This window comes from Hyaena hyaena, unplaced genomic scaffold (genome assembly GCF_003009895.1).
Source record: "Hyaena hyaena isolate Hyena2069 unplaced genomic scaffold, ASM300989v1 scaffold_973, whole genome shotgun sequence".
NCBI lineage: Eukaryota > Metazoa > Chordata > Mammalia > Carnivora > Hyaenidae > Hyaena > Hyaena hyaena.
The window spans coordinates 244,472-316,560 of record NW_024081601.1 but is presented as its reverse complement, the minus strand read 5'-3'; the positions used below and the strand labels follow the sequence as shown (position 1 = coordinate 316,560).

Here is a 72,089-nt window from a genome sequence, read left to right as displayed (position 1 = left end):
TGGTAGCTCTTTTTTTTTTTTTAAATTTGTTTGCATATCTGTCTCCACTAACCTTTAAAATCTACATGCTCTCCTTATGGGACCCCCCCTTCATTCCCATAACTTCCCCCCCCAAATCAAATATTACTCACACAGACACATCCGTATACATTTTCCGTAAACTATAATAAGTCAAGAACAGACACGAAAATTCTTCACAAACTCTGGACATTGCGGTTTCTCAGATGATGACCTTATGACTTTTCCTCCCTAAACCTATGCAATTTATCCAGGTGACTTCATTTTTACCCCATGATAAATACTGTCTTATGTTGATAACGCACAATATTTTTATCTCCATCCAAGAGCCACAGACTTAGATGCCACTGCATTGTGGCAATGTGGCAATACTCAAATGCATATCTCACTACTTTTGCCTTCCTGATCCATACCCAACTTGATATCCTTACTTGCCCATCTCACTGAAATCTTATATGGAAATCTTGATTTATTGGTCATCCCCAGAAAATACGTATCTCAAACATAATCTTTTGTTAATCTGCCCTACCTCAGTTAGAATATTACAACCCACCCAATTACTGAAGAAAGGAAATGGGGAGTCATTTTGACTTCTCCCTTTTCTTTATCTCCCCCAATCAATGCATCAATAGCTCCAACTGGTTTGTTCTGTGTTTAAACTGTATTACATTTCATCCACTTAGATCCATTTCACCTCTTACCACTTTAGTCTCGCACACCACCTATTTATTTCAAAACCTCCTAACTAGTTTCTCTAATTTTCTCTGAACTCACTCCAATGTAGTCACCATATAACAGCTAAAGGGATCTTTTTTAACACAAATTAGATGAAATCACTCTCTATTTTAATCCTTTCTGTAGCTTCCCATTTGCATTTCAGTTATAATAAAATACAAACTTCTTGCCAGGCCTTTTTGTAACTGCCTAATCCTGCCCACGGTGGCTTTCTAACAGTGTACTAGTCTCTCCCACTAGCTCACTCAACCCCAGGCATTCTGGTGTTCTCTCAGTTTCTCTAATGGTTCAAATTAGTTTCTGTTTAGGAAACTTTGAGAATGTAATTCCCTGGAATGCTCTCCCACTGGTTTTTCACACATAGGTCTCTTTTCATTCCTCCAGTTCTCATTTTAAATGTAACTTCTTGGGGAAGCGTTTCTTGAATCCTATGTTAGGTAACTTACCCAGCCCCCACCAATACTTTTCTACCATAGCAACTACATGTTTCCTTTATAGTACTTATCATAGTCAGTAATCATTTTACCTGTCTGTGTACTGGTTTACTGTCTGTCTCCTTTACTGGAATATAAACTAGTGTTTAGTTTACTCTACCACCTAGTTTATATTTACAGATTTTAAATATGTACGTCCAGCCTTTTCACTTTTAGGCAGAGTGACTAGTACATAGTATGTGCTTTAACATTTTTCTGGAATTAGTAACTAAATATTAAGACCCAATATTATTATCCATAATTCAAAGAGCAATGTGGGGTATGATAAACTTTTTATAGAAGTCCTTTAGAATCTTCCCTGAAAAATCCTGAGACACTTTCTAAGTCTTAAGTTTTCATGCAACCGTTTCAATACTTTAATACTCAGAATTACTTACATTTATTTAAGCCATGTTGCATTCTAAAAATAAACTTCAAAATCCTAAAGTACCTTTTGAAAATAAATATAGTAAAAATTCCAAATTGAGAAAAAAATTAAGGTAGGAGATTGCTTCAAAGTGGAACTAATGTATAATAACAATAACTATTACTTAGTGAGAAATGGTTTCACACAGACACTATGCTAACAACAATTTGCACTATCCTGAGATAGTCATCACACAGAGCTTATATTATCCCATTTTTTCAAAATATGCATACTGAGGTTCATGAAAATTAAGTAATACCTATGAACACAACAGCTAGTGTAGTGTGAATGCCAATAAGCACAAGTGCTGAACCTACTATGTTGTATTTGCCACTATGATATGGTTGCTTCTCAACAAGCAAGGAAAAATGTTGAGAAGCAAGGAAAAATAAAAACCAAGTAGGACAGATTCTACATATCTGCTTATTGATTACCCAGTCTTACATATTTTTTTAACTTGCCTTTCTATAAAACAGACTGTAGATCTGAAAACTAATCTCCAGACTGCTTTGCAATATCAAGCAGAAGTTTGGTGATAAATTGGAACACAATCAGTCAGCCTTTGGGCAGACACATCTGATCTTCTGGCACGTGTAATCACAGAGGCATGTTTTTCTGGGGCAGCTGTGGCAGTTTGTTATCTAGCTCCTGGTGTCTTAAAAGTGTTAGGAGATGTTTCCCTTTGAACAGTTTTTCTCTGGCCCTTCTGGCGATTATGAACTAACTGTTACTAATTAAATTCAGGTCTTAGATACTTGAAACTAGAAAATTGGTCATGCTTTATACACAATAGAAAATATTTGATTGGACTGTCATCTGATGAACTTTGCAAAGCAAACTATATACTGACTGAGTCCATACTGTTGGAAAGAGTGGGACTGAGCAGAATGTTGCCTAGTGCTGAATCTACTGCTACCTTTAGGAAAATGAACAGCTAGATGAACGTAGGTGAAAGGTAGATAGCTTGGAAGCATGGATGGGAGAAAATGCCACTTTGGCAAGAGAAACACTCTCTCCTCACAGTTTGACATCTGTATTGCCAGAGAATCTTATAATCTGAAGCCTTAGAAAGCTAAAAAAACAAAATGAAACAAAACAAAAACCCCCAAAACCGCCACAATTCACATATTAAATACAAAGCATTGTAAAGCAGCAAACTTAATAAGAGATAGAACTGGTAGGTGGCCAGGCAAATATAGCCAGTATGAAGGCAAAAATGAAATAAAGGGTTTAGCCTTCCCCAAAATATATGACTTTAAATTACACCGAGGCAATAATCATTAAGTTAAAGCAGGAAGAGTGGGCAGAATGTAATGGCCAGTTAATAAAGACAATATCCACGATTAAAAACCTTGACTAGGTCATACCTTTAGCTATAGTTATACCTATAGGATAGTGATTGGACCTGTGTAACCTACTAGCATTGTGACAGAACTGTATTGTGGCCAAACATCCAGTCTGGACTGTAAACTTGTGCAACTGTCATTGCTCTGCTGAAAAGGCATGAAATTATTCATAGTATCCCCCAACACACAACCACATGTAATTATTTCTGGAATCTGTACTAGAGGCTGAAGTGTCAGATCTGTGTAGCCTCCCACAGGACAGAGCCAGATACCACAACAATGCAAGGAGAGAGTACAAAGTTGGCTGATGCAGAGCTTCCTCTACCCCCAGTTCAGGTTCTTGGTATACTAGATCAACAGGACTTGAAGATTGCTATGAATGTTAATTCTCTGTTTTTTTCTTAACCCTCTATTCCCAAATGGAGGCTTTAATAACAGAAAAAAAAAAAAAAAAGGAAAATAAAATCCACATTTCCTAGTCTGCAATGTTTCTTTACCAAACTATGAAACAATTCTGGTCGGTGAGAGAAATATACTAAGCATTTCTGAAAATTTTCACTTTCCTGAGGTTGTAGATAATCTCTGATGATGGCCATGATAAATTACTTCTTTTGCTTTACTTACAGGCATGTTCCCTTACATATCAAGAGATAGAGGTTTAGTTCCTATTGTCTTGAAGCTGGGATGGCCTTAGTGACTGAGTTGACTGACAAGATATAGAAGGGATATTCAGAACTTCTGAAACTAGGTCATATGGAAACATTTTAGTGGCACAAAGTTTAGTGATGGCATGCTACAGTAATGTAGAAAATAGACAATTGTCCTAATGAATAGATATAACAGGCTAAGAAAAGTTCCAGGCAGAATGCTGAACATGCCAAATGGTTTCTGTTAAATGGAGAGGATAAGATCTAAATAAAGAAAGAATGTGCTTAAAAAGGCAATATTCAATGTTTTATACAGGAATTCATAGGACAAAGAAAAGAGTTAGGACTTATTGGGCTCAAAAATAGAACTGTTTATCTTCTCTAGTCTTCGCAGTCTGCAAAAGTTTCTCAAAATAAGAAACAGCATCAGGTAAAACTCAAACCCAGAATATTTCTGGTAACATATAACAGGAGGGTAAAGTTCATTTCAGTAGTGCATCTGGAGCATCCTTTCCTGACACCATGAGAAGCATTTATGAGAGGCCTTCAACCGGATGAACAGGCTTCTATGAATATCCCCAAATGTCTTACGGACTTTCCTTACTAGAAAATAGGGTTCCTAAGAATCCTAAAGGCATGATCCCACACTATCAATACTCTCAGCCCAAAGTAGAGAGCAGCCTGTTGGGGAGACAAACAAACAAACGAACCTGGGATGTTGATTTTTTTTTTCTAATGGAGTGAACCTCAATAAAACTGGACTAAAAGAAGTAGTTCAAAAGGAAAAAGAGCCCTTAGAGGCTCCAGCCTTCTTAAGGCAGAAAGCAGGCTGAGAATGAGGCTTAGCAACAAACACTGGCCAGTAAAGGAAAAGGAAGGAAGACTTAGCATGCAGCACCAGAAACCCAGAAGGCAGACAACTGGCACACGGCCTCATTCTCTGGGAGTAGGACTGGGCCCCACTTAAGGAACTTTTAATTCCATGTGCTCAGGCTGATTTCAGACTTCCTGTGGGTGAGTGACTGCTACGTCTCCTGTTAGACCCCATCTCTTTTTCAAATTGGGAGGATTTTTTTTTATTGCAAATTTCATGAAACATCCATCACCACTATAATACTGACTGTGTTAAATAGCTTATGGAACTTATTGGGCAGACAACTTGTCTTTTTAGTCAAAAGGTTCATTAGAGAGAAGTCATGCTTGAGAAACTGCATTTAATAAGTGGGACCTTATCACCCCTTGATCCTGATTTAAATGCTAAATCCTCGACTTTAAACCCATGTCATAATGCCATAACTTGGGGGTTACTGAAAGGCACTCGTCTACTATGCATGTGGAAGAGACATGAATATTAGTAGCCAGAGAGCAGATTGTAGTAGACACTCTCCAAAATTGGCCACCACTGATTCCTTGCCTCCATCCCCATTGTTTCTCACATGACAAGCTAGGCTCTCGTGATAAGCTTTCCATCTCATGGATATGAGTACACCTTCTTTTCTTAACCAAAATAATGTGACTAGAAGTGGAACACATGGGTGGCTCAGTTGGTTAAGTGTCCAACTCTTGATTTTGGCTCAGGTCATGATCTCAGGTTTGTGAGTTTGAGCCCTGCATCGGGTGCTATACTGACAGTGTGGAGCCTGCTTGGAATTCACTCTCTCCCTCTCTCTCTGCCCTTCTCTTGTTTTTTCTCTCTCTCAAAAAATTAATAAACTAAAAAAAAAAAAAAAAGTGACTAGAAGCAATATTCTCAAACATCAGAGACCAGGTCATAAAAAGTCTTGCTGCTTTGATTTTTAACACTTACTCTTGACATGCTTTCTCAGAATACAGCTGCCATGCTATAAGAAGCCAAAGCTGTGTGTAGGCACTTCAGCTGAGCTCCCAGACAAGAGCTAGCATCAACTCAGCCAAGAGTGTGTCATCTTGGATATTCAGCTCTGTTAACCCGAGATGCCTCCAGCCCCAGCCCCAATCTGACTGTAAACATGAGAAATCCCAAGTAAAAACAGCCCATTGAGCCTAAAACATTACACAGAACCACCAGTGATGATACTAAATAATTTTAAGCTACTGAGTTTTGAGAACATTTGATATGAAATAATAATGACAAGAACACTTGTTACCAACACCAACCATTTTCTTCTGGGACTTTCTTCCTTTCTTTTGCAACCAAAGGCATGATTCCTACAGCTGCAACAATCATCTTGAGACCATTAAGGAAATACCAAGACATTTTTGGAGACTTTGACCCTGAACTCCTTGAGCTATAAAAGAAACACTAGTAACCACAAACTTCCTGACTTGGAGATAATAGAAAAAAAGAATCTCCTACTTGGATTTTTGATTACATGTAGCCCTGCTAATAAACTGATACTCCAGGAATGAAGTGAATACACAAAATGATAACGTAAGGTGTTGTCCTTTGCTAAACAGAAACTCCTGGTTCAGCTCCAAGTTTTATGGGGAAAGAAAAAGAATCAGTCATACAATTACAAAATTGCCAGAGTACATAAAGTAAATATCCAATTAGTTGCTCAATGGTAACACAAATATTTCTGATACTGAAGTAAAGGAAATATTTATCATATCCTTGTATAAAAACAGATGTGATGTCATATAGAACTTATTCACTGTTAACAAGTTAAATATAATCTTATCTTTCACAGCTAAATAGTTTATAACCTCTCTCTTCAGCAAAGGCAGAATGCCAGATAGACCAAAGTGATTACACAAAATGAAAAACAAAAGCAATGAGGTACAGCTTTACAGGCTATTGGCAGTCTGAATTAAGCCAAGAATAGAATTCAAAATGTAGAGGAATTGGTGGCCAGTGGTTTCTACTTCCAATCTTCATAAAAACTTCTTGCTAGTAAGCTTTTGATGAATCAATCTGATAAAATCCAGCTCTGTAAATATTGTTTATTATTAAACACAGATTCAAACACTGATATGGAGATAGAGTTAACATTCTCTTACGGAAATTGAAGAGCCTAATTAGGATATGCGCCTGGGTAGAAGACTGTAATTTAGTCCGCAGATTGGCTAAGAGAGTAGCTAGTAACAGAATAAGGATTTTCCCGCAGAACATTTCTGTTCTTACAACACAAGTGGCAAACTCAGATGCTAATAATCTAGCCTCTAGAATATAGGCCCCATAATTTATGCCCCATAATTCTAACTTAGAAAAAATTAAATTTTGTACTGCTGAATGCTCTCTTTGATTATATGTATATGTGAACGTAGTATTGATGGAATATGGCAGGTAAAGGAGATGCTAAGGAAGATTCTGTGACTTCTGGCTTGCATACTTGAGTAACTATTGATGTCCTTCACTGAGAATCAGAACATAGAATAAGGCCTAGTTTGTGTGAAGATGACCATAAAACTAAGGACTCTATGGGCCATAATATATAGGTCTTAAATATCATAGAAATTTAAGGTAATACACACCTGTGAGTAACATGCTGACCAAAATGGACTTAATATTCCACTCCGGTTAGCTTGACTCAAATGACAAACTTCTTCCTAACTCATGATTCCTTACCTACCTTTTTATTTACTTATTTGAGAAAATGTAATTATAAATTCTCTCTGCCCCTTTGAGATGTAAAGCTTTTTTTTTTTTTTTTTTTAAACCTCCTGACAGTTTTACAACCCAGAATGTCTTTCTTAGGGACCTGGGAACCATCTGTTGGAAGCATAAATAAACATCAAGGGAAATAGTATCCTTATCTCTCAGTTCTTGTGGGAGTAGGAGCCCAACTTTGCTGATGTCAAGATCCAAAACTATCATCGTAATAATGTAAGTTCATTTTCACTTTGGATAAAGCCAATTAGCAAACATATATGGCCTATAACTTTCCCAACATCCTCTAGTATTTTAGGGATTAAAAACCCTTCTGATCTTTATTTCAGTGGACTTTAAATTTTGTTTCGGCCTCTATTCTTTTTCTTTTTAATTAATTATTTACTACTTGGATGGGGGGGAAAGCAAGAGAGAAAGAGAGAGGGAGGGAGGGAAAGGGAGGGAGAGGGAGGGACAGGGACAGGGACAGGGAGAGGGAGAGGGAGAGAGAATATTCAAGCAGGCTCCACGCTATATGTGGAGCCCACATGGGCCTCAATCCCATGATCCTGGGATCATGATCTGAGCCAAAACCAAGAGCTGGATGCTCAAATGACTGAACCACCTGGGCACCCCAATATTCTGTCCATTATTGTTAACAGCCTTTAATAAAGTCTTCCTTGACTGGTGTGATTTTTGATTTGACACTGTCTGTAGGATAACTGAAGTGATGAGTGTTTATGCCTAAGGACAGATCAAAGAATGAAGAGGAGAGGATCTAAGAGAAACCTAAAAATCAAGAGAACTACAAACAAAAGAAGAGAGAAGGAAAAGCGAACAAATGAACAAATAAATGAGGATATAAGAGAGGTGAAGGAGTGATTCCTTTTATATGTTTTTTATATAGAATATTTTGGGAAAGGCTGACTTAGATAACATTAAGACTTACCTTTCAGGCTATACAAATCAGTAGATACTTGCATACAAAGAGGATTATTTTGTTTTCCTGTGAAATTATTTTACTGAATTATATTGGAGTGTGATGCCTATAGTCTACATTAAAAGACATTATTTTAAAAGATGTGCATGGGATATTTTGTATATTTTGAGTTTATCGTAAAGATGCTGAGGAAAGAGTTATCAGAGGACCTTCATTATACTACTACTTGGGAACCCAGGAAAAGAAATTTCCCCCTAGTCCCTGTACTAGCAGTAACTGTATAGCTTTGCCATTCTCTCCAGTGACATTAATGGCACACTTATAGCAAGGTATGGAATTTCACAGCATAGATATGAGACAATAAAATCATAGCATGACCTTATTTTCCTGCCTGTTCCTTCCCTCCTGTGCCTCAATTTTCTCACCTCTCCAAACTGATTTTATCTTTTTGCTGTATGTACATTTACAAACAAATCTAATCCTTTCTTTGGTAACAAAGTGACATTTACATTAATAAAAACAAATTTCTTGAACTTATATTCAGTAGACCATTCTGATATTTTCTAGCTCTTGGATTTGAAACAAATTCTCCAATCTTTCTGAGCCTTAGTATCTTTATCTGCATAATGAGGATAATAATCTCTCTTTCAAAGAGTTAGTGTGAGGGCTGAATGTATTAACAAATCTAAAGCGTTTAGCACACTAGTCATTCAGTTAGTATGAACTATTAGTTATGTGGAGAATAGGAGACAGTGAAAAAGGAAATACTGGAGATGCTAAGAGGAAAATGATGGAGCCAGAATTCAGTACAAGGTCTGTTAGACTCTGAAGCTCTGCTCTCAATCACAATGTGTTTTAATCTATAGACTGGAAAAGGATCTCAATCTGAGTTTACAAAAGAATCACTCATGTAGCTTTCTTTTTTTTTTTAAAGTTTTTTATTTTGAGAGAGAGTAAGAGCAGGGGAGGGAGGGAGGGGGAGAGAGAGAGAGAGAGCGAGCAAGCATCCTAAGCAGGAGTGCAGAGTCTATTGCAGCTCAATTTCATGAATGACAAGATCATAACCTGAGCCCAAATCAAGAGGTGGATGCTTAACAGACTGAGCCACCCAGGAGCCTCAGCTAATATAGCTTTCTTTAAATTTTTTTAAAAAAATATTTATTTATTTTTGAGAGAGAGGGAGAGAGAGAGAGAGAACATAATCAGGGGAGGGGCAAAGAGAGTGGGAGACACAGAATCTGAAGCAAGCTCTAAGCTCTGAGCTGTCAAGGCAAAGCCCATGAGATTGACCTGAGCTGAGCCCTAGTCAGCCGCTTAACTGACTGAGCCACCCAGGTGCCCCTTTAGCTTTCTAACTGTGCAGATGTTTAAGCCACTCCCAGTGCCAATATAACATGAATTCTTGAGTGTGGAACCAGCACATGTATACTTAATTTTTTTTTTTTCCATAGGCTAGGAACTATCACACTTCCTGCAGAAAAAAAATCTTCTTGTTCTTTAAACTTCTATGAAGAAACTCTTCAGATCCCGAGATACAATTGTTTTTTGAACCATGTACATCATAAACGAGTTAAAAGTAAACAAATTGTGAGCAGATACCCAGAGTAGGTGCTTTGGCTGGGAATCACGCTCAGTACCCCAACAGCAAACTAATTCAGGAGCAATAAGTGACTGATTCCTATGGATGCCAGAAATAAGCTTGATTAATCTGCCCCTATCTGTCAAAGTCTACTTTACCAGAGTCAGAAAAAAATATGGAATATTGTGAAATAAAATTCACTTATCTATATCTTTCTTATTTTATAAAAATTTTCTTGTTAATGTTTTATTTATTTTAGAGAGAGAGAGAGAGAGAGAGAGAGACAGCATGAGCAGGGAAGGGTCACAAAGAGAGGGAGATACAGAATCTGAAACAGGCTCCAGGCTCTAACCTAGCTGTTAGCACAGAGCCTGATGCGGGGCTCGAACCCACAAACCGTGAGATCATGACCTGAACCAAAGTCAGACGCTTAACCAACTGAGCCACCCAGGCCGCCCCTCACTTATTCATATCTTAAAAACAAAATACTGAAATCTATTAAAAGATTAAGCCAACGAATTGGGATGGTTACTTTTGGAGCCTACCTTGCCATATTTCAAGAAAAAAAAACGCAGAATTTATCTTTTGTGAAAGACTTGCACCTATTGATTTTACCTTAGATTTTAGGATTTCCTAAACCCACAGTGCTGGGTATGGTATAGTGCAAATCTGACAAATGGATACAACCAAAGGTCGCATGCCTGTTGCTTGGAAACAAGTTAATCTACAGGCTTCCTGGATGTCCCTGACCACACTGGTACTAGTCTATTTTAAATTTAGCTAATTAGCCCATGAGAAACTCATAAAAAGCTTGTTGAGTAAAAGGCACTTGGAATTTTAGGAGATTAGACCCTAAAGAGATGAAGACTAGCAATAGACTGAGTTGGAAAAAACATAAAACAAGGGGATAAGAGCTAAAGTCTAAAGCTTAAAGACTTCTACCCTTCCTGATTTGAAGATAAAAGATTTAAAAACAAAACATTACAAAACACAGGCTGCACTCTATGTCAAGAACTTTCTTCAGGCAAGGAGGCAAGCAGAGTCAAAAGATGAAATGAACACCTAATCCTTCTTTGGTAATAACAATAGGTGGAGACTAAGGTTGCTTCCAAAAGGACACTGGCAGATTACGAGCAATAACTATCAGAAATGTTTGGCTTGCTTTACTTCAAATGCCTATTTAACAAAAACAATCTGAGTAATTTTGTTTTATTCCTGGATGACACAGCATGGGTACTGAAGGAACCTGTACAGTAAGAATGGGGGATTTTTCCAAATAAAAACACACATATTTAGAGTCAGATGAAAAAAGAGATAGAGCCAGATACTTGCCTATACATCCAACACTGTGGCTTTATAATAGGATCTTTTAATGGAACACACAGCATTTGAGGTTTCTTAATCAGCTAGTCATTTGGGGGAGGATCCCTCCCCCAAAGCTTTTCTTCCCTCTATCTATTTCTTGCTTTGTAACAGCTATTCCCATGGGCAAGTAAAATACATTGGAGTTTGTGGATTTAAAATGTTCAACTTCTGATATAAGGACTGACAGAGTAAAATGAGAAAATATCAAACATCTGTCTTACTAAATCAAGCACAGCATTTATATTGAGATTCCTATAAGTCAATGACGCTGTTTATGAAAGTCATCACTGACTAGGGTAGCTTTGGTGGAGTAGCCAGAGGAATATTCAGGGAAATATGTATTTTACATGTTCATGGGATGGCTTATTTCACTATATTCATCCCTTCAATCCTTTTTCTCTAAGTTCTTTTTACATTCCAACATGAGAGAAACAAGCTATCTTTACTGTTTCATTTAGAGAGGTAAATTAGGTAAAACTGTACTACATTAGTAAAAATGAAAAAAATTAAAACTAAAGTACCAAAAGAAAAAAAAAGAAGAAGAAGAAAAAAAAGAAGCTGGCACACATCAGAAGTTGAAACACGGTAATAGACTATACCTTCAGTGAGGCAACTAAACCCAGTAATCATGTGTGAGCTGATTCAGTGTGGTTTCGGTACCAAGCCCAACAGCTTGTCTTCACTGTACTGTGGCAACTGTCTACCTAATAATTATAAGAAATTAGGCAGAGAGAAGCTACTTAATTTTCTAGCCGCATGCAGTAGTTGATCAATTCAAGTGTATGACACCTATAAATTACTCAAAACCTATCTTTTCTCTAGTTTATTTTAGTCCTAAACTATGAACACAATTATACTACTCTCTATTGATCTCAACAGAAATTTGTAAGTTATAGTCACAAAGAAGGAAAAAACTGGGAAAGGAGAAGAGTAACATGTTTTCACAACATCTAAGGTATCACCAGGTATTTTACAATGTACACATAACTTTATAGATGAAAATCCTAACCAGTTATCAGCATGCTTGTTACATATCTAATGAAGCTAAAATTTAGCATACTATCTGGTACTTTAATCAAAGTGGCTTATTATGATGACTATTTAACAGCAGATTTGCAGTTCAGGAATGGCTATATGAATGTAATGAAATAAGAGCACTTCTAACAAACATGCCAGAATTTCCATATTCAGTTGAAGGATATTCTGTTTAAAGTAGTCACTTAGAGAAATGGTGTATTTCTAATAAAGATGCTGCTGCCTAAAACATTTCAGTAAGATTTTCTTTATACCTAACTTAGAGGGGTGCCTGGGTGGCTCAGGTCATGATCTTGTCCTTTGTGAGTTCATGACTGGCATCCGGCTGACACCTCAGAGCCTGGAGCTCACTTTGGATTCTGGGTCTCTCTCTCTTTGTCTGCCCCTCCCCTGCTTGTGCATGCTCTCGCGCTCTCTCTCTCTCTCTCTCTCAAAAATAAATATTTAAAAAAAATATTTCTAAGCCTAACTTGGATATCATTTATTAAAATTATCTTTATCTTAAACATTTTTTAATTTTCAGGTAGATTTGATTTTTACCTCCTTGATTAAGTTTTTAATGCAAAAGTCAGTTTATAAATATCAGCAGTTAGTAAATTAATTATTACTATTTCTAAGATACTACAGTATATGATTTTCAAGTATCACAAAATGGTAGGTAGGGGGCTAGATTTAAATCCAAATTATGTTGTTTTAATTACATTTTAAAATGAGGAAAGTTCATATAAGAAATCTGGATTCTTGGCTTCTCTTAGAAATTAAAACTATGAGTTATTAGTACTGGAAAAGTGTTTCCTCATAGTAACTATTGGTGGGAGCCAAACTGAGGCTGCTCCCTTCAGAAGAGGACATGTATTTTCACTTTTAAGTATCTACTTTGACAACATATAAAAATACAGTGACATCAGGAGGACTAGACTCATTGTAGTTAAGGCAGTTAGCATACTTGGTAAAACTAAGTTGGCATTTCAGGTGGCCAAATACTCCAACTTACCTCTTTGCTAGAGGATTCCCTATCTTTGCCTTGTTGAACTCTGGAGTAGCCTTAGGGTGTGTTTTGGCCAATAAAATGTAGATGGAAGTGAAATATATCACTTTAGGGCAGAAGCTTAGGAACTAGCATGCAGTTCACCACGTCTGGACATTTAGCTACGAGGCAATATTCCAGGCAGAGGTTTCTCCAGCAGCACTGACCCTGAAGAAGAAACAACGAAGAGCAGAATCACAGTCCATTACAAATGGGCAGCATGAGTGAGAAATAAATCTTTGTTGTAACCCACTGTGATTTCGGGACCATCTGTTGCTACTAAATGACGTAGACTATCCTGACAGACACATGAATATTTAAATTACCTCACTGGCCCCTAAAGCAACTAAATTTGTGACCAATGCTTTCCCTATAAGTTCCTTTCTAATTTTTACAATGTGAAAAACTGAAGCTCAACAGGGTTAAATAATTAGCTTAGAGTTAATAAAGTCAGTCTCTGTATTCAGGTCTGTCTGACTCCAAAGTCTATGCACTTATTTTAATTCCTTACTCTCTGGCACCAAAATACACGACTGAAATGTTTTGTTATCACTTCTATCTTTCAAAATAGTGTAAATAAATAAAATGTCTTTGAAATTCTCATTTTTCTAAAATATCTAATCAAAGAAGGTATCTTAATTTAACAAGTAAATTGCTCAATAAAATAAACTTTTTTAAAGATTTTTCTAGAAACCATACAAAACATATATATTTATAGTTCTATAGTCTTTGAGTTTATTCTGTAAACATATACTGTCTGTACCACATTCAAAGAAGTTTTACATCATTTATTGTTTTGCAAACAACTCAGACATTTATTAATTTACAAAAAAAAAAAAGCAAATGCAAAGTAATAAATTTGGCTTCTTTTTCCCACAAAAATGGGAAATACATCTTGGTAAGGAAATTTTAAATTATTTTTACACACCAGTTGGTTGTTGGGATTTATAGTTTTAGCAAAAAAAGAAAAAGGCAAAAAACCCTCCCCAAAACAAAAAGACCCACCCAAAACCCACAAAAAACCAAAACATTAACTGATTAATCTATAAAACTGTTTACAACAATATGGTAAGCAAGAAACAATAACTGATCAGAAAACACCCTGCTTTAAAGTAATTTTCACCCAGATTTCTACCATAGTGCAGTTTACTCCCAACAACTCTGAGCCCATTAAGAGCACTTCTATACATTCAAAGACATAACAAAATGATACAGTATTTATTGCAACAACAAATTATAGGTTCTCATAATATATATAACTTAAATACCCCGCCCCTAGTGATAAAGTGGCTTCTTATTCCTTAAACATAGAAATTCTGCTCTTCATTGTAGAAAGATGAAGTCCTTTCATCAAAAGGCACATTCTTATCTGCAAATAAACAAAACAGAAAACTATAAATGCTCATCCTGTTATAAATTTCAACACATTTAAAAACATCCCCAAAGATTTGGAGTTGCAGGAAGGTAATGAAAGTATTTAATGTAAGGGAATTACAATGAATGGCACTGAATAAAACAAATGATTATTTTGCATATATTAATTAAATCAGATCCTATCTTTTGAATTATAATTCTAACATTTCCAAAGAGGTTTTATATATAACCGATGTGGGTAATTAAAAACTATTTCATAGTCATACTGAAGTAATACCCTCACATATTCATAAACAACCTTAATTGACTTAGGTAGACAACACAGTTATTTCTTTCTATAATTTCTGTAAGTACAATTCTTAACTGGCCCTATTTCTAAACCTTCACAAATAAGGATTAAACTGAAGCTGCAGGGCTGTAAGTATACTTGGAAACAAAATAAAGTTTTTAATCCTCAAAATACAGTTATAAAATGTATCTATTCAGAGGTTTTCCATAAACATATGAGGTAACTTTGCCCATCTTCTTACTTTATTGACTAATTTATGGTAATATGAAGTTATATTTTCATCAAATGTTTTATTTATTTACGCATTTATTTATGTAGTTATTTATATTTTAGAGGGCAAGCTGGGGAAAAGGGCAGAGACAGAGAGAGAGAGAGAATATCTTTTTTTTTCTTTTTTTAGTTTGGGTTGTTTCTTTTTTTTTTTTTGGTCTTTTTTTATTTTTTAATATTTTTTACAAATAGTTTATTGTCAAGTTGGTTTCCATATAAAACCCAGTGCTCATCCCCACAAGTGTCCTCCTCCATGCCCATCTCCCCCCTCCTCCCCCACATACATCAGTCCTCAGTTTTTTCTCAACATTCAAGAGTCTCTCATGGTTTGCCTCTCTCCCTCTCCCCCACCATTTCCCGCCTTCTCCCCCATGGTCCTCCGTTAAGTTCCTTCTAATCCTCCTACACATGCAAATATGATATTTGTCCTTCTCTACCTGACTTATTTCACTTAGCATAACACCCTCAAGGTCCATCCAGGTTGCTACACATGGCCAGATTTCATTCTTTCTCATTGCCATGTAGTATTCCATCGTATAGATAAACCACATCTTCTTGATCCAGAGAGAGAGAATATCATAAGCAGACTCCATGCTCAATGAGGAGCCACACAAGGGGCTTGAATTCACAACCCTGGGATCATGACCTGAGCCAAAATCTAGAGTCAGGTGCTCAACCAACTAAGCTATCCCGGCACCCCCAGGATATACATTTTTATACAGCTTAATTCTAATTATACATCAGGTTGTAATGTTAATCTAAACCATAGGTTCCAAGAAATTTCTGCTAGTAAGAACCATTACAATCAAAAGTATTTAGTTAAAGTAAAAGAACAGCCAAAGCTGTGCAGATTTTACTAACATAATAAATTTTCCTTTATAATCACCATTAACATTTAGAACTTAATGGGAGATATGAATAATACTCTCTTCTAATTTATTGTTTTATCTGAATCTTTAGTAAACAATCTAAAGCTGATGAAATTCTAATATATTTTAATTTGAGAATAAATTCAAGATTTTAACAAAGATATCAAAGGTTATTAAAAAACAACATAACCTAGTCCCAATCATTTCTACACAACCTTTGTCCTTTGCATGCCTAAAACTGTTGAGCATTTTGATAATGAATTTGTGGACTATGAACAAAATAAGAATAAAACTTGCACTTCCATTTAGTAGAGTAAGAACACAAAATGACAAGGACCCAATTCCCAAATGTAGCATTGCCCAGCCTTTTGAACTTAGACCACTTCTGAGAACCTAAGGAACATTTAACAGTGACACTCTAAAACCTTTTGAGATCAAGATGTAGCTCGTACATGAAGAATCTCTTACAGTTCCAGAAATGCATTTTAAGATTCAAAATCAACCCCAAAACATATATGAACATGCACACCCTGCTATTACATTTACCCAACATTTTGTTGAACTTATTTTTGTTCTCCATACTGTATAACCTGCTTTTCTACTTAGAATATTGCATTCCTTGAATTGGGATTTCCTCAGAATTATATCCCAGATGTTTCATCCTGTCTCTCACGTGCTATGTGCTTTGTGGAACCACGATTCCCTAATTTCTCTGGAATGATTAAACTACAGACCAAACAATACTGAAGGTGTCCTTTCTCTACAAGCCCCATAGGAAACATTTTTAACCTATCAAGAATCAAACTCATCATCTGTCAGCCTTAAATCTAGTCTTCCTCTGAACCCTCTTATCTCAAATAATGGTAATGCAATCTACCTAATCACCATTCCAATGGAGGCCCTGAGGTCCTTTGACTACTTCTCAAGCCCTGCATTCTATTGACTATTAATGCCTTCTCAAAGACTTTCATTTCCTTCCCCTCCTAAATTAGCTTTTGTTTCTGATTTACTTCTCTCAACTGAACAACTGAAACAACTTCAAAATATTAAACCATAGGGACACGTGAATGGCTCAGTTTGTTAAACATCTAGCTTGATTTCAGCTCAGGTCATGGTCTCAAGATTTGTGAGTTGAGCTCTGCATCAGGCTCTGCACTGACAGTGTGGAGCCTGCTTGGGATTCTCTTTCTCCCTCTCTCTCTGCCCCTCCCCTGCTTGTGCTCTTTCTGCTCAAAAATAAATCAATAAACTTAAAAAATCTGCTTATTAAAGTTTTTTAAAAAAGAATGGGATAAAACAGTTTCCAAGAATTTAAGGATGTCTTTTTATGGAAATCTTTCTTCAGGATGAAATCAGAAAACTATTATAGAGTCCAAGACCTGGGAAAGAGTTTAGAGAGGCAGACCAGTTGCACTGCTTGCCAGGGGACATGATAAGGAAAAACAGCCAAGATTCAAGAAACAGAAAAAAAGAGATTCAGTTATCAATGACTGAAGCTCAAGAAGCATTTCAATCTACATAATCATATTCTGTTGCTCCTTATTTTACCACAACACTCCTCGGTCATGCAGATCTAGTCACAGAAGTTTAAAGGTTATAACAGATTAGATCGCTCTATTTTTCTATTTACAGAATCCCCACTGCACACTCATACACAAAAAGCTACTCCGTTTATGACATTAGATTCCTACTCGTACTGCTCATAAACAATAATTCCTTAAAACACATACACATTGATTCTTGACATTCAAACCCAAATATTTTTCTCTTCCTAGCTGCCAAATTTAACCTTCGAATCATTATGAATAGTCCAGGTGACATATTATAAGCTGTCTATTGAACACTAGTCTCCTTTTTGTTTGCTGATAAAAATATTGACTCATTTTTGGTTTTGGTTTTGCTAGCAAAAGGGGGTGGAAGTCTATTTGGAAGAAGATAGTTCTGAGAAATTTCGATTTTCTGATAAGGAGACTGGGGTGAGGTGGATTTTTGCCTCCTAGCCTCTTGTTACCCAAAACACAGATGTGGTGACTGAACTTACAGCAGTTATATAACCAGGATGAGACAAGCATGAGGAAAAGCTGGAGAAAACTGCATAAATTTAGACCCAATGATCCAATAGAATCGATGCCAAGAGCCAACTACTACAGATTTCTCATGAAATGAGAGAATTCTTGAATTCAGAAAAAAACTTCTATTATTCTATGTTCTTTATTAAAATAGAGAAAGTAAAACAGTTGTAAAAATAGTCAATCATAGAGAAGCAGAGAGTAGAATGGCAGTTGCTGGGGGCTGAGGGAAAATGAAATACAGAATTGTTATTCAATGGGTATAAAATTTCAGGTACGCAAGATGAGTAAGTTCTAGATATTTGTCATACAGCATTGCATCTACAGTTAATAATACTGTATTGTGTACCTAAAAATTTAGAAAGGTAGAGCTCATGTTAAGTATTCTTAACACAATAAAAAAAAGTCACTCTTCTATGAGGTAAAGCAACTGTGCAGTTTTTAATTTTTATGGAAACTTCAGTTTGAGTACTTTTCAAACCTCAAGAATGTTCTGTCTCTTCATATGACACAATGATGCAATAATTTTAAAAAGACACCATTTTCAAGGTTAACTTAAAAGCTAACTCAGAAAATCTTAAACTGTCAAAACAGCTACACATCCTTATTAATTTTGAAAAAAAAAAACTGTCCTAGTGAAGAGTATTGTTACTGTTAATTCATTTTTTAAAATTGAAAATATTAGATGCCTGGAGTATTTTGTTTTGTTTTGTTTTGTTTCTGTTTTGTTTTGTTTTCCCTCCCAAGTTCTTTTAAAGAAGATAAAGTATCTATGGATCTGGAAGACTGAATACTATCTGAGAACACTAGGAAAGGTTAATGACTTAATAACTGTGTTTGTAACTTTTCTGTCCATAGACTTGAGGTCCTTGTCCCACCAGCCTCGTGGGGTAGCTATGCCCTGCCTCCTATATCCATCTATCTCACCTTAGAGAGACTGCAACCCAAACAGTCACAGCAGGGTATAAGTCCTGAGCAAAAGCAGTAAGCATTTCACTAAATGGATCAACTAGTATATGAACAGAAATTTGTGATTTAACTGTTGTATAAGTTTTCATTTAATAGAATTAATTTTTATCAGATCAATCAAATCACTTTCGCTTTAGGTCTGTTCTGTCCAGCACAATAGCCACCAGCCACTAGCCACATTGAGAAATTTATAGTGTAATTTCAATTAGTTAAAATCCAATAAAATTAAAATTTCGGTTCCTCAGTCACACTAGTCACAATTCAAATGTGCAAGAGTCACATGTGGCTAGTAGCTATCAAAATTAGATATGATAACTGTAGACCATGTAATGAAATGAGAAAGGAACATTATGAAATAAAATCTGATGTTAAAATAATTCATGTTCTTAAGCACATTGTTATGCCTAGTTAATGAAGCAAGGCAAATTTTCTTCTAAGGCTCAATGTCCAAAGAAAAGTAAAACATAACAAAAAAACCCCAACAATCTTAAGGTTCTCTTTTATTAGCTTTTATTAGTTATTACTTTTATCATTTAAATAATGACAAAGACTGCATAGTACCCTTTAAGTGGATAAAGCACAGTCTAGTAAGATAACATTACCAATTTTTATCTAAAGTAAACATTAGTAATTTGACATACTCCTATATTCTATTTATTTCAAATAATCTTAGTGTTTATTCTGATAATATGTTATGTTTCACATTGAAAGTAGTGTTTTAGAAATTGGAACTATTTTCAAATTGGTAACTGTTTGAATAAGATCTTCTTAATGAGTGTTTCTGGTCAAATATTTATATCAAATCTGCTTTTGAATTCTGATATAATGATGTTAATATCCAGAAAATATTTTGTGGTCAAGTAACATTGAGCACCAATGTAATAAAGACATACAATATTAAATTTAATGAAGCAGAATAGAAGTAGCTAAGAAGCAAATTTAGGATTTTAAAAATTACATACTTGACAAAAATTACTAAAACAGACTTGAAGTGATATAAGTGCCAGCTTTTAGAAGCTGCTACCAAGATTGTTAAAATGCTCTGTAGTTTACATCATAAAATACTACTGATTATTTTACTGTTTGGTAGAAATCAAACAGAATAGCAACAAAGTACTGTTCCCATTTGTTGTTTTGTGTCATAAAACACATTTAAACTGTTTTTGGGACTGGTTATGAGTCTGTCTCCAATATTTTTCTTTGAGGAAACTGGAATTTTTTGTCAGTATATGCTGATTCCTCAAAAGTTTTTCTATGCAAGAGGGCTGAAACATCCTACACAACAGTTAAAAAACCAACATTTGCTTTTCAGTTTTATGATTTCTTTGTATAAAATGTTTCAGTAACCAAACACAAGAAATCACCTCTCATATACAAAATTCAGATATCAATAGCAAATTCAAGAGAAGTTATCTTAACCACGTTGCTCAAGTTATTTTTTTCACATTCCTGCATTTTCCCAATTTCCCCGTATTAACCTCAGTGCTGAAAATACTAGATAGATATGGTGACAATAGTGGATAATTCCTCAATGCTGAAAATACTAGATAGATATGGTGACAATAGTGGATAATTCCTCAATATCCATTGGAACAGAAATGAAAATTCTTACCTAATTTTGGTACTTCCATTTTATTTCTCAAGGGTTTAGTTTAGAAATGGCCACATGACCAATGATATAGAAAACAACAACAACAACAACCCTATTTAGAATTTCTGTGGAAACTTTTCTCATTCCCAAGAAACGGAAACAGGAGAGCAAGTCCCTAATTTCCATTGAAAGTTGCCATTCTAGATATGATTGTAGAAACTGCTGGCCCCATCCTATTATCATCCTAAAAGTGAAGCCAACACATGAAGATGTGCAGAACAAAGAAAAGAAGCCACAGCCTTAATGTACTGTGTCCAGAATTGCCCCTATCTATGACATACTATTATATGAAGTAATAAATTTCCTTGAGTAAATTTTGATGAAACCACATATTGGCAGTATCATATGGTTCCATCTAATACAAAGAAACAGTGAAAATAATTACCTCAAATCTTAACTACCAACAATAACCATTAAAATTCTGATGTATTAAAATCCACAGTAAAAACACTCCTCTCAGAGAGAGCTGACTACAAAAGAAGGTTTTATGCTGTGATAAAATTATAAGCAAGGAAATGCATTTGCCTCTCTGGAAATAACTTGCTTCCTGTTATTTTGTGGATAGAATCTGAAAAATAAAGAGGAACTAATTTTAGAAAGCACTTAAACAATGAAGGCAGCATCAGTAAGAGGTGATCCCACAAGAATTACCAGCAGTTATACTCTAAGACTAATATGATTCTGCATTGCAGTTGGCAAAGCAGGCATATCATAATATTTACCTTCCTTATTATTAGGGTCCTCATTTGCAAAATAAACAGTAATAGCAAGTGCTGATATAGAAGACAGAATGAAGAGAATTTAGAATTATTCTCTTTATAAAAGTATAAATCAAATAAATGTTTTAAAAATGGAATTAGATTACAGGAGGAAGCGAAACCTATTACTTAAACTCTCTGAGACTCAGATATCCTATCTTTAAATAAGACCAATGGCTGGTGGGGGAGGGAGGGGAGAAGGCCTGGGTGGCTCAGTCAGTTAAGCTTGGATTTCAGCTGGTCATAATCCTATGGTTTGTTGGTTTGAGCCCCAAGTCAGGCTCTGTGCTGACAGCTCAGAGCCTGGAGCCTGCTTCAGATTCTGAGTCTCTCGTTCTCTTCCCGTCCCTCCCCTGCTTGTGTTCTCTTTCTCAAAAGGTAAATAAATGTTAAAAAAAAAAAAGAAAAAAGAAAAAAAAAAAGAATAAGACCAATAGGAACTACTTTGCAAGACTGTCTTAATTTCATAGTACATGTAAGGAACCTAATACAGTGTCTGGTATATCCTTCACTAAAGTAGGTACCTACTAACAAATGATTATTATAATTGCTCCTATTGTAGTTCTCTTACCCCGCTCTGTTCAGGCTCCCCACTGGGTTCATTGATAACATCTGTGATCTTATCCCTCTAAAGACATTTCTACCTATATCATCCATTCCTTTGATTTATTCTATCATTTATACAGTAGGACTTCTGGGAAGAGGTGAACATCCTCTTTCAGGGCCTAAAAACACCTTACAATACATTCTCCATACAAGGACTGATTTCCCCTCTTTATTAACTTTTTAAAAGTGTATTTACTTGTTTTGAGAGAGAGAGAGCAAGAGTGCACAAGTGAAGGGGGGAGGGGAGAGACAGAGATTGAGAGAGAGAGATTGATTTCACAAACCCCATGAGATCATGACCTGAGCCAAAATCAAGAGTCAGACCTTTAACTGACTGAGCCACCTAGGTGCTCTTCCTTCTTTATTAATAGGAGAAACAAATGGTATTAACCCTGATTATCTCTTACTAAAGTCAGTCACAATAAGATCTGTATATATCTTTCCCATAAGATAAATATGAAATGTTGACTAAATTGATGGAATAATGCATGTTTAATCTAGGAGGTCAGAGAGTCTTGCCCAATGAATCAGCTTCAAATGAAGTAGCAGAGTTTGGCCTGTATATCTCATTACTGACAATAATCTCTAAGCTACAGAAGGTAACAGGAATATAAACACACAGCTACAAAGTAGAGAAAAAATGTGTCCACCTTCCCCAAAGTGACAGACAGAGAAAGGGGTCCATAACTGCAAAGACTATGAAAAATAATCAAAGCAGAGGTCTAGAATCAGTGTCAGTGTTATTTAAATGAGGCTTAATATTGTTTGAAAAAGAATAAAAAAGGAGAACAGATGAACTGTTTGATCCCTGCTTCCTGGTGTATGGAAATATCCATCTTATTGCTCATTTTGCATTGTAGGTCTGGCCTAGAGAAGAACATTACCCCTGATTTTGGCAAGTTCAAAAACCAATACGGGGAATCGCAAGTCTAGTCAAGATTTCTTCTGTATTTCTGGCCTGTGAATATCTATCTACTACATTCTTAACTATATAAAGATGGGTACTTTGTCCAATTTTGTTCACCAACATATCCCCACAGCTTAGAGTATTTGGAGACAAATGACAGGCAGTTTATCACTGCTTTTAATGAAAAAAAAAAAAATCCATGCAATTTGCTATTTCCACTGGGGTGACTCATATTTTCATGGTTAAAATGCTTTCACATTCTTCCACCCATAATCCCAATACTAGAAATTTACTCTGAAAATGCATATGCTCAAGGTTATTCATTGTAGAATAACTTGTAATTGCAAAGTAATTACAACTATCTAAATGTCAAAACATAGGCAATGGATCGAATAAACCATAGTACCTACCTACACACCATGGGGTACTAAACAGGTGTTAAAAATGAAAAATATCTTTATGAAGTTATACAGCATGACTTATAGGAGATATGAAAAAGTAACAAAAAAGTATAAAAGAACATACATTGTACCTCTTGTATAAGAAAGAAAGGAAGCATAAGAAATACATATTTCTGCCAACTTTTATCAGAAAAAACAACCCCAAAACAGAGGGAAGATAAACCAGAAAATAATGAAAGTGATTACCAAAAGGGGTGACGTGGAGAGAAGGAGGTGGAATAATACAAGAGGGAATATTTCTGAGTGTATGTGTGTGTATATTTTTCAAAAAAAGTTTTGTATAAATGTTTATACTTTTGGAAGCATGTCACTATTTTTCATATTAAAAATGCCAATGAAAATGGGAAAGGGAGGGGGCGCCTGGGTGGCTTAGTGGGTTAAGCGTCCGACTTTCTCTTAGGTCATGATCTCGCGGTTTGTGGGTTCGAGCCCCGCGTCGGGCTCTGTGCTGACTGCCAGCTCAGAGCCTGGAGCCTGTTTCAGTCTGTGACTCCCTCTCTCTCTGACCCTCCCCTGCTCACGCTGTCTCTCTCTCTCTCTCCTGGAAATAAATAAAAATATTTAGAAAAAAAAAGAAAAGAAAAGAAAATGGGAAAGGGAGGAAAAATCTAAAACAGAATATTTCAAGTGATTATAATAATCACTGAAGAGGGGAGGAGAAAAGAAATAAGCCAAATCACATACATAACCATATATTGTGTCTTGGGCAAGATGAAGTTGTGAAGAGAAAACTAACAAACTCTAAACCTTAGCTGGCTTGTTTATACAGCGGTAAAGCAATTCTGAACCTGTGTTAATATTATTTTAGGATTAAGCAAATGAGTAAATGTGCTCAAGTTGTTGAGATCCAGAACATTGCTGGAAGTCATTCATGTGACAGAACAAAGAGAATGCAGTTACGGAAAAGGAAGAACACAAGAAAGAACCCAGTGGTGATATACCAGCATGATAGAATGGGAGGTATGAGCTAATACTACGTAAAGTTTATGTATATATGTGAATACGCATATTATATAGGGGTGTGTGTGTGTGTGTGTGTGCACATTTCATAGACCTACTGGCTGAAAGGGCCAAGAAGTAAGGACACACTTTAGTAATAAAGAGCTTATTTAGGGCCCACTCATAGAAACCAAAGCTCTTTGGAGAATTGGCTGATTCCATTGCTAGGGCAGGGTAGATACAAAATGAGTCTGGAATATCATATTAGGCCAGAAAGTAAGGAAGTGCTTTAAAAAAATTAGAGCAAATCACAAGGGCACAGAAGCCAGCTTGAAGAGGATCCCAATGGCAAGTACAGCAATGAATTATAAACCACTGAAACAACAGAAAAATCATGATTCCGTACTGTCAATAGTTAGATAAATGAATGCAGAAAGAATGAGAGAAAGCTCTTGCTTATACTATAATATTGATACTAATTAGCAGATATGAAGGAAATGTTGAAGTTGGAAAATCATTATTTTGCAACTACCACAGGGAAGATCAGATGAGGCAAGAATTAAGACAAATGACTGCTAAACCTAGAGGGAGATTTTGATAAGAAGCAGAATATTTTCATGATTTTAAAATATCTTACTAGTTGCAATGAGGGGGAAAAGGTCACATATTGAAGAAATTGGGCAAAACTTTAGATAGGTGCATCAAAATTACTACTAATTTTGATTAGTAATGAATTGCTAATGAAGGAAAGAAGGACACTGTGTGTCTCCAGATACAACAGCTCGAGAAAGTATTTCAGGTAAGAATGCATAACATGAATCTAATTATAAAGAAACATCAGAATATTAAGTAAACATAAAATGAAGGAGATGTATTCTTTTGTATCTACGCTATGAGACAGAGAGAATACAAGAGAAGAAATGAAGTAAAATGTGTGTTTTTTGTTTTTATTTAAATTCTAGTTAGTTAACATATAGTGTAATATTGGTTACAGGGGTGGAAATGAATGATTCATTACTTCTGTACAACACCCGATGCTTATCATAACAGGTGCCCTCTTCAATACCCATCACCCACATAGCCCATCCCCTGCCGGACTCCCCTCCAGCAACCCTCAGTTTGTTCTTTATAGTTGAGTCTCTTAAGTAAAATGTTAACAATAGGTAAATCTAGATTTAAAACTAATGGGATATTCCAGGACGCCTGGGTGGCTCAGTTGGTTAAGCATCCGACTTTAGTCCAGGTAATGATCTTGCAGTTCATGAGTTCAACCCCACATCAGACTCTGTGCTGACAGCTTGAAGGCTGGAGCCAGCTTCAGATTTTGTTTCTCCCTCTCTATCTCTCTGCCCCTCCCCTGCTCATTCTCTCTCTCTCTCTCTCTCTCTTTCAATAAACATTAAAAAAAATAATAGGATAGTCTTTGTACTATTTTTTTCTTATAACTTTTCTGAAATTATTCCCAAACAAAAAGTAAGTCTTTTTTTCCTAAAGTAATGCATAAATACATGCTCTTTAGAAAAAAATAAATCAACAAAGAAGGATTAGAAGGGAAAATGAAAATGAACTGTTAACCTCCCAATCTCACGTCTTTGTCACTAGAAGTTAAGCTTCACAAAGTTAGCATTTTTTTCTTTTTCTGTTCTGTTTTTGTTGCTCTACTGTATCCCAGATCAGTGCTAGGCACTAAACAGTTGTATAAATAGCTTCTCAATTATTTCATTTCTTGGAGCAATAAATGAATGAATGAATGAATATGTAAGCACTGTTTATTTGCTATTCTCCTTACTTTAATTAAACATACCTACAGTAAAGTGTTTTTCTAGGTCTTTTTTTAAATAAGTGGAGTCATATTACTAAAAACTAAAGATTATCATTGATAATTCTAATTACTCCTGAAACATGCTTCCCTATTATTATAATCATTTTTGCTGCCTTAATTCTCCAAATCCAATTTCTAAATGTGGTTCATAATACCCTTCAAAGTCTCTTGCATTATTAACTCCTTTCCACTTCTCTTACTATCACTCTACTACCGGCCACCCCATGTACTTGTACTATCTAACTGGTCTTCCTGGTTGCCTTACTCCTTATCTTATTTTTCTCCAATCTATATAATCTTCAAAACACAACTTTGACTATGTTTCTGTCTTAAAATTTTCCAAGTGGCTTTTCATAACCTGTAGAATAATTTCTCACTGATTGCCATGGATCATGATCTGCCTTTTGATTCTTTGTTCTGCCTTGCTTATCACTCTTACTTTTGCATTCAAAGCTCAAAAATTATGCATTCACTCATTCATTTATTCTCACACAGATTAACATAGATTCTATTTAACTTATTTATTTTTTATTATTTTTTAAACTTATTTCTATCTTTTAGAGAGAGAGTGAGCAAGCAGGGCAGAGGGGGATAGGAGGGGAGAGAAAGAGAAAGAGAAAGAGAGAGAGAGAGAGAGAGAGAGAGAGAGAATCTTAAGCAGGCTCAACACTCAGCATGGAGCCTGACGTGGGGCTGAATCTCACGACTGAGCTGAAATCAAGAGTTGACTGCTTAACGGACTGAGTCACCCAGGCGCTCCTGGATCTATTTAACTTCTTTTAATTTCTTGAATACTATATTCTTTTTTGCCTCTTGTACTGTGTGCCTGCTGTTCTCTCTCCAACTCCCATGTCTATATTCACATTTAATTTTGTTAATTTCTGGCCTCCATTAACATATCACATCTAAGAGGCTTATGGCCATTGGGGTTTGGTTAACTGTTCTATGCCTCTACTGCAAATTCTCATACCACCCCATACTTAATCTTTCTGTTTATGTAACTCTGATTAATGTCTAGCTCCCTAATGAACACAAAATTTATGAAAAGTGGGCGACAGGAGAGGGATAAGTATTGGAGAAAGCTCTGTGATGAGGCAGAATACAAAATAAAAGAAAATTACAGCTAATTAGATCTCATGGAAACCATTCCCTCCTTTGTATGACTTCCATATTCACTGGTTCTGTCCCTCTCCATACTTCAGCTCTTCTAGAGCACCGTCTCCACTAGTACAAGATATACTGTTCTAAAACATAAATCTGATCATCTGATAACATACACTCCACACAAATACCATCAATGGTTCCCCAAAAGCAGCAGGGTGATACCAAATTCTTTAGCAGATTATAAAACTCTATACATTACCCTCAAAAACAAACAAACAAAAAACTTTGCACATCCCTATGTCCTGCTAAAGCTGATCCTCCCATCCTTGCATGTATAAAAATCCAAGATTTCTGAACTCATGGTATTTATACCTCAATCTGGACTCTAGTTTTCTTTTGCCCAAATAATCTCCCCTCTTTTCCAACATGTGTTTCCCTATTGAGGGGATTTTTACTACCTCCTTTCTTCATTCCATCTGCTTTGAAACTAAGACCATAGCCATGTAACTAAACTTATCCAAACCTCTTAGGAAGCATCTTAACAGTCAGCAAAAAGTGATCTGAGAATAGATACTATAGCTATACTATCAGACCATTAGTACCACAATTTTGCAACAAAACAAAACAAAGCAGAAAAACAAACCATGATTTACAAATAGAATAACAGACTAAAATAAAAATATCTTCAGAATGAAAAAAGAAAATCAAGTTTACTAATATTTCTCTCTCTCTCTCTCTCCCACACATACTCACATACACAGACTTACTACATGTTGTCCGTATTTAGCAGTTAAAAGAACAAAGCTCTACAAGGAGACCTACAATGAAGATTTCTTTTGGGTGGTATTCTATTTATACTTATTTTAGCAAAGCAATGCACATGAGAGCTATTGATTGGGTAGCACAAAGAAGTTCATTAAAGAGAACTAAATAAAATCTGTCAGGATAAAAACTGCTATATGAAATACTGTACTTTTTCTACTTTATTTTTTCAATTTACTTATCAAGAACTTGCCTCCTCATTCATGGAATGAAACTGTCCCACACATACTTACCTTCGAGGATGATTGGCATCAAACAATGTGTTATCATCATCCTCATCATCTTGTTCTAAAGGTGTCAACTCCATGTTTTCTATGTTAGTATCCAAAACTCCGTATCTTCTAGTCTTTCGGTTTCTTCTTCTCATCCTATTAAACATATTAATAAAAATAATTTTAAATAATTCTTATTTTATTTAATTGTATATTAAAAATAAATTATCCCTCTACTGCTGACGTAGGAGGCCCTCAATATCAGAATGGTTACATTTCAGAAATGCAGATGATCTACTACCTAAGATTTTTTGTGAAACAAAATCTATCCTAATCCTACGTGTTGTGTACCATTTTATCTGTCTGACACTTTCTCTTCTCTATCAGCTGATGGTACAGACATATAAACTTTTAAGCCTTAGTTTGGGTACCATGTTTTTACTGAAGCCTTCTATTCCAGCCTTTTCCCTAACTCTTCCATCCCTTCTTACCATAGGGCAGGATTAGGTGTTTTCTGGCCCACTAAGAAACTCTATCTGTATACATGTTCATATTCTACATTAAATAGTTTACAAACCTGGCTGCACATTAGAATCACCTACAGTATTTTAAAAAGCTCCATACTTAGTCCATATCTCCTTTGGAGAGGAACTAAGTATCCGTATTTTGTTAAAGTTCTACAGGTTATTCCAATGTGGTCAAAAGCACTGTCTCAGGTTAGTGGTTCTTGAAGTATCATTTCCTGGACCAGCAGAATCATAATCATCTAGGAATTTATGAGAAATGCAAATCCTCATGCCCATTCAGACCTAATAAACTTTGAACTTGGTGCCAAGAAACCTATGTTTTAACAAACACTTCTTGCCACTATGATGCATGTGACAGTTTGGGAACCACTGGTTTAGAGGACAGAAAATATTTTAGGATGCTAAACACTGTTATTTGAATTCATATGAAAGTCTCTGATTTAGGATTGCTCTCTATGATTTTGCTCAAATAATTTGTTCTTTTACGTCAAATTATTTATTGTAATTTGCATTTATGTTTACTTGTAGATATGGTGTTTTGAGTGTTTGCCTCTCTCTTCCACTAAGTCCCATTAGGGCAGCCATACATGCTTGTTCACCATTCTATTACTGCTTTGTAGAACAGTTTCTGGTTAAGATTCTCCTTAAATATTTGAGGGTCTGAATGATATATTCTAGCTCAGTGATCCAAATCTGTCCCTACAATCAGTGCCTAAGTCACTTCCAATGCAATAACCTCAAATTCATACACAAGAAAATATGATTTACATAAGTTTCTATGGGAAGTTAAAAACAAAACAAGATATTTCAGTAACAACATATATGTTTATGTTTCTGAGTCACTTTATATCATGTAGTGTGAAAAGATATACTAAGATATACAATGCCAACTGTGAAGAACTATGCAAGCCTCTGCAAATATGACAGTGGGGATCCCATGAGAGACAAACTGTTTCTCACACATATAGATTCAACACACATATACACACAAACGTACTCAAGAAATATTTGAATCTTATGAAGCATCAGGCATTGTGCTAGCTTCTGAGTATAAAGTACCTGGTCTCAGTGATCAATATTTAGAAAATAATACTAACCTGGACAAAAATCTATCCAAACATGTTGGAACAGGAAACAAGGAGTATAGTATTTAAAACTACAAATGTAACCAATGTAAGAGTTAATACTAACATAAAACTAAAAACAATAAAAATAGTAAAAATTAAAAAATAGCAATAAGTAGTATAAGCTAGTCTTTTTTTTATAACAACTAACTAAATGTTTAGGTTGTTAAATTAACAAGTATATCTATATGTGCATGTCTGTATGTATGTATATCTGTGCAAGCACATTCACACACACTCACACCCATGTAGATATCAGGTCTAAACTTTTTATGTAAAGGATCAAATAGTAAATATTGACTCTAGCAATCACATACAGTCTCTTGTCACATATTCACCTTAATTTCTTCTTGTTGTTAGTTGAGTTTTTTACAACCCTTTAAAAATGTTAGAAAAAAAAAAAAAAAACTTGACTTACAGGTCTTAAAAAAACAGGTCAAGAAACCAGATGTGGCTGATGGGCCATAGCTACCAACCTGTGATTTAGAATTATAAAGGAATTCACAGAAATATCAAGAAAATAAAATTACTAACCCCGGAAATAAGAACAGAAAAGTACAAGGGAGTTATACTTGTTATACTTGTTATAACTAATGGCCCTTTTGAACTACATTAACTGAATAACATTTCCATGCATTCTTTTGGTTTAAAAGTTAATATACCAAAGTGAGTAAAGAAACTTGGCAGTGTAAGTTAAGGATATTCAGAGTTAGAATTTCTCCTCTTACCTTTTGCCAGTCTTTCACTCAATTTTCTAAAAAATATGGCTTTTCAAACATTCTGGCATTTTCAGTAAAGAAGAAATTAATGTCACTTGAATTATTTTTGATCCTTCCAGGTCATAGATTATTTAATATGTCAATAACCTTGTCATTGTTAGTCACAGGATACCTTGGCAAGTCTTAAAAAAGGGAATGACACATAGACCTTAATGACTTGAAATTTTAATCTCAGCTGACATTCTTCTTCACTCGCAAGGTCTTCGTGTCTCTTGAGTTAATTCCAAATCTTTAAATGAGTGGCTAAGCCAATGTGGCTAATAATGCTATTTTCTCTTCTTTGTATAGTATAAATGTTTGACTGTATTGGTATGAGCACTTTGTTATTTATTTTAGCTCTCACTGTCCTTTTATCATTTATATAAATGCTATCTTCTATTTTCTTAAAAAGTTTTAAATGTTTTATTTATTTCTGAGAGAGAGAGAGAGAGAGAGAGAGAGAGAGCGAACGAGCATGAGCAGGTTAGAGAGAGAGGGAGATACAGAATTTGAAACAGGCTCCAGGCTCTGAGCTGACTGTCAGCACAGAGCCTGACACGGGACTCGAACCCACGAACGGTTCGTGGGATCATGACCTGAGCCGAAGTTGGACGCGTAACCGACTGAGCAACCCAGGCACCCCTATAAATGCTATCTTCTAAACATGAATCCAATTTTTAAAAAAAATGGAACCTACAGAGAAACTACATTGTTAGGTACCAAATAAACAGGGGAATGCAATTCAATTTAGAAGTTAGCATCTTGGGGCACCTGAGTGGCTCAGCTGGTTAAAGCATCTGGCTCTTGATTTCAGCTCAGTTCATCATCTTATGGTTTATGAGACAGAGTACTGCATTGGGCTCTGTGGTGACAGCGGGAGAGAATTTAAAGAATAAAATTTATTTTAATAGAATTTAAAGTTGAAATGCAATTCCTCAAAAAAGTATTTCCTAAGTCTAAAGATCTAGGCACTGATGGCTACATGGGTGTGACAGCAACATGGGTATAAATACATCAAATACATCCATATTCAGTGATTTTTCGCAGGGTAAGTCAAAAACACTTGCAAAACTTTAAAATTATTGAGCCAATAATTTTAATTGAATTAAACAGATTTAAGAAACTAATAAATTTATTTATTAATTATTTATTGTTAAATTAAGTTATTAATAATTTAAATTAATAAATTTAATTAAATATATTTAATAAACCATCTATTAAAGTAATAATAAAAATTGAACATAAAATACAATACACAAAATAAAAGAATAAATTTTTAGTAAAAAGGCTACCGTTAGCTTTTAATATACAGTATACCTTATCTTTAAACAACTGGTGTAAGGCGGTTTTAAAATTAATGTAATTTAAACAGCTACAATTCTTTTCTCACAAATGAATGCTTTATTTAAGCTCATGACACACAATCTTCTTTATGTGTATCAATAATTACATAAATATATAGATATAGTAAATGCATATTGCAATCTGAAAAAAAAATTTGTTGGCTCTTAATTAACAAAAAATAAGGACTTTATAAATGTATAGAGGAAAATATGGAAGATTAAGGGCAAATATGGTTGATTATATTGAATGATATTTACTCATCACACGGCATGCACAGGTAAATGATCTTGATCAGATCCCTTCTAGGTAATCAAGTTATTATTCCAAGAGCTATCTAATATAGTTTGCAAATTCTTTAAAATTCTATTTTACTCAGGTTGGTAGGAATTATTTCTGTTTAAATAACATGTAAAAGCTACAATACTAAAATAAAACTAAACTACTAAAGTAAGCTTGATAAAATTTTATGTAAAAATGTATGAGGCCACATAAAATAAACACAAGAGAATAAAACTCCATTTCATTTTACTACTCTATGAAAGAGAAAACTGATCAATGTAACTTGAAATACCCATCTGGTTTTATTCTTTTTGTTTTCTTTTCAATGAAAGCCTGTAGGGTATTCAGTATGGAATAATGTAAGTAATATTTCTTAATTTCTTTTACGGCATATTCAAAACTTAACTGAGGAATATATTATTTAGTGGATATTTTATATACACAAACTTTTCTATATGAGAGACATAATGATTAACCAGAGTAATTTTTTAAATTTGTTTAATGCTTATTTTTGAGAGAGAGAGAGAGAGAGAGAGAGACAGAGGGATGGGAAAAGAGAGAGGGAGACACAGGGTCCAAAACAGGCCCCAAGCTCTGAGCTGTCAGCCAGAACCTGATGCAGGTCTCAAACTCACAAACCGCAAGATCATGACCTAGCCGAAGTCAGGATGCTTAACCGACTGAGCTACCCAGGTGCCTCCTTTTTAAAAATCATTTTAATAGAGTAATTCTTAATAAGTAAATGTATAGCTACTACAAAATTTTTTTGTCTTGACTAATTTTGGCAAAAAAGTAAATCAGTGACCAAGAATGATTTTGAAACTAATTATTTTGCCACTGTAACATAATACAAATAAAAATTAGTGAGTCACAATTTTAGCTACCGATGATTTATCAAGAAATCCAACTCAACTGGATATATAACTTATTATAAAAATACTTTTATCTAACATGTCTCTCATGTTTACCCCCCATTGCCAAAATTCAATCCATCAGCTATTACTTCAAGTTCTTCAAGAAGTAGATACCAACAAGAGATATGTTATGGGCTGCTGTGTCTCCTCCAAATTCATATCTTGAAATCCTAACTCCTACTTCCTGAGAATGTGACTTTATTTGAAAAGAGTCTTAACACAGTCAATTAAGTTAAAGTCATTAGGATGAGCACTAATCCATTATGATTTTGTCAAAAAAAGAAGAAGAAAATGAAATTTAGAGACAGACATGCATAGAGAAAGAATACCAAATGAAGATGAAGAGCCAAGGAGAGAAATCTGGAACAACCTTCCATATATTATTCTGCTCAGGCTGCCATAATGAAATAACATAAAATTAACTGCTTAAACAAATGGAAACTTATTTGTTACTCTCTTAGTGCTGGGAGCCCCCCTGGTCTCGCTGGATGACAGTCACAGAGAGGAAATGGTAGCGTTTGCACAGCTCCTGCCATGAGAAATGAAAACTGGTATCTCCTTCTGCTACTAATGGCTCATGTTAGAAATGAGGCTGCTGGTATTGACCAGGGCTTACACTATTTCAGACCGGACAGATATTCCCCTCACAGATTGCTCATAAGGAAAAGCATATTCTTGCCTTTTCAAAAGAGACTCCAAATGAAAGCATTGTGGATGCTTGTCAAAAGGCTCTTCCTATGGGCCTTGCAGATCCAAGACTTACATAATAAAGGGGGCTAAGAACATAAGAGTTAGAATTGAGTCTGGCCCTGAGTCAAAAAGCCTAATTTGGAGTTTAGGACAGATATCCACCTCCCCCCTCCCCCCAATTGTTTCTGCTTGGAGCATTTGTGAGTGACTTATTCTGGCCTTGAATATGCTGATTGCTCCCTGTGAAGGAACCTATTGATGAACTTCTTCTTTTGTGATTATGGGAGCAAACATTGTGTTTCCTGAAAGACCTGTTTTTCTTGATACTTCTGCCTTAAACAAACTATTGACCCTCAGCACAAAGAAGTAACTTCACCCTTTTTATGCTAAAAACATTGTCTGGTATGCTAAAGACACCTTCCTTCCCCATAGGATAAGCATCTAAATTCCCTACCTCAATCACTATTGATAAAGGTTATGCAGGAGTCTTCTATAAATCTATGTTCCGGGAGATTCTTACATATCAGCTTGTCATGGAAATCATTGTCTAAGGCAAATGTCACTTCTGTGCCTTCCACAAAACACTTAATTATAAAATAAAGTTGGGCCCCAGTCAGAGCAGAGATGCCTGCCTGGTGATCAGAAAGAATCTCTTGGCTTTCTCATCCCTCCCTTGCCAACATGGTCCATCCTTCAGGGATCCCTGGACCCCAGCCGGAGCCGGCCTCTGACATTTTAGAGGCTGGGAAGTCTAAGATCAAGGTATGAGCAAGGTGGGTTTCATTATGAGGCTTCTTCTCTTGGCTTGTAGGCAGCTGCTATTTAATTGTGTGCCCACATGACCTCTTCTTTGTGTTTACAGGGAGAGAGCTCTGGTATCTTCTTCCTTTTCTTATAAGATGCAACAGCTCTATTGGATAAGGGCACTGCCCTTTTGACCTTGTTTTACTTTTATCTCATCTTCAAATACAGTCACATATGAATTTGGGTGATGGAGGGAGGCTAAATAAACATTCAGTTCAGAATATTTCCTCAAAGCCTTCAGAAGGATCCAAGACTATTAATATAACCTTGATTTCAATTGTCTAGCCTCCAAAACTGTAAGGTGAAACATTTTTGTTGTTCAAGTCACCCAGTTTTGTAGTACTCTGTTATAGCAGGCAGCTCTAGCAAATTAATAGAGTATAGGAGATTTGTTAGGGGGAAGGCCTCTGAAGGAGAAGAGGGAGGGAACAGGAGGAGATCCTACAAAGACTAATGAGGCCTAAGACCTGTGAAAGAAAGTTGAAAGGAAGCATAATTGCTTAGGAAGAGTAGTAGACTGTAATGCAATTCTGAGAAAGCTTTGACCAGGCCAATGGAATGTCCTCACACAAGAGTTGCCCATTAGAGGAGGGAGTCCTCTGTTAATCAGGATGGCCAGGTTTGGTTACACACAGTCAATGACTGAAAAAGGCCTAAGAATTATGGTTCTGGCATGAATGCAATGATGGATTCAAAGCTTTGGCAGATGGAAGCTGTCAGTCAGCTATGCTTCCTACAGCAGAGTCCCTCAAAGAAGTCTACTCAGTGTACCTCCATTCCTGTCACAATCACAAAGTCTGATTGATTATACTTCCTGAGAATCACTGAAATTCATTTATAGTCTTCACCACTGCTATCACCAGTTGCCTTGACTATTAAAATAGCTTAATAACTGTGGCTCTATCTGGTTCTGGCCCCCCACTAACCTTCCCTCCATTCTCTAAAATCTCCAACAATTTCCTTTAGCTCAGCAGTAGTGATTGTGTAATGAGGTCTACAAAGTCCGACATAGGATGCCTCATAATTTACCTTGCTAGCCTCACCTTGCTGTTTACTCTACATTCTGCTTCACCTTCTGCACTCGATCCACAAAGCCTTCTAACTCATTCCCACATAATGGCCATACGTACTCTGTCATTGGCCTCATACTCTTCCCCCTACGCCACACTATTGCTGAGTTAATGCCTATTCATGTTTCAGCTTCCAGCTCAGAGAAGTCTTAGAGAAGTCTTCCTTAATCTACCTAACTAGGTCACACATAACCACCTAGTCCTGGCTTCCATCGTGCTCCTGGTACATGTCCTTTAAAGTATTTATTCATGATATACTGATATACTCTTTTGTGTAACTGTTTGTCTTCCCTACTTGACTTAATTTCAGGGGAGTAGAGAGTAAATCTGTTTTTGCTCACCGCTATAACCACAGCATATAGGGAATGGCATAAAGCAGATGCCTACTATCTGTTAAACTAAAATATATAGATTCACAATATATATTGCATTTTATATGTGTAACAATAAAACGTACAATTTATATGTTAATCATTACCTCTGGGGTAAGAGAAGCCTGAGAAAAATATCATCTTAAAAAAAAATACAAAAACCTAAAGGAGCTAGCCAATTTTTAAATATCGGAATACGCATGACAGCCTTCTGGCTCAGGACAAAACAAACAAACAAAAAGGACTAGAATAATTAAACATATCAAACATGCACTCACTCCAGTACTGCTTAGATACCCATTTAGGATGTCGAGCCTGGGTGATTCTCATACACTATACAAACAAGAACTTGCTGGTATTCAGCTTGTGTCCTGTACTGAGTAGTTTCATTTTCACTGTTTGGGTATGTAAGATTACCATCCTGTAACATGTAGTTATACTTTATTTAGATTCTAAATAGTTGAAGTTTATTCCTTCAAAAGCCAGATTGACTTTTTAATTTATTTTCTTTTAAATTGTCAGCATTCTGCATGGAGATATATCCAATGCTCAAGATATCCCTGCCCTACTACAAAGGATAAAATGAGTTAATGCTACTATTTTAAATGTCTCAAGATTATTACAATTATTCCATTTTCTGTTAAACAATAATGCTCTCGGGAGCAACTGACCCCAGGTTGAAGTTCTCAGACTATGGTACTTTTTAAAAATTCTTTTGGCTTCCTATCATAATTATAATTGGGTCCTCTCTATTGGCCTATCGGCTACCAAACTCTGTAACTATCATGACCTTGACCAAGTGCAGCACTAAAAAGAAGATTCCCTCCACAAAGTATCTTGTCATTCTTCATCCCCAGTAAAATGTTCACTGCTAACACCCAAAAGTTAAAAAAGATCAAAGGCATGTTCATCTTGTTTAGGATACTGCACTATTTTCTCTTACAGATCCTTCTCATCCAGCCCCCTGTAATTCAGCACATACAGTTAGTTCCTGTGTTTAGACTTGTCTCCTATTTGATGTTATAACGGTAGATAGCCACAGGTGAAATAAATCCTAAATAAATATCATATAGCTTAGCTAGGACGTCTCCTGTAGTAAAGTGCATAGCACATAGCTCCCTTCTCCATTTCTTGTCTTGGTCTTTACATGGATTATCCTTTCCTGGCACTAAAGCTTGGGATGTGAGGCTTGATAAATTCTTCTGACCTCCACTTCTAAGAATTCAGCATGGAATTATTTCCCAACTAACGTTAAAGTACCATTTACAACTCAGCATTCCCAAAGTTCATCCTACTTCACCTCCTACTCTAAGACCAACCCCTCCAGCGGATTTCTCTCACAAGCTCCCCAGCTCCCATCTTATCTCTAATAACCTTGTCAGTCCTATCCTCTTGCTGATCATAGGTATTTTAGAAGGTCAAATGTTATATGGACAGAGAGAGGTGTGAAGAGATATCAAAAAATAGAGTGAAAACCCCAAAACATATTACAATTGCAACTTTAAACATATAAAATTACTAATAACTTTAATATTTATCTAGTCTGCACATATAACAGGCAGGCACTGAGCTACACAGCTTACAAGGATTTCCTGATATAATCCTCATAACAATCCTGTAAGTACCTTCATTTTTTTTTTTTTAATGTTTATTTATTTCTGAGAGAGAGAGACAGAGTGAGCAGGGGACGGTCAGAGAGAGAGGGAGACACAGAATCCAAAACAGGCTCCAGGCTCTGAGCTGGCTGTCAGCACAGAGCCGGACACAGGGCTCAAACCCACAAACCATGAGATCATGACCTGAGCTGGTCAGTCACTGAGTCACTTAACCAACTGAGCCACCCAGGTACCCCAGTATCTTCATTTTATACATAGAAAAGCAGGGCTTGGAAAAAATTAAACTTGAGAGTGTAAATGGTAGAGCTAGGATTCAAACACAGACAATTTGAATCCTGAGTCTGGAATCTTAAACATTGTAAGCAAGACTGTCTTCCTAATGAATCAAAGTAATTTTAAACAAGGTCACAAAATCAGTTACCAAAACAGTCTTCTGATCCCTAATATAATGATCTAACACTATACCAAAATGAACATATTATTTTGTGAACTGTATTTTCTGGTTCATCCTTTTGCAGTAAAAACTAATAACCCAGTAGCTACTTGCATTAACAAGTATATTCATGTTTTGGTAAGGCCAACTCTTAGTTCTGATCACAGGAGCAGAATCTGCTTTGTGTTTATCTAAAAGGAAACCTTACTTTAACCGAATCATGATTTTGTTTAGAGAGCAATTGGGCCCAGCCCTAAGTGATATATAAGGACCATAATAATTGGTGTAAACCAATCATGAAAATATAATTTTCCTTTTGCCAGGCATTGTCTAGGGCTGAGCAGATAAAGCAGTTTAGACAAATGGGATAGAAGGGGATGACTCTAGCAGTGTGGTTTCTGGGAAAGATTTTTTTTCTGTGGTAAAAAAAAAAATAACATAGGAAGAGAAGACTTCTGTTCAGGCCACCTTCTTTTCTCCTGTTTGAAACACTACTGTGTGAGAACAGACTGCTTAAAGCTGAGGTAGCCATCTTAAGAGACAAGGATAGAAAAAACCAGAATTCTTGATACTCTCATAAAATCACCGAACCAAGTCTGAGCCTGTTCATATTCATAAGCACATAACAACACCACCAAAATATGTCTTTATGTTAAAGTCAATTTTAACTGGCATTTTATTACCTACAGGTAAAAACTTCGTAACTGATCAGGGCACCTTCTCTGAGATAGGCTGCCAATCTTATTTCCTTCTGATGTTCTTCTTTTTAACAATCTATTAGGCAGGTTCTATTACCAATCCCTCCATTCTGAATAAATTAATCGCCTTTTTTCTTACTAGTTTTCAAAAAAAGTCAGTGCCACAAAAAAAGCCCACAAAAACTTTTCACTTTCATTGTACCCTTGCTTTTTTCCAGTAACTCAGTAGTCTCAGCTCCATCCAGATCATCATAACCTTTTCCTTTATTCTCCTCAGAGATTCAGCAGCCCAAACTCATGAACACAACAGTTTTTAAACTGGACTCCTCAGAGTCCTAAGTTTCAGTTGAAGTATAGCCAGTCTCTACCACTAAAAAAGATGGAGCTCTAATATTAGAACAAGGCTTGCTATCATGAGACCTGCCATGTCTGCTGTCCCCATGCTAAGAAAAATTACTTTGCCTACAAGCTCTTTTGAATGAGTAACAATGGTTAATGGTACATTCTACTGTGCAAAGTCCCCTACTCTCAGCCACAACTAAAACAAGCCTGGGATAGATACTTTTTCTAAGGGCTGTCAGTCCATCTCTAGAGGGGACTGTGACCTATGATGTGGCCTAGCCCCTAAATATAAGCCAATCAGAATATCTACCTTAAGGAGTCAATGTAGAAGAAAACACATGCAACTGTGCAAAAGCAAACATGAGGCAATTTGAAGCTTGATGGAGATGAACTCTTTCTCAAGAGTTAGGATAGGAAAAAAAAAAAAAAGGATAATTTTCCAATGAGGATCAATGTGCATCCACTATAATGTTTAATACTGGTAAGAAAACATCAGGAAATAATAGAGGCTAATAAGCTAACTGCAAAAGCATTATTTAATTGCTTTTTATTTTCAGTATCATTAAGAACTTGTTTTCCTGTTCTGTAAAATACAAATTCATCCCATTGAAAAAGTGATCAATCAATCACTTCAAAAACTTGCTGAGCAATATAGAAGGAACGCCAAAAATAGAATTCAAACTATGGATTCTGCAGGAACTTGGACACTTTCTAGCTCTATGACCTTTGTATATCACTTCATACGGCAGACATTAGGGCTCACCAAATCTGTATCTGGATCTCTCTCTCATCTCTCTCTCTCTCTCATTTCCCAGCTCTTCACACAGTTAGGCTACTCCCCAGGCTGAGACAGTCAAAGCCCCTGGGCATTCTTTAGTCTCTTTTTTACCAAGCTCTAACAACTGTGGAGGGCTCAGGTTAAAAGGGCAAAACCCTAAGATCAAAGTCAGCCAAACTGCTGACTTGCTACACAGAGGACAACTGTCCTGGAGTATAGCCCAAGACTGCAGCTGCATTTTCATAAGGGAGAAATAAACTTTTACTGCAGTAAGCCAGTAAACTAAGAAACTGAGATTGTTTATTACCTCAGCAAAAGCTATGTTGCCCCGATTAAAATATTCAGACTCTCATATGCACTCCAATATCTGTAGAAACATCTACTTCAGAGGTGAGGATAAAGTAATAGAATGCTTATTTAAAAAAAAAAAAAAAAACTTTATAGTAGCGTCTGGATGGCTCAGATGGTTAAGAATCCAGCTCTTGATTTTAGCTCAAGTCATGATCCAATGGCTCATAGGATGGAGCATCATGTGGGGCTTCGTGTTGACAGCATGAAGCCTGCTTGGGATTCCCCCTCTCTCCCTTCTCTTCCCCTTCCCACGGCTTTTATGTGCTTATGCACTCTCTCAAATTAAAAAAACATTATTTTTTTTATAAAAGTTCTGTATAAGTCTAAATAAACTAAAGGTGTCTGATAGTCTGACATGCCTAATGAAAAGAAACAGTATGTAATTGATAACACAGGATTATAATTGTTCAAAATCCAGTATTGCTAATATAAATTGATGCTTACAGGCTTGGGTAATAAAAGAAAGTTAAAACTTTGTCATATTAACCGGAGGGGTAGAAGCCTGCATGGAATAGTACACATGTACCCATTTGTATGTATGTTAACTAGTACAAAAGTTTATTTTTCACCTTTTGTCATATTACTGAGAAAATTAGTGAATAAATAAAATTATAATATAAACTAGAGACAAGCCACAGTACACTTTAATATTTTTACTTTAGAAAAACATAACACAGTTTGGCCCCATCAAAGTTTGGCCACATTAACTCTTAAGAAGACTCAGTATCTTCATGTTATTCTGAGACTTGCCAAGTCTATGCTTATTTATTGTTACAGGAAAAAAAAAATAGTATGAAAGAAATTAACAGTAAATATCTCTGAAAAATAACTAGGAAAAACCTAAATTATGCTTTTTATTTTAAAATGTTTTATTTATTTACTTTGAGAGAGAGGAACTGCAGCAGTGGAGGTGGAGTGAGTGGCGGAGAGAGAGAATCTCAAGCAGGCTCCGTGCTTCCAATACAAAGCCTGACGTAGGGCTCGAATTCACGAACCATGAGATCATGATCTGAACCGAAATAAATAGTTGCCCCAGAAAAACATAAATGATTTCTTAAGAAAATGATTTCTTAAGAAAATGATTTCAATTACTATAAGATTCCAAATTTATGATTGAGGTATTTTTCATGCTATGTTTTATATCATACTGAGCAATGCAACTTATCAAGACGTACCTTTCAACCCAATTTTAACTTTTTATTGTCTTTCTCATATTTGAGAAAAGACAAAGTAAAATAATTTTAAAACACAAATTTGACAGTTTATCAAAAATAAAGTTAAAGGAAAATGCTGTAATATAGAAGATAAATACCAACAAGGGCAATGGACAAAATTCAAACTTTGAAGAGAAGGGAAAGCACAGGTTGTATTCTAGATATTCAGGTATTTAACAACTGCCAAGACATAAGAATCAACCAATCAAGACAATGGATGTAACAACTGGTCCATGTATACTGGTGGAGTGTACTGGTATATACCACCTGAATATTAGTACTACAGTTTCATAATTCGTATTTGTTGATTATTTTATTTTCAGAAAAACTCTATTATAATTAACTAGATGCTTCTCAATCCAGTTTCGACTGTTTGTCCCAAATCCAAACTTTCTTAGTTACCAGCAAATCCATCTCCCAGTTACACTTATTACAACTCATCCTGGTTACTGCATTTATCTTAGATATATATAATGAATATTATCTTGGGTAAATATATACAAATAATTTATGTATTTTAAATGGCCCCAGCTGACTTTTCTGCACAACCACAGATCCTGAGTCCACAGCTCTTCAAGTATAGAAAATATGTGAAGTTGGCACCTGAGTGGCTGAGTCAGTTAAGTGTCTGACTTCAACTCAGGTCATGATCTCACAGTCTGTGAGTTCTAGCCCAATGCTGGGCTCTGTGCTGACAGCTCAGAGCCTGGAGCCTGCTTTTGATCCTGGGTCTCCGACTCTGTCTGGCCCTTCCCCATTCACACTCTGTCTCTCAAAAAACAAATAAACAGTAAAAAAAATTAAAATAACGAATCAATAAAATCAGCTAAGAGACACTGTTTATGAATCAAAAACTAAGCTCTCATCAGATACTAAAAATGTCAGTACCACAATGCTGGACTTCCAGCAACAAGAATAGTGAGAAACAAATGTCTGTTGTTTATAAGCCACTTAGTATGCGGTACCTTTGTTATAGAACCCTGAATGAACTAGGACAACAAAAGGATCTGGCCCCACAAAGGTTTTTTGATACAGCTGATGTTTTATTTACATCTTGAAAGAAGCATTAGATAAAACAAAGAATGTATGCAATCTCTTTGGTTGAAAAATGCATTTCCATAAATATATGGCCTATTTGAGACTAGAATACAAGATATACAGGGAAAATGATGAAGAAAAGATTGGAGAGGACCTTACATACTAAGCTTAGCTAAAATGAACCTTATCCCCTCAGATGCCATAGAATAACAATGCCTAACAGAACTTCCTGAAATGATGAAAATATCCTATACTGTGCAGTTCAATATGGTAGCTAAGAGACTCATGTGATTATTGAGCTCTTGAAATATGGCTAGTGAATCTAACAACCTAAATTTAATTCTAACTTAAGTTTTTAAAAAGCCACATGTAGTTGGCTACCATACTGCAGAACCATAAAGCACAAATTAAAAGCAGAGAATGATCGGATCTACACTTCAGAAGGAACACTAGCTGTTTAGAATGTAGGTTGAAAGACAGACATACTTGGGAGGGAAGAGACAAATTAGAGTAGTACCACAATAGTCAAATAATATGAGCCTAAAGGAATGTGATATCAGTGGAGATGGCCCAGTGGGAATGCAGTCAAGAGCTATTTAGAAAATGAAACTGTATGAGTGGATGTAGAAGGTAAACAAAAGGGAGACTTGGCATAGTTCAGGTTTCGAGTCCAAGCAACTGTATATGGTGATACCATCTACCTTTAGTGAACAATGGAGGGAACAGTGAGGGGAAAATGATGGTTACAAGTTTCAACCTTCTAAGTCTGAATTATACATCCAGTAAAAGTTGGCTGGTATATATGATGGAAACTCATAAGGCAATTAATAGCTTAGAGGGGATATTTAAAGAAGTGAATTTTTGATGGATCACTGAGAACACATAGGCCGTCAAACTGCAGAGTTAAGGAAAGGACCTAGAGAATTCCCAAATATAGAAAAGGTTAAAGTCATTCTCTTCTACAAACATTTAATAAAGTCTTTGTCTTCCAGGAACTGGGTGGGGCCTTTTGGGAATATATTTGAATAAGACAGACTCTTCTCCAGGAGATTAGAAGTGTAAAAGAACCCTAAGAGCAGGAAGGAGAGCGCTTAGAGAAATAAGTTCATGGATAACATGGAGAATAAACACTGAGTTAAGAAAATCAGAAGATGAACTAAGAGATAAAATATTGACTGCTACAGGAAAGACAGGAAAGTGTCCATGAACTGATGTGATAAGGTTATTAATTATCCCCTGCAAGGGCACTTTGAGAGTGGTAGAAGTAGAAACCAGACTGCAGCAACCAGAGGAGAAAACGAAAGGTGTAAAAATAGGGACATTTCAGTGGAGGGTATCTCTCCCCTCTCCACATGGGTTTTATTAGATTCTTTGTTTCCATGACTTCTGAAGGACCTTCCTTTCCTTTAACTTCACTATTTCTTTTTCTACTGGCTCTTTTTCTACTACTAATATCTGAATATACTTCAATATTATATTCTTAAATGAATACTCCTCTCTCTCTTCTAGTCAATACTTCTCCCTGACAGTGTAGCCAAGATTGTTAAGAGTGACCAAAGCATATCCAAGTAGATTCGGTTATAGGGAAAGTTTCTAGATCATTAAAGTTGATTAGGAATAATGATTTCAGCCTTCTATACAAATTTTTCCTGTTTTACGTGACCGTCCGAATACTTCTCTCTATGGGAATGAGATTCCCAAGCAACCTCCACCAACTAACTTGATCTCTTGTCACATATCCCTCAAAGTTCAATTTATTATCACACAAAGCATCTACTCTCCCCTAGATGTTAAGCTCCCTGAGAAACAATATCATCTCAGTTATCCTTTAAGATCCAATATCCAGAAGAGTTTATAAAGTGACATAACAGTCACTCAAACTTATCATGAAATGATTTGGCTAGATTTAAAGGTGGCCCATATAATAACTTGCCTGACCACTTCTCTGCAGAGTCCACATACATCATATTTTACAAACACACCCCAACCACAGTGCCACGTATGCAAATGGTTTACTCATGTGCCAAAACAAAAATACCCTCAAATCCTGGGTTGCTAACAGGGTTCAAGGAGGACACAGATCAGGGTAGATAGTCTCAAGCATTTACCCCACATGGATATTAATTTCTAAGTGTGGCATAAGATGGAAAAGTTTGAGAAGCACTGCCCTGACCCAGATATCCCTCAGAGCAAATTAACCTCATTGCTTTTACCCTCAAGAACTGCATACCTGATAAGCATTGCTTAAATATAGAAAATCCTGTTATCACGAAAAAACAGAGTAAAGAAATAGTTTTAAAAGCATTCCCTAAAGCCAAGATTATTACAAAAGAAAACAGAAAAGACAAGTGGAAGAGATCAGAAAAGAATAATGAAAGAAGAACAAGAATAGTCATTATCACTACTAAAATTCATTAAGCAGTTATTATATGCCAGGAACTGTGCTAAGTATTTTGTAGAGATTCTTCCAACAATCTTTTCTGGTAAATACTATCATTTTCTCTATTTTACAACACCTAAGCTAAACTGTAGGGCTGCCATTTAACTCGCCCAAGGATATACACCAAGTATACTCACATATAAAGCTACTACTAGAACTCAAGGAATCTGACTTCTCATCAGGCTACAATGAAATGGGATAATGATAGCATAATGAAACAGAAGTCAGGAGAGGGAAAATAACTCAAGAATTAAATGATAACAAATACAGCCCAACTGTTCAGAATAAAGACTCTCCTGGTAAAATAAAGAACACTTGGGGGTTGCCTGGGTGGCTAAGTCAGTTGGGGATCCAACTTCAGCTCAGGTCATGATCTCATGGTTTGTGAGTTCGAGCCCCTTGTTGGGCTCTGTGCTGACCATTCAGAGCCTGGAGCCTGTTTCAGATTCTGCCTCTCTCTGTCTCTCCGTCTCTCTCTCTCTGCTCCTCCCCGGCTCAGGCTCTGTGTGTCTCTCAAAAATAAATAAACATTAAAAAAAAAAAAAAAAAACTACTTGGTAATTTGAAGGTAATTAGTGACTTTACAGACTGGTGGTCAAACTACAGTACACGTTTTGAGCCGGGCATGAAAACTGGCACTTTAAACTGCTGGATTAGGGGCGTCTGGGTGGTTCAACTGGTTAAGCGTCTGACTTTGGCTCAAGTCATGATGTTACAGCTCGTGAATTCAAGCCCTGCATCAGTCAGCACAGAGCCCGCAGCCTGCTTCAGATTCTATGTCTCCCTCTCTCTGCTCCGCCCTGGCTCACGCTTTCTTTTTCTTTCTCTCTCTCTCTCTCTCTCAAAAATAAATAACCATTAAACAAATTTTAAACTGCTGGATTAAAAAATATCTAGAAAGATGGGTATGAGCAATTTATGTTCCTCCTTGAAACCTGGAACAAAGATGGATCAGGGAGGTAAACATCTGTTGTTTGTGGTGACTGCATCCTTTTACTGTTTGCACTCACATTCTCTTATTGGTAGTATCTCTACCATGATAAACATAGTCTGGAGAGATAAGTAGAATTCCTACCATCTCTACCAAAGATAGGCCAGATTTACTTCTCCTTCCATAGAAGTCAATTCCTGAGATGAGGGACAAAAAAACTGAAAAGCACTGCATATCTATACTTTAGGGAAAAACTTCTCTTTTGAGCTCTTACCTCCTAAGCTGCTTTTAGTTCCTACCTATTACCAAAACCTGATACTTCAGTTACTCTGTGACTTTTTGAGATTAAAAAAAAAAAAAAAATCCCTTCTAGTTTAAGTTAGCCAGGGCTGTTTCATGAAAGCAGGTTTCATGGATATTATTTTAACCAAAATATTATGTGATACAAGCAGTAACTTAATCCTTTAATATTAGAAGGAAGCAGGAAAGGAAAAGTATGCATAAAGAGATAGATGAAGGATGTCATTTCTTTCTTTATGGGGGAAGGGGGAGTGTTATTTCTTTTGAGAAACCTAATAACTATTTCCATAACTAAACACTCATTTTCTCAGTCTGTCAAAATTATTCCATTTATTAAATATCTGGGTGCAAAAACTATCTTAGTCCTAGATGAAAAATAAGTAAATTGCCTCTGTTCTCACAGAATTTCTGAGTTCTCCATCAACTTCATTTCACAATGATCCTGGACATATCAGATTTGTATATCACTGATACATTATCATCTTGACATCTTGGCATTTGACCTTAAAGCCAAATTAACATTTTATAATATTTTAAGTGTATGGCTAAATATTTTGGGAAAGTTAAGTTTCATATGTGCAAAGAATATCAATTCTTTAAGAATGTATACTTGTTAAATATATTTCCAAGATCTGAGCTTTTATACAAAACACTCAGTATATACTACCTAGCTGAACAAATGATGTCAAACCAGAACTATTTGCACTTGTTGAGAAAACTCCACTTTCCAAGTATGCAGCAACACATAGAATGTAAGCTCCAAAAAGGCAGAGGCTTTTCGTATCTTGATTGCTGCTAATGCTCACCACAGGGCCCACTACTGGCATACTGTAAGTGCTCAAGAGTATTTACCAAATAAATGGCAGTGAGTAAATATATAGATGTTAAATAGTCAAAGTATCCCCTGTTTTTGCTTAAAATGAGTGATTTCTATTGATATCTTACGATTTTCCAAGTGGTACTAAAACCATATGTCTTCTGGGAATAAAAGAAAATGAATTAATTCTGAAACAGAGCTTCTTGTTAAGTAACCAGATGGGAAAGATATCATTATCAATCCCGCACTCATAATTCAATAATGAACTGATCCATAAGGAACTGAGGTAGAAATATGTATGATCAGATTAAGAGAAGTTGCTGTAAAATAACACTACTCCAGGAGTGTGTCTAGCAAATCAAGAAAACCTTGGAGGAGGGAAGGGAAGTAGGGAGTTGAGGTAGGATATTAAATTATTTAAGCTTGGCACAGGTAATTAGTGATAATATCACTATATCAATAAATGCTAAGGTTAACTCACTTTTTAAAAATAAAATTTGAGACTTTTAATATTCACAAAAACCACTATGTTTTTAAACAGAAAGGTAATAAGCATATAATATTCACTTGTTTTTTGTCCTAGCCATCCTTATATATAAGCTAGCCATTCTTTTATGCGATATTACATTAAATTGGTTACTTTAAGTAGTCACAGGAAGCAGGATGGTAACTAGGCATGGTGGAAAAGTTCAGACAAAGCTAGGTTTCAATGCAGTTTTGCCAAAGCCCATCCATGTGTCCTTGGACAAATTATTTAACCTTACTGAGCCTCAATATCTTTTCCTGTACAAAAATAGTGTCACTTACTTTGGAGGTTTTTGCAGGTATTAAATTGAAAATGCCCATGAAGTATGTGGCATTGAATCTGGTACATAAATAGGCAACAAACGTTAGCTATCATGATGACAAGTAAAATTTCAAAAACAATATTTCAGTTACAAAGTAAGTTTTGTTTAAAGACAACTAATTTTATGTCTTAGCTTATTGGTGTAGGAACCATTAAAATTAAGTTAATATTGTGTATTTACTAGATACTAAGTATCAATAGTTCTTGCCTTTTATTACTTTTCAAAGCATACTGTACATTCTTTATTATCTATAACGACTGTTTGAATAGTATCTCTCTGCTCCTCTAGTCTATAAGTACCACGGAGTCAGAAATGTCTATTTTGCTCACAAGAGATCCCCAGTGCCCAGTTCTGAGCAGTTGAATAAATACTGACTGCCTAAATAAAGACCAGGATACTAAATTTCATGCTCACCTCTACTATATAAAGTAGGTTTCTTCCCCATTATTCATGAGATCTTAAACTGAAAGGTCAAGTGACTTGCTAAAGATCAGAGAGGAAGAAAGTGTCACGATTGGAATCTAAGCCTAGGTCTCCTAATATACCATACAGAATACAAAATGAAAATGTATCAATGCCATGGCATGAAAAAAACATATAATTTCCTGCTTTTAAGGCAAGGACCATTCTTCACAAAGTTATACCAAAATTGCTTATAATAATTATTTATAATAATCAACCTACATGCTAAAAAATGACCCTACAATTTTTTCTTGCTTTATAGATTTTACTGTGAGAAGAATGTCCTACAGAGAGGAAGGAAATCTAAGTATTAACTGAGATAGTCATTCCTGTTTATTCTATCAATAAGAAGCAATTACCAATAAATTGCTAAATCTTCACCATCTATAACAATATAAAAAAATTAAGAAAACTCATTCATTAGACAACTACTATACAGTGCCTATCATAGGTTGTACATAATGTTTAGCACTTGGGATATAGGTGAGGATAAGACATACAAGGAGCCTCTTATCATAGAAACTACATATTTTTAATACTAGGAAGCCTACTCTTTGTATACATTTTTCAGCATCTACTGAGATAATCTAACTGTTCTTTGGAACATTTTCAGGTTCAAATTAAATATCATTTCTAGTCATATATTCATTATAACTAAATTAGATTAAAACAAAACAATTTGGAAATTTCATGGAGCTCAAGTATTTTACAAGTAAAATATTCTCCTCAAAAACATTACCTGATAAGAGTTAGGGAAGTGATTTTTGCCCATACTTTCCCCTGACACAAATAAACAAGTGCTGGTGTGCTGTGACAAATACGTTTAGAATAGGGAGCCAAAATGAGCATTCGCCAAAATAAATAATTTCATCCCATAATCTGAAAGCAAATATATGAGTTCTGAACCTTGCCCAAACACTGTAAGCAGCAGTCAAGCTTTGGACATCAGGTAGCCAACTAATTTTAAGACTTGAACTGAATGAATATATTAGGTGCTGGTTAAAGAGTGCAGTTTTTCTAAGCTATAGTTCACAATGTGGCCTTGAACGTACAGTATGTTAGTGAGTCATCCAATAGAATCATACTGAAAAGTTTGTACTCTTCTAAAATTTACAGAAATGAAGCCAGAAAATAAATGGCAATAAACATTTATATATAAGATTTATACATAATATTTATATATAAGATTAGAAAAGCTAATTATAGAAGCAAAATAAAAACATACAGATCATCCCAAAAAGTTATCACTGGGCCCATAATTTACAAGTATAAGAAATATAATACTCAGGATACTCTGGATTTGTATAGGAACTACATACATAGCATTAAATAACAGAAAAATAATTTCTGCTTCAATCTTTATATCAAAATCTTCTAATCTTTATATCAAAAACAAAGTCTCAGTTTGGTGGTAATATGACTTTAACACCTCATGAATATTTTCTTACTTCCACTTTAACAGAAAGTGGACCTGGATTCACTGGCTTTGTGAACCAATAGTACCCACCTCAGATAATGGGATTTACTCCAGGGGTTCTCAAATGTTTTGGTCTTCTACATTCTTAAAAATTACGCAGTACTCCAAAGAACTTTATATTTATGTAAACTATGCATATCAATATTTATTATGTTAATTAAACCTAAGAAACTTTAAAATATCATTTAAAATAAATCCATTACATGTTAACATAACTTTTTTATGAAAAATATACTGTCAGAAAGAAAATCAAAAAAAGTGAAAAAAATGGCCCAGGTAGACTTTTTCAAATCCCCTTAATGTTAGGCTTAAACAAACAGAACTACAAAGAAGAAGATAAACAGCCAGGTTTTCATATTTTCTCCTGCAATCATTCCCAACGTGCTCGGTTGAAATATATAAAGAAAACAGGTTCACAAAGGAATGAACTTGAAAAAAGGAAGAGAATTTTAATAACCTTCTCAGACACTAGTCTTTTTATTTTTTTCTTTTAATACTACACCAAAACTCCACAAGAGGTAAAAAGTATTTAGACAGTGCTCCCTTAGCTCTTTTCTTGGATGGATCTTTCATATAGTGAAGTCTTGGCTCTGCAAGTCAACTCCTCAGAGAGATAGTCCCAACCAAACCACTTTAATAACCTTATTATAGATTTTCAACCTTATAAGTCTTCTTATAGATTTGTTCTAAGTCAATCTTATTAAGTAGAACAGGTCATTATGTTTTAAGTACCAGATTATGAATAAAAGTAGAAGACTGATTGCCACTTATTATTCTACTTAGTGCCTTATAAAGTATAAAAGGAGTGATACAATCCAGTTGGTGACATTTATCATTATCAATAACCCTAATTTGATACATTCTTTTATTACCGAAGTAAATTGTTTTATGGCATCAATCATAATAGTCAAAACTTCCATGGAATAAAAGATGGAAAACTGATTTATCTAATGTCCCACATTAGTGTCCCACAGGGTCTAACGATAATCCAGGATTGTAAATTCCACTCTTTGTTTTAAATTTTTTCTCTCTTTTTTCCCCTTTAACAATATCTCATCCTGCAACTAATAACACTGTGCACTGAAATACTTTGTGCCATGCAAAATGAATGCTAAATGTTTCTGATTAATGGGGCATATGACATATGACTGAACCATACAAAACTGTTACTTTTCCAGGTCAAAACAATGGAATGTAGGAAATTTCATATAGTATAACCAAATTACTTACATGACAGATTAAAGACCAATAAACAAGAAAATGCTGGTAAGGAATAACTTTTCTTCTTTTAAATTATATATATAAAATAAAACATTCATAAGGTCTTTCTGTACTATTATCCCAAATCTAATAATGATTTTCTAGTAAGTAACAGTACCGTATAAAGAACTCTAGGACTCACAGATGTTACTAAACAGGAATCCTGCCCTTAAGAAGTCTGCATTCTGACAGGCAAAATGACAAAGTACACAATATATAGAAAGAGATACGTATTACTAGATAGTGTGGTCAAATACAAGATTACTTCCTAAAAGGAAAGCATGCCCTTTGAGCAAGGTAGAGATTTAGAGGTGGAGTATTAATTTATAATTTATAAGCGAAAGGGAGTAATTATTTGGTGGTTTAACTTCTTATAGGGTTTTAAAGACAACCATCATGATCTCACTCCGACATGCACACTTTATATCGGGGACAGGGAGGGACAACACCAGGTCAAAGAAATCTTCATTGCTAGGTCACCAGGCAGCCAATCTTAGGCTTGCAGAGGAACTCACTGAGGCCTTGCCTCACCTGACGGTCCTGACGACGAAGTACACCAGCACCGCGCCGCTCACCACCATCAACACGGTCAGGGCCCTCTGGGTCATAGGCTTGTCGCCGGGGTTGGGGCTCACAGCAAGGCTGCCACCCAATGAGTCTTCTTCCCCGGCCTTCCCTCCCGAGTCTTCTGCCTCAAGTCCCGTTCGGGGGCTGCTGCCATTGCCGCCCTCAGAGCCCCTCGGCCCTGCAGCTTCTGCAGGAGCGCGGCCCGGGGGCTGGGCGGCGGTGGGGCCCGGAGGCAGGGGCGACTGGGTCCGCGGCCCGCGGCCCGGAGGCCCAGGGTCCGGCGCGACCTTGGCTGCCTGCAGCAGCACACCCAAAGGCCCTCCCAAACCTGGCAGCAGTAGTAGCAGCAGGAAGGCAGAGGCCAGGAGGTGACTGAGGCAGCACCTGCAGTGCGGGGCCTTCATCGTCCCCGGACTGGCCTCTCACCACGCGGGAGCCTCCGGGCCCGCCGCCCTGGCTCCAGGAGGAACCATGGGCGCAGTGGAGAACGAAGAAGTGACTAAATCCTGAACTGAGGCCCAGCCGTGGCAGGTGGTAAGGGCAGCAGCAGTAGCAGCGGCAGCTGCCAGGAGAACCGGAAGTTCGTACATCTCAGCAGCCAGTGATACTACGGACGCTTTAGGTTGCTAACAAGTAGGGGCGCGTTCAATGACGTCAGGCGCGCCTAGTAGTCTGCGCACGCGCTCTGTCAGGAGAGGGGCAAAGCCTTCGGTTTCGTCACGAGTAGAAAGTAAACACGAAAGCGGTGTGTAAGGTGTGCAGCAACTCTGCTTGTGGGAACCGTGAGACATTCGAAGCTCGTAATTGATGTCCTTGGTGCAAAACTGCTGAAACACAGCTAATCGTTGATCAAGCGGGCTTGACTTTGCCTCAGCTCAGGTACAAATGGACACGTTTCCGACCGCTCTAAGACCCTGACTCCCTTTCTTTAGAGCATTTACTTTAGAAACTTGTGATTGTAAATTCATTCTCTGTCCTTCTGAGATACAAATCCTTTTAAAAGTTTTTGCCAGTTTTACAACCAAAGGTTGTCTTTCTTAAAGAAAATCTTTTTGAAATGTAATCAGCGAAGAAGACAGCCACCCTAATTATGTCCCAGGCTCTGTGGAAGGGTAGGAAAGCCTAGCTCAGGCAGGCCCCTTGGCCAACTTGTAAAACTACCTTATGTCACAAAACTGTGAGAAAAAGTAAACATTTCCTTCGGGAAAGCCCAATTAGCAAACACCGATGTTCTAGGATGCACCCTACCCCAGCTTTATAAAATCTCCCGCTGTTCCCGAGGATTTGAACTGGAATAGAGTTTTGCAGTAACTTGAATAAAATCTTCCTTACTCGTTTAACTTTGACATCAGTAATATAGAACGTTGGTTTGAACAGATAACTATAAACAAAAGAGGCCAGACCATAAGCCCAGGTGAATATTTGTTGTTATTTTTAAAACTTACTCATTCAACAAGTTGATTAGAAATTCTACTCCTTCGCATGGTGCTAAATTATGAGTATCAGACAATAAACAAATAAGACGTAATCCTTGCTCTTACAGCACTTAAGTTCAAATAGAGATAACACAATAAGCAATCGCACTCATTCTGAATTCTGAAGTATTGTAAATGACAAGTACAAGATCTACAGGAAAACTTTTGTAAAGGACTTTTGTAGGTAGTGTAGATAGAATAATGCAATTGCACCTACCTGGTAAAATTACAGGGATTAGACATCTTAATGCTGGATTGCAGTGTGAGGGAGAGCATTAGTGACACACCCTAATTTTAGCATTCAGCCTGGCATTTATCAGTAATAAAATGGCTATTTGGATCTCTGTCTTCCTTTATTCACAACTTTCATCAGTCATATTTAGAAAAGGGTTTGTATTTATTGCTCCTCTCTTCCTTTGAAAAAACGTTCAATATACAACACATCACCCTCGCCAAAGAAAGGTATCATCTTTTCTTCCTTAAAATATCTCATTTTACCAGTGTGTACCTCATCTTGATTTGATGGCTTTATTCTTCTCCCAGATGCTCAAACATAAAATCTTGGAGTCATCCTTGACCGTTGGTTTACCAGTTGCAGCAGTCCTTGCCAGTAATTGGAACATACAAAGTACTAAATAATTGAAATAGCAGAGTGAAGTTATTGTTTCTAAATGATTAGAGAATATCATGTTCTGATTTTTTTTCCAAATGTTACTCTCAGCCACATGAATCAGAATCCGAAATGGAGTATATTTAAAATGGAGGTTCTAGGTCACTATTTCAGAAATTCTGAACTAGAATTCTTAGGATTGGGGACAAGGACTATCTGCATATTTACTAAGCTCTTAGAGTGATTTTCATTTGCATTAAAGTTTAAAGATCTTTTTCCTTAACTTTGCCATGCATACAGATGTTGTCAAATCTTACCCACTTCCTTGACATCTTTTTCATTAATTCTTTTTTTGTAATTCTGACAAGAAATCATTTTTTATATTTCTAGGGCTATATACTATAGGCTATTTGGGCCCCAGCCCTTTTTACCTTCACTTAAACTCTATATATTACTGCTGGGGTAAACTTTCAAGCCCAGATCTCTCTTAAAATAACAAACAACACTAAGTATATTTTTCACAGAGATTCTGAGTCCTCAGCAATAGTAAGGACTGCAAATCATCTACAAATTATTGTGTTCTTGGAAAAACACTATTATTTGCAAAGCATAATGAAAAAATATTTTCCATTTCATCACATGAAATAGGAGCAAGTTTCCTGGGGGAAAATACTGTATTTTGCTTGTATATAAAAAGACAACTTGAGCCACACATGTCTATTTAAAAAAACATTATATAATTATACAAAACTATATAATTAGTGTTTCTGAATTATTACCATTAACAATAAAACTACATGTTCATTCCCTTGTTTTCATTTGGCTTGTAAACAAGTTGTCCCAACCAGTAGAGATTTAGAAACCTATAAGTGAGAAAAATTATTATAACAAGGAATTTATATAATTTTACTTAATATGCCTACTGGGAAAAGGCTGCCATTATTCTGATTTAACAAGGAATAACTCAGCTGACAGACAACAGTCTTCCATGAAAATATAGCGGCCTGCCGAGTAAAATCTAAACCCTGTAGTCTGGCATTGAATAATAAATAGTACTAATTAAGTATATATTGTGTACTAGAATTCATATTGTCATATGTTAAACTATTATGTGTATAATCCTCAAAAAAAAAGCCATTATTATTCCTGTTTCATAATTAAGGGAATTGAAACACAGGATAATCAATTGGGTGAAAATCCACTTGAGTGAAAATAGAGCTGGGCAGTCTAGCAGCAGAGGGGGGCTATTTCCTCCTACATTTTTATCTTCTCCTAATTAAGAGTTTCCAATTTTTGGCCCTAGTTTATTGTCTCAACCAGCTTTACTCGAATCAGTGCTGCATAACCAACAGCAAAAAAGATCTCAGTGGCATACAGCAAATAGGCATTTATTTCTCACGTGTTTGATGAAGCTGAGATTAACTAATTTCAGCTGACCTTGTATAGACTTGGTTCCAGGCCACAGATTGAGTTCACTTTTACTCCACACACCTCTCATTCTGGGATCTCATGGCCTCCTGGGTCATGTTCTCAAGTCTAAGATCAGAACTTCATGAAGCAGAGTGGGTGAGTGAAAAGGCAATGGAGAACAGGCATAATGAAAAATGAAGAGCCATGTGCATCTTTTTTTAAACAAAACAAGTTGTTACCCCAAAGTCCTACCTCATGCTCTTGACATGCATTTCACTGGAGAGAGATGTGTTACATGGGCACCTCTGGCTTTCAAGATTCTAGGAAATTTAATATTTAGATGGATGTATTCTAGTCTAGCCAAAATTTTATTTATGCTAGCAAAGAAAAAAAGGAAAGTTTATATTGATAGGCATTTCATTTTTAGTTCAATGTAATAGTGATCAAGGGCCAATAACTATTCCCTGGTGTTAGAATATCCTTCTCCATTAAGAATGAAGGAAGGTGGGAGGATGGCTCAACTGTTACAGTCATTCATTGTCATATCTGACAGAAGGAATCTCTTACATTTTAAGGGGCAGAAACTTCCATATTAGGTGATTGTCTGTATCCGGAAATCCAAAAGTAAATAGAGTCCAGTAGTCCAGAAAAGAAGATATGAACTGATTACATAATCAAGAAGCCAAGAGAATTTACTGAAACCTAGAGTATGAAGGCAGAATTGGAATGTCAGTTAGACAACTGAGGAGCAACAGTTCAAGAATAAGGGAACAGTGCTATTAGGGCAAGCACTTCATAACTAAGTAAGAATATGAGTAAATGTTAGAATTAAATATCTAAAAGAAAACAGCCACACAAACGAGCTATGGTTCCTGAGAGGGAAGAAAAAGGTGAGCCTACAGTTGCTCTGGACCTCTGCTTGGGGAAAATTTCCCAATTCCAATGCCACAGTGACTTGAAATTCAGTCAGAATATGGAAGTCTTTTTTTATCTAAGGAGGCAGAGATGACATTTGTTTGAAGTGGTTGGAATCTGTGGGGCAGGGATTAAGAGGAGTCTGTAGAGGTCATGTGGTTCATATGAGGGTTCCCTACAAGTCCTTGACTGAGAGCTGAGCTGGACAACCAGAGGGATGGCCATTCAAGTCTTATAGGAGAGTGACTGCTACAGAGGTGAGACCAGAACAGAGATGTTATTAAAGAGTGCTGATGACTTTGGAATTTGGCCTAGACCTACTGAATAGACCTTAATACCTCCTAACAACATGGAAATCAAACTGAATCACTGCTGAATGATAACGTCCACATCCAGAGAAAGGCCCACTCTAGACCCACTTTAAAACTGGAAACCAAGTCCTAATAAGATTTTTGAGAAGACAGTTTGGAGATCGAACCTCTCCAGTTTAGAGGGGCTTCGAATATAGAAATTCTGGTCTCAGGAACAGAGATATAAAGATTCAAGAAAAGTGAACAGAACCCCATGATCCTAAGGGACAGTATTACACAGTTTAATATGTGAATTGGAGCTCCAAAAGAAAAATCAGAATATAGTGAGGTAATAAAACATTTTTGAAAAATGAAAATAAACATTTTCACTTACAGTGCCAAGAAGATCACATCAGATTACAAAGAAAACTACATTTAGGAATATCAGAGTTCTATAGACAATCACAAATATCAGAGTTGAAAATAGAAAGTCTTGAAAAGAGATATATAAAAAATTTATTACATAAAAAAATGATAGAAATGAGGCATGCATTTAATTAGAAACAATGTAGACCATGAGACAATATAATGGCATCTTCGAATTGCTAAAAAAATAAAACCGCTATTAATCTTGAATTAAATAGGTGGTAAAATTATCTTCTGAAATATATGGTGAAATAAAGGTATTTTCAGGCAAATGAAATACAGATGCTGTTGTATAACATTGGTTCAAAATTTTACACAGATTAAAGCAAATAATTACCCTTCAATAAGCAAAACACATTTTTCTAAAATCTTTTCATCAATAGGGAGTAAATAGCACAAAACTATTCCATATGATATAATCTACACTAGTTAACCACAACTGCATTACTGGTTTTTATTGGACACAAATTGGCATATCTAACTTCTCTGCCAGGTTTGTAAAGAAAAATAGTAAATAATAACAATGTATGACCTCACATATGGTAAGGGTAAAAAATCAATGCTATAAGAATAATGTTACTGTAAAAATTCATTATCTTAACATTACTTGATTATATCTGAATTCCATATGTCTAATGCATATTTATCCTTAAACATTTCCACCAAACAGGTAAAATAAGAATGTCTAATTGTGCAGAATTTTTCTCTATTATGTACCCACAAATCAGGGTCTTTTTATATCATTTTATACAAAACAGTTGCCCTCACAAAGTACTCCTACCCAAATGCGGCAGTGTTATATGAGTGAGATTTTAATGTTTCTAAAATTCTCTGTTCTTTTTTTTTTAATTTTTTTTATTTATTTCTAGGAGAGAGAGAGAGAGAGAGACAGCGTGTGCAGGGGAGGGTCAGAGAGAGAGGGAGTCACAGACTCTGACACAGGCTCCAGGCTCTGAGCTGGCAGTCAGCACAGAGCCTGACGCGGGGCTCAAACCCCCAAACCGCGAGATCATGACCTAAGCGAAAGTCGGACGCTTAACCGACTAAGCCACCCAGGCGCCCCTAAAATTCTCTGTTCTTAAGAGTTTTAATTTGAAATAAGAGCTATTGAAATGAGACTCATACAAGAATGCCTATGATATTCAGTTAAGCTTGAAGTTAAGCTAGGGTTTCAAAAGATTTGAATCTGAGAAAACTGCTAAGTGTTTGCTTGTTTTTGATAGCACAGAATGGGTTGAAAGACTTTTTTTAATCACTTGGGAGATTTATTTACTTGTTTATTTTTATATATAATTTATTATCAAGTTAGCTAACATATAGTGTATAAAGTGTGCTCTTGGCTTTGGAAGTAGATTCCTGGAATTCATCACTTATGTACAACACCCAGTGCTCATCCCAAGTACCCTCCTCAATGCCCATCACCCATTTTCCTCACTCACACCACCCCAATCAACCCTCAGTTTGTTCTCTGTATTTAAGAGTGTCTTATGGTTTGCCTCCCTCTCTGTAACTTATTTTTCCTTCCCTTCCTGTATGGTGTTCGTTAAGTTTCTCAAATTCCACATGTGAGGGAAAACATACGGTATCCGTGTTTCTCTGATGGACTTATTTCACTTAGCATAATACCTTCCAGTTCCATCCATGTTGCTGCAAATGCCTGGATTTCATTAACAAGTAGTATTTTGCCGGGAGCCACACCGGCCTCTCTGGATGGCAGTCACAGCAAGGAAATGGCAGTGTTTGCAGCTCCTGCCATAAGAACGAAAACTGGTATCTCTTTCTGCTGCTACCTGCTCATGTTGGAAATGAGGCTGCTGGTATTGACCAGGCCTCACAATATTCCATATCAGACCAATATTCCAAACACAGATACCTCATAAGGAAAAGCTTATTCCTGCCTTTGCAAAAGAGATTTTAGATAAAAGCTCTGTGGGTGATTGTAAAAAGCCTCTTCCTATGGGCCTTTCATATCAAAGACAACTGAGCCTGGCCCCAAGACAAAGAGCCTAATTTAGAGTTAAGGAACAAATGGGGGCAAAACTTAAGTTAACACTTATACCTTCTTCTGACTGGTGATGTATGGCAGTCCCTTCCCCAAGGCCTACATCCCACAAACACCCTCCCCTACTGGCAGCTAGGATGAGTATAGATAAGAGTAGCTAACACAAAACCCAAAAGCAAAAGGCTAACACATTTAGGGCCCCCGTGGTGTTCATACATTCAGCATCAAATTGGTTTCCACAAACAAACCAGTTCAAAAACATTCATCCTCTTAAGAACCAAACGGAATGACTCCTGGCCTAACTATTTACGACTTAACACATGTTATCCTATTTTTTACTAAGAACATCCTGTTATTTCTTTAGTTGTAATATTTACTCAACTATGACTGGGATAATTCTGCAATTTGTTATCACAAAAGGCTTCCCATTGTAAAAATTCCTTTCTCTGGCCCCATGTTGCTTTTGAACCTTTAAATAAAGACACCAAAACCAACAGGGCAGAGATGCCTGCCTGGTGATCAGAAAGAATCTCGGGGCGCTGTCTCCCTCTCTCTTTCTCTCTCTCCCCCCCCAAGACACCGTCCATCCTTCAGGGACCCCTGGACCTGTCGGAGCCGGCCTCCGACAGTATTTCTTAATCCATTCATCAGTTGGTGGACATTTGGGCTTTTTCTGTAATTTGACTATTGTTGATAGTGCTGCTGTAAACATTGGGGTACATGTGCCCCTATGAATCAGCGCTGCTATATCCTTTGGATAAATTCCTAGTAGTGCTGTTGCAGGGTCATAGGGTAATTCTATTTTTACTTTTTTGAGGAATCTCCACACTGTTTTCCAGAATGGCTGCACCAGTTTGTATTCCCATGAACAATGCAAGAGGGTTCCCCTTTCTCCACATCTTTGCCAACATCTGTTGTTTTCTAAGTTGTTAATGTTAGCCACTTTGATCGATGTGAAGTGGTTTCTCAGCGTGGTTTTGATTTGTATTTCCCTGATGATGAGGGATGTTGAGCATCTTTTCATGTGTCTGTTAGCCATTTGGATGTCTTCTTTGGAAAAGTGGCTATTCATGTCTTCTGCCTATTTCTTCAGTGGCTTATTTGTTTTTCAGGTGTTGAGTTTGGTATGCTCCTTATAGATTTTGGATACTATCCCTTTATCCAATATGTCATTTACAAATCAACATAGTAATGAAAAGTCATTCTGAGGAACACTATATTATTGAATATTGGTAGCGAGGCCTGGGAAATTTAACCTCACTCTGGAAAAGAAACCTGTAGATTTATACTTTGAAGTAATGGAGACATAAGTGTCTGCAAACTGAATATTTTTGGCTTATTCAGATTAAAGCAGGTATTAGACATCTGTCTCTAGTCTCGTGTTAAAGGTAAAGGTGTATGTCTAGTAGATACATTAAGAAAACTTCAGAATTGGATTTTAGACCACTCAGATGAAATCATAATGCCTATTAAGAAAACTGCTTATCACAAAAGGATATAAGGAATAGTGAAAAATATATTATTAACTGATTCCAATTTTTAAATGTTCATTTAAAAAGCTGAGTTATTAAGAGACAAGCAGATACACCAGTTTAAGAAATACACAGTGTGGGTACATTTGCTATTTCTGTGATAAACCAAAATTCCTTTTTTCTATTAGTATGAAGAGAAAATCTGGAACAGACTACAACAGTGAGCCCCAAGCAACTACTGTTGTGATACAGTTTAAAGTCAGGGATTGTGATGCCTCCAACTTTGGTTTTCTTTTTCAGCATTACTTTTGCTATCCGGGGTCTTTTGTGGTTCCATACAAATTTTAGGATTGTTTGTTCTGTGTCTGAGAAGAATGCTAGCGCAGTTTTGATTGGGATTGCTTTGAATGTGTCTATTGCTTTGGGTAGTATAGACATTTTAACAATATTTGTTCTTCCAATCCATGAGCATGGAACGTTTTTCCATTTCTTTGTGTCATCTTCAATTTGTTTCATAAGTCTTCTATAGTTTTCAGCATGCAGATATTTTACATATTTGGTTAGGTTTGTTCCTTTGTATTTTATGGGTTTTTTGTGTGTGTGTGTGTGCAATTTTAAATGGAATCTATTTCTTGATTTCTCTTTCTGTTACTTCATTATTGGTTTATAGAAATGCAAATGATTTCTGTACATTGATTTTATATCCTGTGACTTTGGTGAATTCATGTATCTATTCTAGCAGTTTTTTGGTGGAGACTTTTGGGTTTTCCATGTAGAGTATCATATCATCTGTAGAAAGTGAAAGTTTGACTTACTTGTCAATTTGGATGCTTTTTATTTCATTTTGTTGTCTGATTCTTGAGGCTAGGACTTCCAGCACAACATTAAATAACAGTGTTGAGAGTGGACATCCCTGTCATGGCCTGATGTCAGGGGGAAAGCTCTCAGGTTTTCCCCATTGACATTGATATTAGCTATGAGTTTTTCATATGTGGCATTTATGATGTAAAGGTATATTCCTTCTATTCTTACTTTCTTGAGGATTTTTATTAAGGAAGAATGCTGCATTTTATCAAATGCTTTTTATGCATCTATTGACAGGATCATATGGTTCTTATCCTTTCTTCTATTAATGTGATGTATCACATTGATTGATTTGCAAATATTGAACCAGCCCTGCAGGCGAGGAATGAATCCCACTTGATCATGGTGAATAATTTTTTTAATATACTAGTTGAATTCAATTTGCTAGTATCTTGTTGAAAATTTTTGCATCTATCTTCACCAGTTATATTGGCCTGTAAATCTCCTTTACACTGGGGTCTGTCTGGTTTGGGAATCAAGGTAATGCTGGCTTCATAGAATGTGTCTGGAAGATTTCCTTTTGTTTCTGTTCTTTGGGACAGCTTGAGAAGAAAGGAAATGAACTCTGCTTTAAATGTCTGGCAGAATTCCCTTGGGAAGCCCTCTAGCCCCAGGACTCTTATTAGTTGAGAGATTTTTGATAACTATTCAATTTCTTCACTGGCTATGGTCTATTCAGATTTTCTATTTCTTCCTGTTTGAGTTTTGGTAGTGTGTGGGTGTCTAGGAATTTGTCCATTCCTTCCATGTTGCCTAGTCTGTTGGCATATAATTTTTCATAATATTCTCTGATAATTGTTTGTATTTCTGTGGTCTTGGTTGTGATATATCTTCTTTCATTCATGATATTATCTATTTGGGTTCTGTTTTCTTTTTTGGGAAGTCTGGCTAGAGGTTTATCAGTTTTGCTTATTCTTCCAAAAAAAACAGCTCTTAGATTCATTGATCTTTTCTGTTTTTTTGGATTCTATATATTTTTTTATTTCTGCTCTAATCTTTATTATTTCTCTTCCCCTACTGGCGTTGGGGTTTCTTTACTGCTCTGCTTCTGGTTCCTTTAGGTGTGTGGTTTTGTATTTTGGATTTTTCTTGTTTCCTGAGATAAGCCTGGATGGCAATGTATTTTCCTCTTATGACTCCCTTTGCTGCATCCCAAAGGGTTTGGACTGTCATGTTTTCATTTTCATTTGCTTCCCTATTTTTTTTTTTAAGTTCTTCTTTATTTGCCTGGTTGACCCATTCATTTTTTAGTAGGATGTTGTTTAACCTCCATGCATTTGGAGACTTTCCACATTTTTTTCTTGTGGTTGACTCAAGTCCCATGCAGTTGTGATCTGAAAATATGCATGGTATTATCTCAGTTCTTTTATATTTATTGAGAGCTGTTTTGTGATCCAGTATGTGATCTCTCTTGGAGATGTTCCATGTGCACTCGAGAAGAATGTGTATTCTGCTGCATTAGGATGAAAAGCTCTGAATATATCTGTCACGTCCATCTAGTCCAGTGTATCAATCAAGACCATTGTTTATACTGATTTTTCTGCCTAGATAACCTACCCATTGATGTCAGTGGAATGTTAAAGTCCCGTGCAATGATTGTATTCCTATCAATAAGATTGCTTGTGTTCATGATTAATTGATTTATATATTGGGGTATTTCAAGTTGGGGCCATAAACATTTACAATTGTTAGCTCTTCTTGATGGATACACCCTGTAATGATGATATAATGCCCCTTTTCATCTCTTGTTACAGTCTTTAGTTTAAAATCTAGTTTGTCTGATATAAATATGGCTACTCTACTTTATTTTGACTTCCAGTAGCATTATAGATGGTTCTCCATCCCCTCACGTTCATTCTGAAGGTGTCCTCAGATCCAAAATGAGCCTCTTATAGACAGCATATAGATGAATCTTGTTTTTTTTTTTTGTCCATTCTTTTATCCAAAAGACCCTAAGTCTTTTGATTGGGGCATTTAGTCCATTTATATTCAGAGTTATTATTGAAAGATATGGATTTAATATTATTGTGTTAGCCATAGTTTCATGCTTGTGGTGATGTCTCTGGTCCTTTGTAGTCTTTGCAGCATACCACTCACAGAGTCCTCCTTAGGATCTCCAACAAGACTAGTTTAGTGGTCGTTAACTCCTTCAGTTTTTGTCTGTGTGGGAAAACCTTTATCTCTCGTATTCTGAATGGTAATCTTACTGGATAAAGGATTGTTGACTGCATATTTTTCCTATTCAGCATAGTGAATATTTCTTGTCACTCCCTACTGGGCTCCCAAGTTTCAGTGGACAGGTCTGCTACTACCCTCATGTATCTACCCTTGTAGGTTAAGGCCCATTTGTCACTAGCTGTTTTAACAATCCTCTCTTTATCTGTAATATGCCATGGTGATGACCTATTCTTGTTGACTCTGAAGAGAGTTTTCTGTGCCTCCTGCATTTGGATGTCTGCTTCCTTCTCCAAATTAGGGCAGTTCTTAGCTATGATTTGTTCAAGTAAACATTCTTCCCCTTTCTCTCTCTCTTCTTCTTTTGGGACCCCTATGATACAAATTTTATTATGTTTCATCGAATCACTTAGTTCTCTAATTCTCTCATTGTGTTCTAATGTTTTCTTATCTCTCTTTTTCTTGGCTTCATCATTTTCCATAATTTTATCTTCTATTTCATTTAGTCTCTCCTCTGCTTCCTCCATCCTTGCTGTCACTGCATCTACTTTATTTTGCACCTTATTTACAGCCTTTCTTAATTTGTCATGACTGTTTTTTAGTTCCTTGATCTCTGCAGCAATGAATCCTCTGCTGTCTTCTATGCTTTTTTCAACCCAGCTATTAATCTTATGACCTTTATTCTAACCTCTTGATCAGCTACATTGTTTATATTTATTTTGAGAAATTTTCTAGCTGTCATTTTTTTCCTGTAATGTCTCTTGGGGAGAATTCTTCCATTTCATCATTTTGGCTAGTTTTTTGTCCCTTTCATGTTTTAATTGCTTGTTATGTGTCCTGCACCTGTGAGCACTACTATATTAAAAAGGGGTTATACACTATCCAGGCCCTGGCCCTTCAGGAGGTGTTTTTGGAGTGTTATGGGTGTTCTCAGTTGTTATGACTATGATTGTTTCATCTCCCTATTCATAGTTGTGGTTTGGACCTTCCACCAGGTGTGCTTTGATTTGTTCATTGAAGTAACCATGCAAAACATTTAAAAAGTGGAGGTAGTGGTGGAAGAAGCCTTATCCCATACAAGGAGTGAAATGACAGGGGTGAGGAAGAAGAAAACAAATGAAAAGGAAAAAAAAAAATGACCAGGCAGAGAATCAGAGAAACTATACGGCTTAATCCAGAGAGAAAGAGGGAAAAATAAAGGAGATATAGAAGAGGTATAAAAAGAATACATGAAAAATGTCTGCATAAAAAGCAAACCAACAACCAGAATAAAGAAGGAAAGAAATAAGGGAAAGAAAGAAAGAAAATTGACCAAGAATCAAATAAGAAAATACAAAAACACTGGACTAATATCTTAAATTCCTTGGAACTGGTGACTGTGCTGGTCTGGAGGAGAGGCTGTCCGGTTTGGTTAGTGTCAGTCTTGCTCCGGTAGATATGCAGTTAACAGACACAGAGGGGCAAGATTTGGTGTAGGCAGGTCCTGGCTCCAGTAAGGCCCTGCTGTCCTGTTCCCACAAACTCCACCTTGTTAGCGATGGGGAGAAAAATGGCGACACCCCAGTCTGTCCTCGCTGGACCTGGTGTCCCAGACCACTCTGTTCAGGCCTTTCTCACAGTGCTGCATGAGTATGAGTGGGCCAGTTTGCCCCTCTTCACAGTCTCCCACACCTCCCAGGTGCATGGCTGGGAATCAAACCCCAATGTTTTAAAGGATCCTACTCTGCACACCCCAGTCCCAAGTAGTACCACTCAGCCCAGCCAACAAAGGGCCTCTGGCTGGTGAGTCCTGCATGGCTTTTATCCTTGGAGGGGCTATATACTTTCTTCACACAGCACTCAAGGGAGGAGACTGCTTTCTCTGACTATGCCTGTGAGCTTGCTGCAGAGCCCCCCAGGTGCACACACAGGACAGCCAGCTCCAGTTCAGAGGAAGTCCTGCAACTCTGGATCCTCACTCTTAAGGCTATTTGCAAGTTAGAAATTGGTTCTCTTTCCATTTTTTCTCTTCCCTGGTCCAGTCTGTGGTCTCGGGAGGTTTTTCTCTTGTCCAAATACAATCCTAGGCTTCCACAGCCTTTCTTTCTCACCCTTTTGTCTCTCCACAGAAGGAAATACTTCCCCTCCATACCTATGTTGCTCATTTTATCTCCCCCAATTTGCAGTCAGGTGCCTATCACCCACCAGGCTGTCCCCGTGGGTCCCTGGAGATGTTTCTGTCACTCTGTAGCTCAGATTCCTGGAATTCCAAGTCTTCTGGCCTCAATACTACTGTGTTTGAGGGATGAGGGAACTTCAGATCCACCTACTTCCCCACCGTGTTAACCTAGTCTTCCTATTTTTTTTTTAATGTTCATTTTTCAAAGAGAGAGAGACAGAGAGAGACACAGTGTGAGCTAGGGAGGGGCAGAGAGAGAAGGAGACACAGAATCGGAAGCAGACTCCAGGCTCTGTCAGTACAGAGCCCAACATGGGGCTTGAACTCACAAACCATGAGATTATGACCGGAACCAAAATCAGACATTTAACCAACTGAGCTACTCAGGTGCCCCAGTAATATTTGTACATTTAAAAAGAATATACAGGTTGTGTTATAAAAGTATAGTAATATTGATGATGATATTCAGATCTCTTGTATCATTTCTTTGACTCCTCAAACTATTGAACTCTGAGGTAAATAAGTTATCGTCTCTTAATATTAACCTGTCTTGGAAGGTGGGAGGGTAATATTTGTTTCTAATATTCTTACTTTGTATATTTTGCTTCTACGTTAAAAGAATGTGTGTTTACAAATGGTCATAACTATAGCTTTTCTTATTGTGACAGATTTACATTCATCCCATGAATACAATTTTTTTCTTGAATATTGTGTCATTTAATATAAAATTCCCATCTTAAAATATTTTTATTTGCCTTTATCTTATATTTTTGCCTCTGTATTACTTATTTCCTTAGTTTTAGATTTTCCCTAAAACTACCTATATTTGCATTTTACTTCCTTTTTCTTCAGTAATATGTAAAAGTTTTTTTATCTTAATTTACACTTATTATAATAAGCTCTTATATATTATCTTGACTGATTTTACATTCCATGCTATTAGGTTTCTTATGAGCTCTTTTTTTTGTCATTTATGAGTTTTGCAAAAGTAAGACTTTTATCCATTCCATTTTTCTTTTACACGATTGGAATGTTTTTGTGTCAATTTTGTATTTTCATAGGGTTATCCTTAACTTCAAAAAATGTATTTATAGCTATACATTTTTAGAAATGTGATTTTTTTGATCTCCTTTATGTGGAATTTGTTTTTCTATTTAAAAAATATTTAAAAATTGGGGCTCGTGGGTGGCTCCATCGGTTAAGCATCAACTTTGGCTCAGGTCATGATCTCACGGTTTGTGGGTTCGAGCCCTTCATCAGGCTCTGTGCTGACAGCTAGCTCAGAGCCTGGACACTGTTTCAGATTCTGTGTCTCCCTCTTTCTCTGACCCTCCCCTGCTCATGCTGTCTCTCTCTCTCTCAGAAATTTAAAAAAAAAAATTATTTAAAAATCAATTACATGTTAGTGTTCTGAAATGTCCCTGTCCCAGTCTAATGGTGAGATTTTTGCATCTATCATCATCATGGTGTAATTTATTAAAAAGTTGTTATGATTATTATCATTTTTATACTCTTCCCAGAATCTCAAAACTTCACCTATGAGTGTTGAAACTTTCTCTTATTATCCCACAGTAGCTGTGAAACAGAAATTTATGTCTGAGCTTTTATGTCCAAGAAATTCTAGACAAAGGATTCTCTAGAGGAAAAAGAGGGAATCTCTGAATATGAATACCTGACTCTTGGGGCACCTGGGTTGTTCAGTCAGTTAAACGTCCAACTTCGGCTCAGGTCATGATCTCATGGTTCATGGGTTCTAGCCCCATGTTGGGCTCTGTGCTGATAGCTAGCTCAGAGCCTGGAGCTTGTTTCAGATTCTGTGTCTCCCTCTCTCTCTGACCCTCACTTCCTCATGCTGTCTCTCTCTCAGAAATAAATAAAACATTAAAAAAAATTATGAATACCTGACTCTTGCCCTGAAAACTTGTCAGTTTATTTTGGAAGATGTGCATATAACCAACTTATTCAAATCCAAATATATCAGTAATGAATAGAGATGAACTGTGTCAGAAAAGAAAATAAGGACACAAGGAGGAACTTAGAAAAAGAATAAGAGAAAGTGAAATGACTGCCATATCCACACATTAAATAGTGGTAGAGTTAATTGAAAGGCAACAGGGCATGGGACTGAATGGCAAGGGATCTAGCTAGAAATGATAATAGATATGTGAATGAGAGGAACTTTATCTTGTATGCAATTAGAATAACTGAAAGCTTTTATTAAAGAGAATGATATGAAAAGGCTTAAGTTTAAGAATAACTCAGGTAATGAGTGGAAAGTGACTTATATAAAAAGTCTGTGAAAAAGAGTAGGAAAGAAAAAAATGGAAGCAAAGATTTTATTTAAAGACATTTTTGGTACCAACTTATCAAAATTCATAAATAAATTGTATGTTGGTATTATTGGAGATGAAGTAGTCAGAATTATCTCTTATACTTCAGGTATGAATAATTGTTGGCTGCTGCAGCCATTAACTGAGCTTTAAACAAGGTGGGAAAGCAAGTTTTATTGTACATAAAATTTGTTTTTTTAATTGGGAATCAGTAGAATTTATAAATCAAATTCAAATAAAATAGTGAATTCAAATCATTACACTTGCTTTTACTGGCTTTTTGAATTGATCATATTACTTAACCATTCTTAGTTTCGTTCATCATAAAGTACAGAGTAATACCTTTGAAGGGATTATTATAGAGATTAAAACATATTATGTATGAAATCTGTTAATATTTCTGTCATAACAGTAATATAATAATTATCACTATTACTGTTTTTATATTTAATATACCTGAGATTTCTATTGGAGAGCTATATAGAGGTTCAGAGTTTGGTAGTTTGACTAAAATGAGACTTGCATTCAGAAGAAAGTTAAATACTGAAGAAATAATTTTATATAATGGATATTATGAGAAACACTGTATAAAACAATAACAGGAACAAAGATGGTCATTTGTGGACAAGAGAGCATATGAAAAACTAATGCTAAGTATGCCAGAAAATAATTTTAAGTGTTAAGAAGGAAAATCTAAATAGTATTGTCAGTTAAACTAAAAAAGGAGAGAATATCTAGGAAGACAAATATCACAAAGAGATAAAGGCAGTCAAAAAATGAAAAGTCTATTTGACAATCCAGGAGTCAATTTCAGATAGTTTCGGTGAACTAGTAGAGGGAAAAAAAATACGGTGTAGTGGATTCAAGACTCACTGAGAGACAGAATAGTGAAAAAAAGTGGGTATAGATTGCTCTTGAGAGTCTGTTGTCAGAAAAGGAGAAAGAAGTGGAAGGTGAAATACATTAATCATTTTATCCATTTTCAAGAAGGAGTGGAAAGGACTAAACATGTTTGTACGCCAAGGTGAGGCAGAGTAAGGATTCAGGGAGTGTGGTAAAGATACAGTAAAATCAGTGAGGAGAATGGGAAGAAGTCAATGAGATGTTGACTTATGATTATATAGTTATATGCTAAAGTAGAAAAAAGAAATAGGTCTGTATTCAAATAAGAATTGAAATAAAATCTCAACACAGAGCCTGCATCTTATATTTTCTTCAGTTTCTATTAGTCTGTCCTGTTATAAGATGTATATATGATTTCTAGGACCCTCACAAGTATGGCAAAAGCCATATAACGCTCTCTGATTTTTAGATTTTGTTTTTAGCTTCTTCTCTCTCTCTTATCATTTATTATGGCTAATCCATCCTATATCTGACTGTCCATGTTTCCAAACCATGCACATTTCACAAAGGAATATACTTTCATTTTCTGCTGCAGGCACATATTCTGCAGACTGTTACATTACAAATTCAAACTTTGGGGAAAAAATGAAGAGTCAGTAACTCTGATAGGCTATAGAAACAGGTTAGAAAACAGTGGATGTAATCATCTGTTTTCTGACGATCCTTACTGACAAAATGGACTAAATTAGCATTTATTGACTTTGAGGAAGTTGGACTTGTCAGATGCAGCGTCTGGAAAAGAAAATAGATCAGAGTTTTCTTTGGTTTATTTATTCAATGGCTAAATAGTTAACGTGTAGGATTAATTTAATTTTTTCAGTTCTGTTACCAAGTAGAATAAAAATCCCAGTGAATAAGAGTGATATTCATTAAGTACAGGGATGGTTGTGGAATCTTCTCCTTTACTTAATTCTATATAAGCAAAATTATTTTCCCTTCTAGTGTCAGGAGAGATCTAAATTGTGATTTTACTTTAGGACATTAATTATAATTATATTTATTATAATTATAATTTGGTCCTTGATGATTCCTACATTTTTCAGTCCTATTGGGAAAGTTAATTTAGAGCATATAAATCTGCATTTACCAATATAGAGCTGTAATGATGTAAAAAGTTTCAATTCAGTAGTCTTGTCATATTTGGTCAATTGCCAGCAATTGCAGTTAGTGAGAAGTGAAGCACCTACAAGAAGTACCACATTGGTATAAGAGACAAATCAAAGGGAGATGAAATGATCTGTAATGAGCAGAGAAAAATCAATAAGGGAAGAAAAGAGCCTCTCTCTTAAAATGAATGAAGGAGAGATGAGCTGATGTTTGAACTACATTTATTCATGTAAATGGGTCACTCTGAGCAGTAAAGCTTTGCACAAAAATACTTGTTGCTTCTTCTAATCCTTACCTTGGTTGTGAGTCCATTCTAAAACTGTATATATTGGCTGCACCTGATAATACATTGAAAAATTTGTGTCTTATTAAAAAAATCCTGTTTAAAGGAGCAAACTTAAGCAAGGTCTATGCTGTATAAAACCTTCTCTATACAATAATGAGCAATGTACCTTATTGTCATTCTAGACAACACTCCTATAGCGTAATTAAGATTGAATAAAGAACATGTGAATTCTCAACCTAGTAGGTTCACCTTGGAGCTAACTTAATTCAGTGTTCTGTCTTGAATCATATAGAATACTTCTCAGGAAAACATCAAAGAGGAATTCATACATCCTCAAAGAGCTAAACTATTTCATGGATCCCCGGAGAATAAATGGGAACTTTGACAAGAATGGAGAATGTAGCATCTTAGAGGTACAATTGCTCTGCTATTCTATTCAGCAGCTCTCATTAAGAAAAAACTGCTTCACCTTCTGAGTAACAATAGACTTTTCTAGTAAATTCATTGCTTTAACTAGAGAATACACAAAAGCAGGGGAATTCAGGATTTAGGGGAGCATTCAGTGCATCATTTCATTTCTTAAATACACTATTGCTTTTTGTCTCCCAAGGAGTAGACAAAATCAGGTATATCCATTACCTCTAAAATAGAAGGGCAAGAGTCATTTTTTTCTAATCACAGAAATTTGGGGGCAAATAGGCAAAGAGTGGAGTTTCATTCTTCCCTACTACCCAAATGGTTGTATTAACCTAAATCTTTAGATTCCAAGTCAGAGGCTTTGTGGTAACCAGCCTTAAAGATGGCCTCTAATGCCTCTTGGTAGTCACATCTTTGTGAATTGTATTAGAGTTGGTTTGTTTGGTGAATCAAATATAGCAGAAGGGATGGTGTGTTACTTAATTAATTTTTAAGAGATTATAGCCCAGCTTTCTTGCTCTCTCACTCTCTCTTGCTTTCTCAGATTACTGGATCTGGGGAAGCCCTGTAGAGCCCCACGTGGTGAGGAACTGAAACCTCTTACTAATAGCCATGTGAGTGGGCTTGAAAACAGATTCTGCAGCACCATTTATAGAGATGCAGACCATCCAAGAGCTTGACTGCAACCTCATGAGACATTCTGAGTCAGAGACACATGGCTAAGCTATTTCTGGATTCCTAACCCTCAGAAACTGTGACGTTATAAAGTTTCTTGTCTTAAGCCAGTAAACATTGCAGTAATTTGTTGTGCAGCATTAGTGAAGTACCTTGGCTATTTTTATCTATACTATAATGTAAGCTTTTCCTTTATGATTATTTACAATAAATGATGACAAGATTTCTTTCATTTTATAATTGTCACTCATAGAGTGGTATTATACCCTTTCAATAATTGGGATCCAGGACTTTTAAAAGAAAAATGTTCTATTCTGGTGTTCATAATTTTAGTGATCTTATTTAGTTCATTGCGTCCAGAACACATGGCAGGCACTAAGATTAGGGACAATCTCGATAAAAACTATAAAGGTTTACATTCTGCTATAAGCATTTTTATTGTCCTTCTTTCTCCAAGTAATTCTGGATCCTTTTAGTCTATATGTAGAAGTTGAAGATAGTATTAGTGCTAACTTGTCATATAAAATGAGTAAATATATGTAAAATACTTCAAACAGTCCCTGGAATTTTGCAATTACTATACACACACACATCTTGTATTACTCCATCTCATCATCCTGACAGAGACTTATTAGGAGAGTATCAACCTGTCACTGTGATCCTCACTTTTCATCCAGAATTTGTTGTCCTAGAATGTATTCTTCTGCATTATCCTAGAATGTATTCTTCTGCATTATCAAGATCTTCATGTTTCTTCTTTTTTTTTTTTTAATGTTTTGTTTTATTTTTGAGAGAGAAAGACAGCATGAGCAGGGGAGGGGCAGAGAGAGAGGGAGACA

General features: G+C 36.1%; 1 protein-coding gene and 1 long non-coding RNA gene across 3 annotated transcripts; one reads left to right on the top strand and one right to left on the bottom strand.

Moving 5' to 3' along the window:
* Positions 1 to 14,355: 14,355 nt before the first annotated feature.
* FAM174A (family with sequence similarity 174 member A) lies at positions 14,356 to 52,345 on the bottom strand. Of its 2 annotated transcripts, XM_039221242.1 has the most exons (3): positions 51,700 to 52,343; positions 28,304 to 28,438; positions 14,356 to 14,529 (listed from the first exon to the last, which is right to left on the bottom strand). In XM_039221242.1, the coding sequence occupies exons 1-3, from the start codon at positions 52,137 to 52,139 to the stop codon at positions 14,526 to 14,528; spliced, it is 579 nt and encodes a 192-aa protein (XP_039077173.1). In that variant the 5' UTR covers positions 52,140 to 52,343; the 3' UTR covers positions 14,356 to 14,525. The 2 variants fall into 2 exon arrangements, with proteins under 2 accessions (XP_039077173.1, XP_039077174.1); XM_039221243.1 differs by lacking the exon at positions 14,356 to 14,529 and having other exon boundaries at positions 28,300 to 28,438; positions 51,700 to 52,345.
* A 124-nt stretch (positions 52,346 to 52,469) lies between these two features.
* LOC120223209 lies at positions 52,470 to 71,397 on the top strand. Its single transcript, XR_005526231.1, has 3 exons — positions 52,470 to 52,614; positions 70,451 to 70,571; positions 71,120 to 71,397. It is a non-coding gene; the product is annotated as an uncharacterized LOC120223209 (long non-coding RNA).
* The last annotated feature ends 692 nt before the right edge of the window (positions 71,398 to 72,089 follow it).

What these genes read in the sequence shown, in the direction of transcription:
- FAM174A (XM_039221243.1), bottom strand. Translation starts at nt 52,139, where the DNA reads ATGAAGGCCCCGCACTGCAGGTGCTGCCTCAGTCACCTCCTGGCCTCT. An exon ending in TTCGTCGTCAGGACCGTCAG is followed by an intron (nt 28,439 to 51,699) that starts GTGAGGCAAGGC and finishes TATGTTTAATAG; the next exon opens with GATGAGAAGAAGAAACCGAA.